The sequence below is a fragment of the Salvia hispanica genome, chromosome 1 (assembly GCF_029641045.1).
Source record: "Salvia hispanica isolate PSC_SH4W2 chromosome 1, Shi_PSC_v1, whole genome shotgun sequence".
Classification (NCBI taxonomy): domain Eukaryota; kingdom Viridiplantae; phylum Streptophyta; class Magnoliopsida; order Lamiales; family Lamiaceae; genus Salvia; species Salvia hispanica.
In genome coordinates, this window is record NC_142692.1 from 29628315 (window position 1) to 29698154 (window position 69840).

At 37.1% G+C, this 69840-nt stretch overlaps 8 protein-coding genes, 1 long non-coding RNA gene, 1 other non-coding gene and 1 pseudogene across 13 annotated transcripts in view; 7 read left to right on the forward strand and 4 right to left on the reverse strand.

Annotated features, from left to right (window-relative positions):
* Positions 1 to 867: 867 nt before the first annotated feature.
* On the reverse strand, positions 868 to 5628 carry LOC125222203 (homeobox-leucine zipper protein ANTHOCYANINLESS 2-like). Of its 2 annotated transcripts, none has more exons than XM_089062663.1 (9): positions 5492 to 5628; positions 4727 to 4947; positions 4525 to 4642; positions 3803 to 4435; positions 3633 to 3734; positions 3361 to 3567; positions 2259 to 2433; positions 1810 to 2177; positions 868 to 1547 (listed from the first exon to the last, which is right to left on the reverse strand). In XM_089062663.1, the coding sequence occupies exons 2-9, from the start codon at positions 4921 to 4923 to the stop codon at positions 1206 to 1208; spliced, it is 2142 nt and encodes a 713-aa protein (XP_088918789.1). In that variant the 5' UTR covers positions 4924 to 4947; positions 5492 to 5628; the 3' UTR covers positions 868 to 1205. The 2 variants fall into 2 exon arrangements, with proteins under 2 accessions (XP_088918789.1, XP_047980655.1); XM_048124698.2 differs by having other exon boundaries at positions 5041 to 5625.
* Positions 5629 to 6496: 868 nt separating this feature from the next.
* Positions 6497 to 11661, forward strand: LOC148933574 (uncharacterized). The gene is made up of 3 exons (XR_016134523.1): positions 6497 to 6836; positions 6956 to 7442; positions 9679 to 11661. It is a non-coding gene; the product is annotated as an uncharacterized LOC148933574 (long non-coding RNA).
* Positions 11662 to 18756: 7095 nt separating this feature from the next.
* On the forward strand, positions 18757 to 28095 carry LOC125185150 (CAAX prenyl protease 1 homolog). The gene is made up of 13 exons (XM_048081640.2): positions 18757 to 18896; positions 19002 to 19086; positions 19174 to 19269; positions 19433 to 19498; positions 19577 to 19675; positions 26008 to 26121; positions 26226 to 26336; positions 26414 to 26476; positions 26633 to 26728; positions 26866 to 26979; positions 27334 to 27405; positions 27489 to 27551; positions 27775 to 28095. The coding sequence occupies exons 1-13, from the start codon at positions 18757 to 18759 to the stop codon at positions 27877 to 27879; spliced, it is 1224 nt and encodes a 407-aa protein (XP_047937597.2). The 3' UTR covers positions 27880 to 28095.
* Positions 28096 to 29290: 1195 nt separating this feature from the next.
* On the forward strand, positions 29291 to 30925 carry LOC148933575 (serine/threonine-protein phosphatase 7 long form homolog). The gene is made up of 4 exons (XM_089060617.1): positions 29291 to 29952; positions 30035 to 30122; positions 30194 to 30616; positions 30689 to 30925. The coding sequence occupies exons 1-4, from the start codon at positions 29291 to 29293 to the stop codon at positions 30923 to 30925; spliced, it is 1410 nt and encodes a 469-aa protein (XP_088916743.1).
* Positions 30926 to 38355: 7430 nt separating this feature from the next.
* Positions 38356 to 43404, forward strand: ATSTE24 (Peptidase family M48 family protein). Its single transcript, XM_048125496.2, has 14 exons — positions 38356 to 38498; positions 39014 to 39161; positions 39271 to 39355; positions 39466 to 39561; positions 39764 to 39829; positions 39969 to 40067; positions 40265 to 40378; positions 40483 to 40593; positions 41740 to 41802; positions 41966 to 42058; positions 42252 to 42365; positions 42654 to 42725; positions 42809 to 42874; positions 43109 to 43404. Exons 1-14 carry the CDS (start codon positions 38468 to 38470, stop codon positions 43223 to 43225), a joined length of 1275 nt encoding a protein of 424 aa, XP_047981453.1. The 5' UTR covers positions 38356 to 38467; the 3' UTR covers positions 43226 to 43404.
* A 3150-nt stretch (positions 43405 to 46554) lies between these two features.
* On the forward strand, positions 46555 to 52013 carry LOC125224123 (glutamate receptor 2.9-like; annotated as a pseudogene). Its single transcript, XR_016128882.1, has 6 exons — positions 46555 to 47111; positions 47673 to 47792; positions 47876 to 49173; positions 49268 to 49568; positions 49651 to 50057; positions 50220 to 52013. The product of XR_016128882.1 is annotated as a glutamate receptor 2.9-like (transcript).
* Positions 52014 to 52158: 145 nt separating this feature from the next.
* On the reverse strand, positions 52159 to 52230 carry TRNAC-GCA (transfer RNA cysteine (anticodon GCA)). Its single transcript has one exon. It is a non-coding gene; the product is annotated as a tRNA-Cys (tRNA).
* Positions 52231 to 52947: 717 nt separating this feature from the next.
* Positions 52948 to 55445, reverse strand: LOC125222664 (peroxisomal membrane protein 11C-like). Its single transcript, XM_048125397.2, has 8 exons — positions 55277 to 55445; positions 54294 to 54502; positions 54101 to 54175; positions 53941 to 54015; positions 53779 to 53859; positions 53605 to 53679; positions 53351 to 53524; positions 52948 to 53146 (listed from the first exon to the last, which is right to left on the reverse strand). The coding sequence occupies exons 2-8, from the start codon at positions 54483 to 54485 to the stop codon at positions 53111 to 53113; spliced, it is 708 nt and encodes a 235-aa protein (XP_047981354.1). The 5' UTR covers positions 54486 to 54502; positions 55277 to 55445; the 3' UTR covers positions 52948 to 53110.
* A 7736-nt stretch (positions 55446 to 63181) lies between these two features.
* On the forward strand, positions 63182 to 65141 carry LOC125219330 (E3 ubiquitin-protein ligase ATL41-like). Its single transcript, XM_048121278.2, has 3 exons — positions 63182 to 63887; positions 64449 to 64546; positions 64639 to 65141. Exons 1-3 carry the CDS (start codon positions 63729 to 63731, stop codon positions 64931 to 64933), a joined length of 552 nt encoding a protein of 183 aa, XP_047977235.1. The 5' UTR covers positions 63182 to 63728; the 3' UTR covers positions 64934 to 65141.
* Positions 65142 to 66393: 1252 nt separating this feature from the next.
* On the forward strand, positions 66394 to 69385 carry LOC125218694 (ATPase GET3A-like). The gene is made up of 7 exons (XM_048120430.2): positions 66394 to 66770; positions 67052 to 67176; positions 67417 to 67567; positions 67897 to 68007; positions 68196 to 68334; positions 68419 to 68534; positions 68724 to 69385. The coding sequence occupies exons 1-7, from the start codon at positions 66510 to 66512 to the stop codon at positions 68898 to 68900; spliced, it is 1080 nt and encodes a 359-aa protein (XP_047976387.1). The 5' UTR covers positions 66394 to 66509; the 3' UTR covers positions 68901 to 69385.
* Positions 69386 to 69434: 49 nt separating this feature from the next.
* Positions 69435 to 69840, reverse strand: part of LOC125218695 (agamous-like MADS-box protein MADS3) — a 3861-nt gene continuing 3455 nt past the window's right edge. For both annotated transcript variants that reach the window (XM_089062665.1, XM_048120432.2), the window contains one exon: positions 69435 to 69770. In XM_089062665.1, the coding sequence (XP_088918791.1) occupies positions 69683 to 69770 (88 nt within the window). In that variant the 3' untranslated portion in view covers positions 69435 to 69682. The remainder of the gene's footprint in view (positions 69771 to 69840) is intronic.

A 69840-nucleotide genomic window follows, 5' to 3' on the forward strand; every position in this document is an offset into this window, starting at 1 on the left:
AAAAAAACTTTTGGGGTGTTTTGTTTTTTTTGGTTGGCTTTCTCCAAGGTACTTGGTTTTGCCGCCTTGTGAACTTGTGCTCACCACTTATGGTTTGAGCCTTTTATTTTTATCAAAAAAAAGAAAGAGAATAACGTTGAGAAGACATTAGGAGTCCTGGTCACTTTTGCGCACTCATTTTATAAAAATGATAATAAATAGTTAAAGTGGAGAAATGGTAAAGTAAGAGAGAGAAGTATAAAGAATAGTGAGTTGAAAAAGTTAGAGGAATATGAATCCACTCCTTTATATTGGTTTTAAATAAAATGTGAGTGAAGTGAGTTAGTGGAATGTTGGACCTACTTATTATTTGTGGTATAAGTGAATTGTGACTCTTAGTGTGGAACGGATCGAAATTTCAAATTGTGACTAAATGATAATTACGATGACATAAAATTGACTATTTACCATTTACTTAATAAATAGAAGTTTCCATTTTAATACTCTCCCAGTCCCTAAAAAATAGACAATATTTGAAAAGGACATAAATTTTTAATACATAATTTGTAAAGTAAGAAAAAAATAGAAATAAAAAATATTAGAGTATTGTTAATAGAGAATGAGACTTGCTTAGATAAATTCGGAATCCTAACATCCAAATAATTATAGTGATCATTATCTAATCATAGACCAACTGATTAGGAAAGCCACTAATAAGTCAGAAATGACTTGAACTTGAATTTAGAGTGAACTTATAAGGCTCTTTTGTGACCCACATATTATACACCTGTTACTCTTTCAAGTGCTTTTTCACCATTTTTTCAAAAAATGCCTGAAATGCATAAATCTATTTTGCTGACATTTGAAATAAAAACATAAATAATAAAATGAGCAACAAAAGTAATTATGTGATCATTCAATATTCCAAAAAAAATCAGAAGCTATTACAAGATGCAAATAGTGATATGTCACAGCCAACTCAAGGGTACACCTGAGTCAATACCCGAACCACCGCCATCCCACGGCAGCTCCACCACCATACAAGCGTTGTTCCGCCACGTACGCGGTTCGTTCTTGACTCACCACCCCGTATATGGCCACACACAATTATACCTCAAACATCTCATCACAAATTAACACTAACAAAAATCCCCAAATCAAATCCAAACCCTAATTGAAAACACCGTTTCATCTTCTATTCCAACACAATGCATGATGAAGATCGATCAGCTCTCACACTGAAGAGCGCCCTTGATTTTCTGAACGGTGCAGGAGATGAGATTATTGACGGTTTCCACCGACTCCACCGTGAGCTTCGCCGTAGGCAAGCTATTCACCAATATCTGGAACGCCACGGTCAAGAGCGACCCGCTCACCCGCTGGCCCGACCCGCCGTCGGGCACCACCGCGAAGCCCGACGGCAGGAGCGCCACGTAGGCGGAGTCGCCTCCGTTCATGACCACGTGCATCGCGGGAATATCGACTGGCGCGTAGACCACAAGCGACCCCGACGCGTCTGTGCATGTCTCCTGTAGTATGAGCATGCTGCTCTGGTTGGAGTTAATGGCCTGTCGGGACAATTACAGAATTAGCCCTCCACTTTTTCTGATATTCGGATCTCACTTCTGAGTCAACCCCACTTTTCATCTAAATTGCAAATAAGGGCCCCAGAAGCTGACCCCTCCTATTTTTTAACGTTTCCTCACACAAATCATGCTTTTGACTTTTATATATGTTACAAAAACATATTTTTACAGTCGTCTTTATTAATACCGCCAAATCCACATTTTTATCCAAATTATTCAAGGGCACATCCCTCATTAAACTTACACTCGCACGGAGAAGGGAAACGCAATTGCCGTGATCCTGGCCTTTGGCGATGTGGGCCATCTCCTGCATGGGCCCACCGTTGGAGAGGATGTCCCACTCGCTCCGCAAGTGCTCGTTGCGGAGGAAGTGGAACAGCCTCTGCGGGGACACGGGGAGCCACACGGAGGTGGCTGCGCTGAGCACCACACCGGGTGGCTCCCCAGGGTCGTCCACGCTCTTGCGCGTCATCACGCGCACGTCCTCGTCCACGTTCTCGGCCCGCAGCTTATTCCACTTGTGGAGGGTGGAAGCGCACACGCCGGCGCAGAAGTTGTTGGTCATGCGCTGCGCAAGCTTCAGCATGCTCCTCCGCCCCCCTGCCGTGATCGCTGCAGCTCCGATCAATTCAATTTGTTAGAAAAAATGAATAAATAATTTAATCCAAAGCTGATTGAATCGAAAATTGTTACCTGTGTGATCTCTTGAAGGAGAGGAAGACGACATTATGATAGCAAGGCACTCGCATTGACGTTGGAGCGTTGCTATCCATCGTTGCGATCCGAACCCCATGCCGGCGTTGATCATCGGCCGGTACATTTCGTGGACTTCACTTTCGTCGTACTCACAATGCTCCACCCATGTAACCTAAATGTTTCCAAATTTTATCACTACTAATCACGTTACATGCCCTAATTTTGAAAAATTATGATAATCAAAATCTGATGTTGATTTGATTTTTCCTTATTGAAAATGTAGGTGCAGCATTTGGTGGCAACGAGGTGGGTTGAAAACATTGAGAATTGTACTAGGTCTAGTCACGTGACAAGACAAATGCAGCTAGTTTATAGGGGTGTTGACTATTATTGCACAGAAATTGGTACAGGGTGATTACAAAATTATAACTTGGCCACGAAATAAGTACTAAATTAATTAATCTAAGTATGAAATTAATATCGAGACAGTGTCAGAAAGATCGGAACAGAAGCATGATAATATTAGTTTAGTTGTACTCGTAGCTTTTGTTTGATGATAGCGTAGAATATTGCATCAGGATCATATGATAATTAATGTGTCCCAAGGAGCAAAAACAGGAGTAATAGAGCCTTCTATTCATTTTAATAATAGGCAGTAAACCTTATTATAATCAACCGATCTTAAGCCCAAAATCCAAGTATTATGATAATATTTTCGTCGCACGAGAAGCATCTTGTCGATGATTGACTAATGAGCTAAAAATTAGGATAGGTCAAATATGCTCGCAACTCTAGATTTCCTATGGCGAGAATCATGACTGAGGGTCAATTAGTTTATAGTTTTATACGTATTATTAAAGTATATAGGGAGAATAATAAGGTAAGGTATAATAATACTATACTATAGTATGACTGAATTAAATGTGCCTCAAGAAATGCAGTTGCCTATTTAAAACAATAAGAGATGACCATTTAAGAAATAGAGAGAGAGAGAGAGACTCAATAAATGTGAAGAAAGCGAGTGTGGAGGTGTATGTAATAACTAACAAGGCAACAAAATAATGCATGAATAATTTAGTTTGAATTTAATGGCAATTACCTTAGAACAACCATTAGGCATATCTTGTACGACGCAGCCGGAGGGGAGCCTCCGGCAGCTTGGGTAGGGCGCGGAGGGCTCCCGGATGGCATCTATAGAGACGTCGACCACGGCCCACACACCCTCCGCGTGCTGCTTGCAGAAGCGGAGGAAATTCACCTCCCTCACCGGAACTAGCGGCGATAGGACTTGCAGCTCCGCATGCATCTGAATGATCAGACCAGGTTAATTTTGAAATAGATTGAAATTTTGAAAATGATCAAATTAATTACCAGTTGAAGAGCGCCGTTTCTTGTTCCGCCCATGCCGTTTGATATCACATCTGTAGTTGTGGCTCTTGCGACTATGGAAGGAAACATCTCCGCCCATTTACTCTATGAAAACATGATGCCATGAATCAAAACTCGATCGTGTTGAATTAGAGTAAAACTAGTTAACTCACCGAGTCCATCAACGTCTCCACCAGAGCTAAACTGTTGATGATCACTACACCGGTCTCGCGCGAAGCCTCGGCTGCGAATCCCTTCGGCTTCATTCCGATGCACGGAGTGAAGCTTCTAGAATATTCCTCACGATTCAGGACTTGTCTTCCGCCTTCCATGCCTCTAACCCAGAGCGGCTCGTTGGTCTGTGCGATTTTCACGAGCTCGTCCATGGCGGCCAAGGCGAGTTCCAGATACATGGATCTCTCCATCGGATTGGACTTGTTGATGGTGGATTTGGACGGGGACATGATCGGGAGAGGGGCGGCGTAATCGTTGGGGACGACGGCGGATAGGGCACCGAATCCGTTGATTCCGACTCCGAGCTCGAGGCCTGAATTAGGGCCCATGGCAGGGATAGGGCGGCCGAGGAACTTACCGGCGAGGGCGCAGACGCGATCTAGCTCGTCTTTAAGTCTGGCGTTCTCGATTCGGAGGTGCTGCTCTTCGAGGGAGACGTCGCCGATCAAGGCGGGGCCGCCGCAGTTTGTGCACATCGGATTTCGCATTGCGTCTCTGATCGACATGTTCTCGGCTCGGAGCTTGTCGTTTTCCTGCCGCAGAATTGAATTCTCGTGCCGCTCCAGCTGCGTCTGTGAGTGAATTGAATTAATTTTGGTGAAATTGAATTTTGAAGAGCGAGGTTTTTTTTTTTTTTTTTTTTTCTCTCTCTCTCTACTACCTTCATCTGAGTTCGTCGATTCTGGAACCAGAATTTGACCTGCCTCGTTTCCAAGCAAAGGCGTTTGCTGAGCTCTAACCGTTGCTTTTCGTCGGGGTGAGGGCACTCCTTGAACAAACTGTGAAAAAAAAAACAAAAAAAATGAGAATATTTTGGGGGGGAAATTGCGATGGGGAAGATGAATATTTGGATAAGAACGGACGATTCGAGCTCTTGGATTTGCTGAGGGGTGTGTCGGTGGTATCGCTTCTTCCTCGGGGGGCGGCCGGAGACCTCGAGATCGTCTCCAGATGCGGCATCCATGTTATCGCTGCCAGATCTGCTCTCGTGCTCTTCGTCTCTGCTTCGTCTTCCTCCAACCACATTGCTCGATTCGTACTTCTCCGTCATTCTCCCCATTTCCTGCCCTTCGATTCCGGTTTGCTGCACAGAAGCAAGGATAATTGATTATTGGCGTGTTGATTTTAGAGAGAGGGAGAGAGAGAGGAAAGTGAAGAGAGAGAAAGGTGGGGGTACGAGGGCGAGGGAGAGGCCGGGGGAGTTGAAGACAGGCTCGTGATGAGAGACGAGGCGCGGCGGAGCAATCTCGGCCGCGGCCATGGTGGCGGCGGTGTAAGGCAAATCTGCCGCAATTCTTGCACTCCCACCACCACAAGAATTGTTATCAAGAAAATCCCCAAAATTCATTAATTCTTCTTTACGTTCTTACTAGGTTATATATTAACTAGGAAAAGGAAGAAATGAAAAATGGAGAGGGAGAGGAGACAGAAGGCCTAAAATCCAAATGTCTCAAAACTGCCTCTCACTGTAGCAAGAGAAAGAAAGAGAAAGAAAGCAAGCCTTGCTCTTCCTTCTCTATCCCTCTCTCTTTCTGATATCCTCTTCTACACAACACCAACAATAATAGAGCTTTTTGCTTTCTCTCTCTACAAGGGAATAGGATAGAAAAATGGAAATGAAAGAAAACCTAGATGAGAGGGCTTTTCTTGCTTATCTGCATGCTTGACTTGCAAAAGGATAGTTTTTTTCATGCCCACAAAAGCTGAAAAGGAAAAGAGAGAGAGAAGAGAAGCACATGATAGAGAGAGAGGAAAAAAGGAGCAAGTGAAGATAATACACTCAACTGTCTGCATATATATACCACCAAATTACCATACAGCTAAAAGGGGGTGGGTTGACTCAATACACACACAGGAGTATTTTATAGATGTATAGATTATTTTGTGGGTGTGACGGCGGTGAAAAAAGGAGAGTCGCTTTTAACACCGAAATCGCTCTTCATTATCTTGTTTCCTACACAGACTGTCAACCCCCTGGAATTTTCTCCCATCCATGTCCTTATTCACACACACTATTTTTATTTTTGGGTTGGTCCACTTGCAAAACAAATTTCGAATCATCTCAAAATTACTACTACTAATTATAGAGGTGGCCAAACCAAACCGGACCGCCGGTTAACCGCTGGTTTCCAACCGGCGGTTCGGAACCGGAACCGGAACCGGACGACGGTTCCGGTTCGATATCTGGTTACACGATTTTTACGGTTCGGTTACGGTTCAAAAAATATGCAACCGGAACCGACGGTTAACCGCCGGTTCAGAACCGCCGGTTAATCGGTTAACCGCCGAAACCGGAAATATGTAGCCGTTCGCCGGTAGGTTTGTAGGGTTGCAGGTGTAGGTCTGAAAAAGGTAGGTTAACCGCTGGTTTGTGTCGGAAAACTGACGGTTTCTGACACAAAACTGCCGGTTCCCGACGGTTCAGAGCTAGGGTTCAGGCGTAGGGTTTAGGGTTGCAGCGTAGGGTCTGAAAAGGTGTCGGAAACCGCCGGTTTTCGGTCAGAAACCGGCGGTTTTCTGGCAAAAACCGGCGGTTTGGTCAGAAAACCGGCGGTTTTCGACCGTTTTCAAATTTTGAATTTCAAATTGTTTTTTTTAATATCAGATTTCCCCCCCATTTTTATCTATAAATACCCCCTTCTTCATCACTTCTACTCACCCAATTCTTGTGTTAACAAGGATTTCTCTCTCAATCTCTAATTCTCTATTCTCGACCTCATTCTCTCAATTTGCTCTCTACTTGTTTACCTAAGTTGTTCATCAATTTTCATAATTTGTTCTTTATATTAGTTGCAACTTGTTCAACTACATTACTATAAAAAAAATATGTCTTCTTCTCGTGGTGGTGGTGACCGTGATCGACGGGGCAAAGGAATTGCCGAAGATCAATCTACCCGTCCGAAAAAATCACGATGACCTACTCGTCGAGAAATTTTGGAAGAGGTTTCCCATGCTGAGGCTGTTCGCTTACAAGTAAGTTATAAAATATTTTGCATATTATTTTTTTTATACATAACTTAATAAGTTTGAGTTCATGATTTTTCTATGTTCATCTTCTAAATTCTAATTCGTACATATACTACTATTTGTAGATGGAAGAAGATCGTCGTGTAGCTGCAGCCATTGCACTAGCCCAATTGGGTGGTCATGGCGCGGTTGGCGCCGAATCCGATGCTGATAATTACATCTCGGTCGATGATTACGATATTGATGACGTTAATGTTAATCTGAACGATGATAATGAGGACAGTGACGGTGACCACGAAAATGAGGAAATGCCCCCCTCCCCTTCACAAGACGGTCGCGGAGAAAAATCTAAATATAAATCTGATATATTTGTGAAACATTTCAAAAAGGTCCCAATAGTTTCTTCCGCTAATGAAGTGCCGATATTTTTTATGGCATATTGTAACTACTGCACCAAAAAATACAAATTCAAGAAGTCCGGGGGATATGGCTCTCTCATCCGTCACATGCAGACGATTCATCCCGAACTATATGGGCATAGCGCTAGCCAAACCCAACTCAACTTCCAAAGTGCGAGTGCCCATGGCTCCGCCTCCGGTTCGTCTCAAACAGGTACGCCGTCCTCCGCTCTTTTAAGATATGATCATAAGCATACTACTGACGTTATGGCTAAATTTGTTGCCATGCATCATCTTCCTTTTGGTATTTATAATAATCAAGATTACGAAGATTCGATGAAAGAGTGTTATAATTTGAACTCAAAAAGACTACCTAGAACTAGTATTCAACGATCTACCAAAAATCAATATTATGAAATGAAAAAAGATTTATCACAATATTTGAGTAACTTGGGACACAAAGTGAATATTTGCTCTGATGTATGGACTGACGCTGTAACATCTCGGAATTTAGAACCCTAATTTTAGAGCCCTAGAATTTATTAGTGATGACGTGGAGTCGTGAATGCATTTATTGCATGTGATGCTATGGCCGAGTTGATTCTAGGGTCTGCGTTGAAAGTTTGAAAAGTCAAACTTATTGATTTTATGATGTGGCATGTGCTTTATTGAATTATGAGATTATGTGGTAAATTAATTGTCTAAGGGTGAGTGAGAATATTAGAGAAAATTTCCATAAATACTTGCCACCCAAATTCTTGTGTTTTCGACCCCCTTGAATTTTTGAAGAAGAAATTCTATTTTTTCGGATTTAATTTAATTCTTGGGATATTTATCCAAATTAAATCCAAGACCCAATTATACCTTACCTCTAGAGAAAATCGAAAACCCCCTTGTATTTATTAGTGATTTTCGAAAATCACTATATTTGGGAAGGAAAGAATTATTTTATTTATTTGACTCCTTACTTGATTTCCTTCCATATCTAGAATTTAATTATTCTACCAAATCTTTCCATACTTCAAGAGATCTTGCCTTACCTTATTCTAGGCAATATTAAAAATCCATGCCTTATTTAAATAGGCATAGGGACGCCTATTTCCATCCCAAGTTGGGAGAATCCTTATTTTTATTTTGCTCCGTGATATTTTATTCTACTCCGTAAAATATACCAAAACAAAGCCTTGGCTATTTTGGGAGCCTAATTTTCGAAAATCATGAGATTTTGCCCTAGGATCTATTTTTGTTAATTCTTCTTCCCTACTTCACAATATTATTTTATTTATTGTGTAGAATAAAATCTTACCAAATATTCTATTCTAATTACCTAAAGATCTTGTTGAGCACTATAAATAAGAGAAGACCCCAACCCTAGACCCCAAATTTTCGCCCCCCACCATTCCTCACTCTCTCAAATTTTCTTCTTCCACACACCAATATTTTGTCATCCTTTGAGAAGAATTTAGAGTTTGAACGCCGAGATTCTTGAAGAACCAAGTCTCTATTTTGTTTCTACCGATTGTTTTTCTCTAAAAAGGTATTTTGTTTATGAGTTCTTCTTATTCTTCTTCTACTTCTTCTTTCTAACCGATTAATCGGTCTTCTTGAACCCTCATGCATCTTGGTTGAGTGAAAGTGGGATAAAAGGGATGTGGGAATATGTTCATGTGTGTGTGTGTGGCGTGAGTGTGTGTGTAGTGTGCGTGTGTGCGTGCGACGTGTATGTGTGTGTGTGTGTCGTGTATGTGTGTGTTGAGTAGTGTGTAGTTGGTGGCTAAATAATCTTGTGAGATAAACATGATCTTGATTAATTAGTAATGGTAAGATAAATCAATGAAAAAGGGAAAAGAAGTATTGAGACATGCATGAGTAAGAGTAGTATTGAACCTAATTTGTGATATGTGCCTATATGATTAAAAGGTGAAACTTTGGTTGCGAAGCCGGATAACGGAAAAGCGAAACTACTTGAAAACTAAGCAGTCGAGGTGGGCTTTACTCTAAAAACTCTCTTTTATTTTATCAAAATGTTGTTTGGTGTTATAAGGGTGGTTTAACTGTTATGTCATGCCTATGTTTGTTTTTAATGTGATACTGGATATGCTTATACGAATTCGGGTCTGAGTATGGGCCGCAAGCCCTACCAGGCTGTGTACACGATGGGATCGGGAGCCGTCCTTGCTAGTCGGCCGGTCTCGTGGGCGAAAAGTGTGGCCACACTTTCGTCGCACCATGGAAATGTTTGTGATTGCTATTTTGATGAGAAAATGGGGGATTATTTTGACTGACCAGTCTATGAAAATATATTTCGTGATACTCGTGATATTTCTTTTATAACTGCTTAAAACTCGAGTTCACTTGGTAAGGGTGGCATAACTAATAAAACGTTTTGGCAATGAGCTCACTGAGTATTTCAAAATACTCAGCCCTGCATGTGTTTTCCTTATGTGCAGGTTGAACGATGGCGAGTGGTGGCGGGTGTTGAGCTTGTTAATTAATTAAGATGGTGATTATGAACTTCAAGCATAGTTGTGTCTTCATACATAGATATTCTTTCTCTTGGTCGTCTTCCGCTGAATTTTGATACACTTTGGAATTAGTTTTTGGAATATTGGCATCTTGCCTTCGGTTTGAGACCTTAGCCTTTTCTTGTGATTTTGTCTTGGATATTACGTCGTACTTTTCAGATGTTTTGATCGTTATTTATGATACCTTCCTTCTTCTTTTAAACTTCTAGGTTAAGTTATTGTTTTAAATACTCTGATAGTCCTTTCGAATCTTTTGGTCAACACTCTTTGAATGAAACCCTAGCCTATGTTTACTTCTTTGGAGTCTGTTTGGGTAGCAGCCGCCGCATTTATTGTACCCTAGGAAGGCGGGCTGTTACAGACGCTTTCCAAAAGCATGCATACATGGGAATTACGGTTCACTTTATGGACAATAGTTGGTCTTTGAACAAACGTTTAATTGCTTTTAGAGATTTTCCTACACCACACACTGCAAATGCGATTGCTTTTTTAATTATTCAAGTTTTGAATGAATATCAATTATGCAATAAGGTGTTTTCTATTGCTTTTGATTAATGCAACGTGTATGTCATATTTTGAACTTATGTGTACAAGATGCGTTTTCTTTATTGCAAAAGCATGTTGATCCTATTAGAAATGCAGTTAGAGCGATCCATTTCAAGCTTGGCAAGGCTTGGAAAAAATATTGCCGTAACTGGAACATCAGGTATACAACTTTTATAATGGATGTGTCTACTAGATGGAACTCTACATATGATTGCCTCAATTCTACTTTGGAGCATAAAGATGCTTTGTGCGATTTTTTTAGAACTAATCCCTATGGTGATATAGTTCTTACGCCTAATTGTTGGGACCAAAGCATGCGTTTATGTCAATTGTTCAAAGCTTTCAAATGTGCGACCGTTGAATTACCGGGTGTTTACTATTGCACATTTGTTCGTGTGTTAGAGCATTGCATGTATATAGCACTTGGTTTTAAAACATGCATGAAAAATGCTAGATCTCGTGAGTTAATGTGTGTTTTATTTTATATGATTGAAAAATGGTTGAAGTATTTTAGTGAAATTCCAACTGTGTTTTTAATTGCTAAGTGCTTGGATCCGAAATGGAAATTAGCTGGCACAACTAAGATCTTAGATTTCTATTATCAAAATTTGCGTTCTATTGATCTTAGTCCACTTCAAAATTTGCCTTATGATGATGATGAAACCTCGAGAGTTTTTGAACTAACCATTCCTGATAGATCACTTGTTCAAGCTCAATTTGAAAGTAGTTTGCGTACTCTCTTTGCCGAATATGAAGAAAAGTATAACCGTACCCACCAATACGACGGTTTTGGTTTTGCTTATGATAACCCCGATGCTCAATCACAATTAGCCGACTTATACGGCTACGGCACAGGCTCAAGTTCAAGGTCCACCTCAATGGGATCGGTAAGCGAGTTAGATTTTTATTTGGAAGCACGCCACCATACTTTTAGTGATGCAGGTCCTACACCCGCCCAAATCGACGTCCTAGAGTGGTGGGGAACACACAAGAAAGATTATCCCATACTTGCGTCAATGGCTAAGGAGATCTTTGTAGTCCCGGCTTCCACCGTAGCCGTCGCGTCCGCTTTCAGTGTTGGAGCATGTGTCTTGGACGTGAGAAGAAGCAAACTCTCCTCGAGAAATATGGAAGCTGTGATGTTACTTGATGATTGGGGAAAAGCTGCAAAGAGAGCGCAAGAACCAGATTGGGATGCTCGTGTAGAGAGTGAGGAAACCTTCACCAACACCGAGGATGAAGGCGGAGAATGAAGGCCAACCGTCGTCAACCGCCAACCAACAAGGTAAGCAAGGTAAGAGAACTACGTGGACTTTGATTCCTCAATGCAATTGAGCATTAAGGATACGTAGGCACCTCAACTTAAATTTTAAATTTAAGTTAAGCTCAAGTCCTTTTCCTTTTATTTCTTTTTTTTTTTTCTAATTGTTTCAACTTTACTTTTAATATGTTTTTTGTAAATTGTAATTTTGTATTTAAATTTTAAATTCAAGTGTATAGTTGTATTGTTGTATTTTGTAACTTGTAATTATAATATTGTATTGTAGAAATTTACATTCAAAGTTTCAAATCAATAAAATTGCAATTCTTTATCGTTATCAATTCTCTTTGGATTTTACTATAGAATTGCAATAAAAGTTATTACTCTAAGATTTAAATAACTATAAGATTTAAAAAAAATAAAAATAAAAAAATGAACCGGAACCGAACCGGAACCGGTGAAAAACCGGTGGTTAGTAACCGGAACCGGCGGTTTTCGAACCGTGGCCACCTCTATATTAAGTGGAGTAACAATTTATAATACACGCAATTCGAACTATTTCTTCCATTAATAAAAATCTCATTTTACCATTGTTAAAACATTTGACAATTTTCCGCACGATATAAAAATCTAGTAAAAACATGCATAAAATTAATGAGTTTGAGTCAAATTTTATTGTGTTTATATCCTTATCGGATTATCCTATTAAAACCCAATTTTGAGTTGGATTGGGTTAGATTCGGATATCCCATTTAAATATATTTCTATTATTATTATTATTATTATTATTATTACTTAAAAATATATATACTTTACTTTTTTCTTTAAGTTCTTGCGTATTATGTTAATCGTGCAAATCAGGTTTAAATTGTGAAAGTATCAGATTTTAATTGTATAATATCATGTTCGGATCATTAACATGTCTTGTCGACTAATTTTATATTATGTTCATAACGGGTCCGTGTAGGGCATAGGTCGTGTTTTTGTTTAAAGGAACCAGGTCTGGTTCGTGTTTGTGTTTAAGTTTTCTTAACATGTCGGATTTGGGTTATGCCTTATTGGATTTAGTCATTATTAAATTGACCCAATAACAACTCAACTCACACGATTTACCACCCCTAATTATGATCCGTTCACCAAAAAATCTCTTCTTATTTTAATTATATAAAACAAACCCATATTCCAATTACTCATTACATCCATGTTTAATTATAAAACTAGCGGGAGTTGTTTTGATTTGCTAGATTATATATCTCTAGATTAAATATGTAGTGTGTTTGGTTCATAAGATTAAATCTCACAACTCAATCTTAGATAGATAACCATATGATAAATAGTAATAGCCACCTCCTTCAACTAAAATAATCTCACAACTCAATCTTAGATGGATTATCATATAATAATTAGTCATGACAAATTGACAACAGAACGATACCGTAATATGTAATAATGATATTCATATTCATACTCATACTCCTATTTGATAAGTATTTGATTAACTTTTTCGACACAGCTTCTTCAAACTCTCCTTATATTAGAACTAAGTGTCCATATTATTCTTATTCATTCGTTATCACTAATATTCTTGACGTTAGCTTATTGATTAAACCTACCATCCTTTATGTACCATAATGGCTGATTTAAAACTTAATTTTTGAGATAAAGAAATTGTGATTTTTAAAACATAAACAATTAAGTACTAACATGTATAGGAGAGAGAAACTTTTTTATTTTAACGAGGGGTTGAAATTGTATTTCACAATTTAAGTTTATAAAGAAATCCAAAGTATGGAGTCATTTGGCATATTCTTGACACTTATTCATTAGTACTAAGATAAGATTTATGAAATGTAGATCAACATAAAAAGCAATTCTTGATCCACTGCCCACTGGTGTATGCCTACGGTTTATTTACCTAGGCTAATCAACTTTCTGTTAAATTGCATTGTAGATTATGAAGTATAATAATTTCATAAATTAACTTATGAATTTTCAAAAGTCATCCAATGAGATCATTGGGAATGAGGATGTTCGATATATCATTATATCTCCCTCCACCAAGAAGAATCAATATAAACTGGTTATATATACTTTAAAAATAGTAGTAGTAATTTTTATTCAATCAAAAAGCTTCTTATTTTATTTGATGTTTTGGTTAAATAAGTAGTTTTCTTACGAGCTAATCACAATTGGATATTAAAAAATTAATTTAAGTGTGATTTGTATTTTGTTTTACAGATAAACAAAAATTTAAAGGTTATGTTACAATGAACTCGATCATGAGACTTTGGCGTCATGCTTTAACCATTTTACTAGAATAACCCATGCACATAATTTTATTGACTCTCATTAGACATGCATAAGCATACAAATATTATTAAATGAAAGGTTTACGCATATTGGCCTATTTACAACTCAACCTCACAGAAAATTGAATTAATAAGTACGTGTTTTTACAATATATATGTGTGATTAATTTGGATATTGGTAACGATTTCATAAATAAGACAAACCAAGTTTGAAAGAGATAATCCAGTAATTCCGCCACATTAAATTCCATACTCAATTGGTCAAAGTGGCTGTCCGAAGATTACATTTTAGTTCCATTCACGCCAATTCACCTTAAATTGAAAGCTTAAAAATTAGAGTGAACTAAAACATTTATACAAGTTTACCTTATATACAAAAAAAATCCGATTTCAAATATTTTTTTATTGAAGTCTAAAAAGGAGAGAATTTAAACTGTATTATGATGTATGCATGTTATTAATTCACTCACACACATGTATGCATATGTGTTCAATAAATTCAATTTTCTAAAATTTAGCAGGGTTGGTATCAATCGCAAAGCTTATGTCGAAAATAAGAAAGTATGTAGAGAATCAATTAATGACCTAGCTAGTATTTCTAATAATCAGGTGCAAATGGCAAAGTTCCAACCAATTAAATGTATAAATTGTCAGCACGCACATACATCAATTTTTGGCCCACTACACCAAAAGTTTGAGTGGTGATATATATCAAAATATGAAAGCATTTATCCGTAAATAAAATTTTATTAAGTTGATCATAGTATAATATTGTCAAATATTTTGCTCAAACGTGCTATCATTTTCCCCTTTTTGTGGAGTCACAAATTATTCCTTGATATAATTTATTTTATCCATCACAAATTTAGTATGTATCATTCAATCATATACTAGGTTGAAATATAAATATTATTCTGAAAATATAGTCTTAATCAGGATACTTTTCTTTTATAAGCACCATACTTATGATTTTATGCATTTTCTGATTTGAAACTAATATGCCAATGGAACAACCTTCTTTGCAAGTTGTTAGGCACTTTTAAAATAAGCTGAATTGGACCACATTCTTCATGCATAATCAAGCTGGTCCATTCTTCATGCATAATCAGGCTATGATGGCCTGAAAGTAGTTAGTTATAATAAATAGTGGGGATATGGCCTACTCTCAATTTCTCTACAATTAATGTAGTAATTAATTATATACATTGAGGAAAGGATGACTATACTTTATAAGTCGATTAGGCCATCCGCAGCTCAGCCGTGTGCGCGGCGCGGCCTCTACAGAGGTGTTGAAATCGCAGTTGCGATGCGAGGCTGTGAATTATTTCTCCAAAATTTGATTTTTATTTATAAAATTCAACGTTTTTATAAAATTCATTTAAAAAAAAAAGATTTGTAGGGATCAGATCACTCGGGATTCACTAATTACCGGAACCTCTTTTATTGATTATTGATCTCTGAGATGGCTAATCTCAGAAGTTACAAGCCAATTACAAAGCAATCTATTGCAAGATTACAAGAAGACTGACTAAGTTTCTATTATAGTGTATGAACCCTAATCAAAACCCTAGCTAACTTCAGATCCTTAACCGGATCTGGAATCCAAGCCTCTACTGATTGGGGAACCCTGCACACTAGAATACACAAGTCAGTAATACAAGAAAGTGATCATTTCGGATCTAATCTGAAATAGCAACAAAAGATTCAGAAGATTTAGGATATGGCTCAGGTCGCACATACACGACTTCACAGGGCCAAGGATCTCCTCAATCTTCACCAACAAGTCTCAAGGGAGCACCGTGAAGTAACCAAACCCTAACCCTAGGGATACTCCAACTGCTACAACACAGGGACTACCGATGTCACAAGAATCTCACCACAACCTCTCAGAACACTGCTTCGCAACACACGAACTCTCAAGGAAGCCTCCAATCACACAAGAATCCAACAGAGAAGTTGGACAAAACCTAGATCTGCGAAGGAATGCACAAGCACTCAAACACTCAGAATCTAAGCCGATGACACTCTCTAAAACCGAGAATCAACGGCGGAAACAGGAGACCGGAGAAGATAACCGGCGAACGGTGCTGGAATCTAGATAGAGAGAAGAGAGAAGCATAAGCATATCGAACGAGAGAGAGAATAGTCTGGAATAGAATGAGGCGAATGCAATGAGTCTCAAGACTCATAACTAGCACACCCTAAATCCAATGGCCCCAGACCATGATCCTTGTGAGGCAGCCACGTGGCAGCCATCGGAGCATCCCTGATTAGTTATTGGGCCAAACCAATATGGGTCATCAATAATAAGATGGGCCACATGAATTATTTCAGCCCAACTGAATAAAATCAAAGCCCAACACAATTAGAGTCCATAATACTTTCACAAGATTAATACTACAAAATTTTCACAACGTTTTCATATGCTTAAAGTTGGTCCATTGCAAAATATGACTAGAATTCTTATTTTATAACTATATATGATAATACTTTGCCTTCATTTTGATGTGGGATGCCCTATCAAGTACACTTCCCAATTAACGATTTAATTTTAAATGATTTCTCACCTTTATGCATTCTATACATCTTCATGTTTGAGATTGAGATTCCATAATTTCAATCGGCAAATTTATCTTTTTAAATGCCACTGACATAACACCTTGGACATTTAATTATTATGAACATAAAAAGAAGAAAAAATTAAACATAAATTATACTACAAACAAACACAAAAAAATGTTCCTCAAAAGTCAAAATAGAATACAAATTTTGGATGCTTATAATTAACTTTGAACCAAATTTCAAGTTGGACTACAAAAGTTACAACATTTACTCCTTTCCTTTTCATTTTCAAAAGTTTGAGTATTGACTTATTGTATTACATGTTCTTGACGCATGTGTATAATTAACCAAATCTCATAAATGAAATATCCAATACTCCTCCCGCCCGTGAACAGGAGTCTCGTTTTTCTATTTTAGTCCATCCGCGAATCAGAGTCTCGGTTCACTTTTATAATAAATGGTAATCGGTCCCACATTTCACTAACTCTTTTTACTCACATTTCATTTAAACATAAATATATAAGTGAGACCTATATTCCACTAACTTTTTTTCCACCCATTTTTTTAATAGGGACGGAGGGAGTATTTAATAATATTATCTACACATTGACGGATTGACCTATATAAAGTCGTAGGAGTTTAATTATGAATATTTTTTTTTCTAATTAATTGAATTGATACAATGTATTCATGAGAGTTGGTAATATACGTCATAAAATTGCTAGATGCACAAGCTACGTCTCAATAAAAGGACTTCGATGACGACTAGAGCTTTCTATTTCACATCCTCCCTCCGTCCCCGATTAAGACTCACACTTTTTTATTTCGGTCCGTCCCCAATTAAGAGTCACACTTCATTTTTACCATAAATAGTAATTATGTCTCACATTCTACTAACTCAATTCACTCACATTTTATTATAAAACCAATATAAAAAAATGGTCTCACATTCTACTAACCGTTTCAACTAACTTTTCTTTACATTTCTTAAAACTCATGTCCGGTTAAAGTGTGACTCTTAATCGGGGACGAAGGGAGTATAAGCTTAAATAAATCGAGTATTAATTCAGCCAAATGCAGAAGATATGAACAGACCATATGCACGTTAGCAGATCGAACACATCGGTTTTAGTAGGAGAATACCTCTACCTCAGAGTGCTAACTACAATTATTTAATGGCCTTTTAAATTTAGAATAATAACTTTATTCAGTTAATTAACTACATTTAGGTAATTAAGGGCAACTCATGAAAAGATCTTGCAGGATCGAGTAGAGATAAACAATACTAGTAATCTTTTTGTTCTTTTGATATTTAAATTTTTATACAATGTTATGAGTTGGAAAATTTATGTCGAAGCTTGGCATTACATCATTTAACAGACTAACATGTTGGTATGTGTAATTAGAAAGAGTTAAATTTATTTTTTAGAGTTTGTTAGGATTTCAAATTGAGAGTTATTGTATTGTATATTTAAAAGGACAGAATCATAAAATAAAATAAAAAAGACTACATAGAATCACCCATCTACGACTCTAATTGGTCCATCTTAACATGAGAATGGGCCAGGATGATAAAAACCATATCTATATTATTCTTTTGTATGGTTATTTCTTTTAAACCTCGGTTCATGATAAATTGATCGAAATTTGTTGACTTTTCTTCCAAAGCTTAAACAGTTTTGTGCTTAAAAATTTATCACTTATTTTCTTTTTTTTCCATACCTAAAATTTGTCACTTCAGATTTACTCATTTTTTATTACATTTACTTAAATCTTGTCGATCAAATGATGCCAAATGATTAGAGATGGAGGATTATACTCCATTTAGAAAAAGTTGATCTCATTTTCGGGTCCTTTTTTATGGCAGCACATAAAAGAGTTGATCTCATTTGCATTAGATAAAAAAACCACTTTCTCTATCCTCCGCCATGGCGTTTCCCTACATTGAGGCGATCATCGGTAGGTTTCACTCCCACTTCTATCTATTTCTGTGTGATATGTATGTATATCTTTGATCGTTCTCATTTGATTTGCCTTGATCTCCGTTTGGCGGTTACTCTCCTCACAATCAAAACAGAGAGCACACCAAAATTCAACACACCAATTATGGAAGATCAAATGCGATAATGGAATTGATAATCAATGAACTAAAGAGAGAGATATCTTAACACTCGCTCACCTGCTCTTGGGAATGCCAATGAAATGAGTTGGTGTAATTTTGTGGTTATTTATATTTTGATTGACACTTAGCTGCCTCTAGCTACGGGTTATGCCACTATATCTTTTTCCTTGAATTTGTCTTGGCTTCTATTCGATCCAGGTTATATGATAATGGTGTACATTTTAGAGACGTATCTTGATTTGAGGCAGCGTGCTGCTCTTAAGTTGCCACTGCCAAAGCCATTCGTAAGAGTAATCTGCCAAACAAGGTTTGAAATGTCGCGTGCTACTCTTCTTCTCAAAAGGTGTTGAACATTGAACACTCATTAATAACTTATACTGTCAATGTGTATCTGTTCTTTAACTAACCAGTTGTGTCTTGGGTTGGTTATAAATGTTTATCTCTCCAGCAATTTCAATTTTGTGCACAAATTTGTATTTATAGTCATCGACGTCGCAATTTTGTACTTGGGCGTATTGCCCTGGTTTTGGAAGGTGAGTCATTTTATAGCGCGCCTTCTTATCTGGTCTCTTACTTTGTTTCTTTGTCTTACCGGTATTTTGTTTTCTTGTTAACTGCAGAGGTGCGGAGAGGTTCTGGTGTATGCTGGCTTTAATGCTGAAAATGAGATATTGCACACTCTTGCATTTTTAGCTGGTTTTATGCTTTCGTTTAAGGTGTGTTTATGAGTTTCCATGTATTTTCTTTACAAAGACTAACAAACGGTTACTTGATGGATTTGTTGACTGTTTAAAAATCACCATAATCTACGGCTTGTTACTGCTATAGCTATACACAAATTGATGGCCTTTTTTTAACTATTGGTTTCTATTTTTGCAGATAACTTATTTACCATTTTCTCTGTACTTAACTTTTGTCATTAAGGCCCGCCATGGTTCCAACAATGTATGTAGTTTAAGTTTACTTTGATAACTCGGTTTTAACAACTTGAAAGTTGTGATTAATTTATTTTTTATTTGACAGCAAACACTGTTGTTATTCTTTAAGGACATGATCAAAGAAATTATATTAGCTATAGTGATCTGTCCTCCTATTGTAGCTGCTATCATCACTATAGTGCAGGTATTTCTATCTTATATTATATTTAAGACTAATAGATTGTATAAGTTCTAAGCCCTAAACAATAGTCAGTTATGGCTGCTTTACATGTTGTTGTCCTTTTTGCATTTCAATATTTCTCTCTGTCTCTTGCAATTTTTTATGGTAAATGTTAGTATGCCTTGAATTTGTATAGGATTAGATTTTCTAATTGGGATATGATTATGTTTCCTAGACCCAGTCTGTCTAATGTGTGTCTATGTATATGGGAGTAGAGCACATAAATCTGTATCTGAAAACCACAGTCATAATACAATTTGTTCATCCGTTTTTGTCCGTGGACGTAGCCAACACAACGTTGGTGAACCACGTAAATTCTGTGTCTATTTACGTTCTTTTGTTTCTCGATTCACAATTGCCCTATTTGTCATAACAAACTGGTATCTAGAGCCTTGGTTTTCGAACTAGGGTTTTGAATTCCGCTGCGAAGGTTTTGTCCGGTAAATCGAGATGTCTGCTCTGAACGTGAAGGCTGACAAATTCACTGGGAGAAATAGTTTTGGTTTATGGGAGATCAAGATGCGATCTCTGCTGAAGCAGCAGGGTTTGTGGGAGCCGCTCAAAACAAAGAAGGCTACGGAGGATGATAAGGAGTGGACAATCTTAGACGAAAAGGCCCACTCGACCATCATATTGAGTCTGTCTGACGATGTTATCATCGAAGTTGCGGATTAGGAGACGGCAGCTGCTCTTTGGGCGAAGTTGGAGAGTCTATACATGACGAAGTCTCTAACCAACAAGTTGTTCTTGAAGCAACGTTTTTTTCGGTTACGCATGCAGGAAGGTACGCCCCTTCGGGATCATCTGGAAAATTTGAATAAAATTTTGCTAGATTTGCATAATGTTGAAGTTAAAGTAGAAGATGAGGATGCTGCTTTAATTTTGCTTGTGTCTCTGCCTGAATCTTACGAAAATTTTGTTGAGTCTTTTATGACTGGCAAGGAAACTCTTTCGTTGGAGGATGTTCGATCTGCTCTCCACATCAGAGAGGATCGTCAACAGACAACGAGTTCAGCCACAGAAGATCTGCCATCGGGATTATCTGTTATGGGTAAAGGACAGAAGATATTCGGACAGAAGAAACAGAACTCAAAAGGTTCAAAAGGTCCTAAAGGCCCTAAGCCAGATGACATCTGCAGATATTGTAAAGAACCAGGGCATTGGAAGGCTGATTGTCCAAGGATAAAGAAGAAATTGTGCAAGAAGGAAGATGCTAACGGTTCTGCGACTGTGGCAGAAGCTGATGACACAAATTCAGAAGAAGAATTGGCCTTGGTTGCGGATGAACAGCCACACTGTAATGATGTGTGGATTTTGGATTCTGGAGCGTCATATCATCTCTGTCCTCACAGGGAGTATTTCAACACTTATGAGCAGATAAATGGAGGCAATGTTACCATGGCCAACAGTGCTGTCTGCAAGGTGGTTGGCATCGGCTCAATCAAGATTAGGACTCATGATGGGGTCTTCTGCACCTTGAACGATGTTAGGCATGTTCCACAGATGACGAATAATCTGATATCCCTGAGTACATTTGATAGTAAGGGGTTCAGTTTCAAAGGTGAAGGTGGAGTAATGTGTATTTTGAAAGGTTCGAAGGTGGTTCTGACAGCTTTGAAACGGGGTACCTTGTATGTTCTAAGAGGTTCCATCGTAGCAAATTCTTCTAATATTGCATTATCCGAGGTTGCAACCAAGGATATGACCAAGCTGTGGCATATGAGGCTCGGTCATATGAGAGAACGTGGCATGAGAATCATGTCGAATCGTGATTTTCTTTTGGGCCATAAGGTGCAGAAACTTGATTTCTGCGAACACTGTGTGTTAGGGAAGCTTCATCGCAGCAAGTTTCCAAAGAAAGGTGTTCGTCGAACGAAGGGGACACTTGACTACATTCATATGGATTGTTGGGGTCCCTCACGTATTGAGTCTATTGGAGGACACAAGTATTTTGTGTCGATGATTGATGACTACTCGAGAATGACTTAGGTGTTTATGATGAAACATAAAGGTGAGGCATTCAAGAAGTTCAAAGAGTGGAAGACTCTAATTGAAAACCAGACTGGGAAGAAGATCAAGCGATTGAGAACAAATAACGGTCTGGAATTTTGTTCGTCTGAGTTCGATGAGTTTTGTAGGAGTGAAGGGATCGTTCGCCATCACACCGTTAGACATACACCGCAGCAGAATGGTGTGGCAGAACGCATGAATCAGACGTTGTTGGAGAGAGCAAGATGCATGCTCTTCCAAGCCGGTTTGACTAGGAAGTTTTGGGCAGAGGCAGTAAACACGACTTGTTATCTGATCAACCGTGGACCTCACACTGGCATTGACTGCAAGACACTGTACGAGGTATGGTCTGATTCACCTGCAGATTACTCTATGTTGAGAGTTTTTGGGAGTACTGTTTACTATCATGTGAGTGAAGGTAAATTGGAGCCAAGAGCTAAGAATGGAGTATTTGTTGGTTATGGAGATGGAGTTAAGGGGTACAGAATTTGGTCATCTTCAGAGGGTAGAATTATTCTCAGTCGGAATGTGGTATTTGATGAAAATTCTATGCTTAACTCTACTGTGAAGTCTATTGCTACAGAGGATTTGGATGGTGTTGATGAGCAGGTGGAGCTGCAAGTCACTCACGATGTGAGTGAATCACAACTCCAAGGTGGAGAAGATCAACACACTACTGCTGAAGCCGCCAATACTTCTAGCTCGGATGTTCATCCACAAGCTCGTCAGAGAAGCATTGCTATTGACAGAGCTAGGAGGACAAATGTGAAGCCTCCGTTGAGGTATGGTTTTGAGGATATGATGGCATATGCATTGCAGGTTGCCAATGAGGTCGAAGATGAGCCTTCGGCAGATGAACCACCTACCTACAAGGAAGCTATTTCAGGCAGTGAGCGTGCCAAGTGGCTCGCTGCAGTGCAAGAAGAGATAGAATCACTTTTGAAGAACCTGATTTGGGAATTGGTTCCACGGCCTAAGGGGAGAAAGATTGTCACTTGCAAATGGATTTTTGATAAGTCGTATTCTAAGCCTTGGTTACTGATCAGTATGTCGTGAAATGCATGTATTATCTGCAAAACAGTTGCTAAAGTGTGCGGGATTAAAGGATCCAAGTCAGTAGGAGACGATTCATGTGACGCAAGTGAAAAGAGCGCTAGAAGGGTGCAATACTGACCAGGATGCATGCTAGAGAAAAGGCTCGAGATGGAGAAGAAGGATAGCTGGGATGGTCATTAACAAGGGTAGAAAGGTCAAATTCGTGAAGGAAATCTACCCTAGAAGCAAGGGCAAGCCTCCCCATAAAAGAAGCCACTTGGAGAGAGACAAAAAAAAACGTTCGAAGTTCGGCTCTCATACACACTTAGTAGAATTCTCTCTAGAAGATCAGTCCTTCAGCATCATCCACTTTCTCGTTCCTCGCCAGAGCTATGGTCACTTGACGTCCAAAAGTCTACCGGAGTAGTCATCATCCCACCATTCCAGCCAGTTCGTCGTAGTAGTATAGCAGTTTCACCGCCCAGAGTGGCAAAAACAATCGTTACTCGCTTTCTAGTTTAATCTTTACTTGCTTTCTTCGTTGGATCTGTGCAAACATTTATCTTTGTTGCCTTTTGAAGTACTTGGTGAAGATCCAAACATTTTAGTTATAAAATTTCTATTCCGAATGTCTCTTTTGTTTGAGTTTGCTTCATTTTGCCTAGGAAAGTTAGATTTAGTTATCGCCTTTAACTTTTAAGTGCATGCATGTATTTTTCTTTCGAGTAAGCTAGATTTGTGATTGTCGATCGAATTTTATAGTTATGTTTCAGTCTGAGTTTTCGTGCATGAGTCTTTCGATCCGCACTGTAATCACCACCTTGCATGTCAGTCAGTAGAGGTAAGACTGCAGTCCGCCGTCCATCTTAAGTTTGAGTACTTTAAATCAATAGATCTTGAGTTTGAAGTCATGAATCTGAGTTTAGTTATGGTGTTTGTGTTCATTTGATTTCTGTTAATGCTTGGTGAAGAAGAAAACGTCAAAATCAACTTTAGTTTGGACCACTTTACTTTTAAGTTACTTTTGCTTTTGTTCCCTACTTTTCAGTTGTACCTTCCAGACCTGTCAGAGAGCCAACCAATCACCAGATATACCTTGTTATCTAAATTTCCTCTTTTAGTAACTGTCTACTTTTCATATACCTCAGAGACACCTTGTCCCCTATTTTCACGAACACAACCACATGCCTGTTATTTTCACGCCTACTAGTCAGTAGAGTACCATCTTTATTTCTTGCCTAGGTAAAATCTCAACCCAAGCGTGGTAGCTAACCAAAAACACCCAGGAATGTCACCGCAGTATCCGAACGTGTCCATCCTTGTGGGATTCGACCCTTACCTCCATTATACTAATCAGTAGAAGTGGGTTGAGGAATATTTGTTTGATACCAGGTTCCGGTTATCGTGCCAAGGACTCAGCTAGGTCGGGAATCTCATCCTGATCAGTTGGATACACTTTCAAAATATACGTTGACCGAGAGAAAACCTGCACTTTCAATTTTCAAGAAGAAGGAAGACACTACACCAGATGAGGGCATTAGTAGGCTCGTCTGGTTGCAAGAGGGTTCACGCAAAAGGAGGAGGTTGACTATAATGAGATATTCTCACCTCTGGTCAGACACACTTCCATCAGAGTGTTACTTGCGATAGTTGCACATTATGATTTGGAGCTTGAGCAACTAGATGTGAAGACGGCTTTCCTACACGGACTGCTTGAGGAGGATATCTACATGACTCAGCCAGAGGGATTTGTGGTTCTGGGCAAGGAGGATTATGTGTGCAAGTTGAAGAAGTCCTTGTATGGACTAAAGCAGTCTCCGAGGCAGTGGTATAAGAGGTTTGACAGTTACATGATCAAGCTGGGATTCAGCAGGAGTCCGTATGATTGTTGTGTCTATCACAACAAAGCTGACGATGGTTCTATGGTCTATCTTGTTCTATATGTGGATGATATGCTCATAGCTGCGAAGTCGAAGTCTGAAGTACAGAAGTTGAAAGCTCAGCTTATTGCTGAGTTTGATATGAAGGATTTGGGTGTTGCGAAGAAAATTCTGGGCATGAAGATTTCTAGAGATAGAGAAAAGAAAAAGCTTTCTCTGTCACAGAAGAGCTACATTGAGAAGATTTTGTCAAGATTTGGCATGTCTACATCTAAGGCTATTGATACTCCAAGTGCCACAAACATTCATTTGTCATCTGATCTTGCACCGAAATCCGAAGTTGAGGAGGAGTACATGTCTCGAGTCCCGTACTCTAATGTAGTAGGGAGTTTGATGTACGCCATGGTCTGTACTAGGCCAGATATAGCGCATGCTGTCAGCGTTGTTAGCAGGTTCATGGGAAATCCTGGAAAGGAGCACTTGCAGGCTGTGAAGAGGATTTTTCGTTACTTGAGAGGTACGTCTGATGTTGGTCTCATTTATGGAGGTGATACTCACTTATGTTTTCACTCTTAGTGGTTCTGTTGTTAGTTGGAAAGCAACTTTGCAGGCTGTAGTTACTTTGTCTACTACTGAAGCAGAGTATATGGCGTTGACAGAAGCTGCTAAAGAGGGAATATGGTTGCAAGGGCTAGTTGGTGATCTTGGTTTACATCAAGATCAAGCTGTTGTGTTCTGTGACAGTCAGAGCGCTATTTGTTTAGCCAAGGATCAAGTGCATCATGAAAGGACTAAGCATATTGATGTGAGGTATCATTTTCTAAGAGATGAGAAGAGAATTGAGGTGAAGAAAGTAGGTACTGCTGATTATCCTGCTGATATGTTCACCAAGTCGGTCCCGCAGAGCAAGTTCCAACATTGTTTGGAGTTGCTTAATGTCATGAGCTGTTAGTTGCCTGTGGAGGGCAAATCTGATGCAAGAATGGAGAAGTTTGTTCGTCTGGTGTTATGATGATGCGTCTGTAAGGGAGAATTCAAGTCAAGGTGGAGATTTGTTAGTATGCCTTGAATTAGTATAGGATTAGATTTCCTAATTGGGATAGGATTATGTTTCCTAGGCCCAGTCTGTCTAATGTGTGTCTATATATATGGGAGTAGAGCACATAAATCTGTATCTGAAAACCGCAGTCATAATACAATTTGTTCTCCGTTTTTGCCCGTGGACGTAGCCAACACAACGTTGGTGAACCACGTAAATTCTGTGTCTATTTACGTTCTTTTGTTTCTCGATTCACAATTTCCCTATTTGTCATAACAGTAAGAATTTTTTATGTGGTGAACTGTATAACATTCTCAAGTGATTGATTGCAGAAAGGAGGTCCTTACTTGGCCATATATCTCTGGGGCTTCATGCTAATTGTGTCCCTTATAATGATGACTGTTTATCCAGTTCTGATTGCCCCTCTTTTCAACAAGTTCACTCCTGTATGTAATGCAAAAGCTGTTTAATGTAATAGCAATTTCTCATTTTCTTTTGATAACGCAAAATAACATAAGTTTCTAATCAATGTTGTCTAAAACATGAGCAGCTTCCAGAGGGCGAACTCAAGACCAAGATTGAGAATCTTGCTTCATCTCTTAAATTCCCCTTAGAAAAGTTATTTGTTGTTGATGGGTCAACACGGTCAAGTCACAGCAATGTGAGTAATGCTTTTCTTCTCACACTTTTGGCCTCATTTCTGCTCAAGAAGACTCATTTGTAAACATTTTTCTGCAGGCTTACATGTATGGATTTTTTAAGAACAAAAGAATTGTCCTGTATGACACGTTAATACAACTGGTAAGGAGTATACAACTACTGTTTTCATTTGTGATAATTAAATGCTTGCCAAAATCCTGGTTCATGGCTATAGCTGCAAACTAAACAGAGAGAACCTGAGACTCAGAGTTATAATATGGAATGTTACTGATTACCCACTTCTCATATTCTATGTAGTCCAATAATGAGGAAGAAGTTGTTGCTGCAGTTGCTCATGAACTTGGTCACTGGAAGCTAAATCATACAGTGTACACATTCTTTATTGGAGTTCAGGTATGTTGATTGTTCTAGATGGAGTTTAGGTGAAAGTATTTTTTGAGCTATTAATTTTATGATTTAAGTCACTATTACTGATCTGAAACTTGAGTGCATATATGATATCTCATGCTTAATGGTAATTGGCAATGCAGATCCTGACATTGTTGCAGTTTGGGGGATACATTCTTGTTCGCAACTCAAAAGACCTCTTCCAAAGTTTTGGGTTTGATACACAGCCTGTTCTTATTGGATTTATCATATTTATGGTATGAGCTGAATCCTTGAGGGTTGCACGTGCACTGGTTGCTTTTGTTGTTCATTTGATGTCATCCAATGCTGTACTTATGGCGAGATCTCGTATAATTAGGCTAGCACATGGGCTTCATGTTGTTGATAGAGCTATGTGCTTTATCTGCATTAGAATGAAATTTTAAACCTCATTTGACATGCCGATGCACTTGTAGTACATAATAAACCTAAACAACATTTATTTTCCTGTTACATTGTATTTTATGTTGTTTGTTGATACTGAATTGTATACTTGGCAGCTCACTCTTTTACAATCTGAATTTAATTATTGTGTCTTGTTGTGGGTATTAATTCTATATTGGGTGTTGCAGCATATGGTGATACCTCTCTTGCATGTTGTGATCCTTTCACTCAATCTATTGCTCCGTGCTTTTGAGTTCCAGGTAATCTTCTTGTGTTTTGTCCTAAATTGATTGTCATTATAAATTTATAGCAACTGAGACTATTGTGTTGTATCACTCCGAAGGCTGATGCTTTTGCCAAGAAGCTTGGTTATGCTGTTCCTCTACAAGCTGGTCTTATAAAACCGGTAATTTATTTTTTGGTTTCCGTTGCATTGTACTTACAACTAAGTCCTCACAAAATATTCTATAGAGGTGTGTTTACTGTTTCATGAAGTTGGAAGTATTTATGATGTTACTACCATTGCCCTAGTTAGTTTGAAAGTAGAACAAATTGTAGTAGTCTCTTTGATTTGTTTGCTGCCTTCTGGGATTTGTTATGAAGCTTACAATTTTGTTGATGTCTAACAGGAGGACATCAACATTGACCCTTGGTATTCTGCTTACCACTCTTCGCATCCACCCTTGGTCGAACGATTAGTTGCACTCGATGAACCTGATAAGAAGACTGATTAAACCCAAGTAAATGGGTGTTGCATATAAATTAATCTTGTTAAGTTGTTGCTCCAATAATGAAAATGTCTGTAATCTTATTTTTGTGAATTCCGACAGACATCCGCTTACATGTAACGAGGTTGAAACTAGTACCACGAAATAGCATTACGAAAAAATACGAAACTGAGATTTTAGTTAAGAGTGAGCATATTGACATTGGGTCTCTTTTATGGCTCTGTGGAGCATTTTGAATCAAGTTTTGTTGTATCATACCACCAACATGAAAATTCAGTTCATTACATTCATTTTTTCAGGCATAGCTATCTTAGGCCCGATAAATAAATGATGTTAATAAAACTTGATTTGCTTCATATGAATTTTTAAGGTACTATCTCTGTTCTAAAAAAAATTATTTTGGTAACAGGCAACATGGATTTTAATGCAAAATTAATAGGGCTAAATTCTATAAATAGGGCATTCTGGAAAAATGCTTCCATCAATAGGCGGGTTTTTTTTTTTTTTTTCTGTAAATGGGTGTTACGCATTCTAAGAATACGTGTTTAAATACGCATTCTTAGAATGCGCAACTAAGGTGATTTCGCCAGTCAAACAGCAAGTCAAAATTCAAACTTAAAACGCATTCTAAGAATGCGTATTTCACCTGAATAAAATTGGGCAATTCAGAACAGAACGCGCCGCTGCTTCTCTTCCTCGCTTCTGAACGCGTCGATCTGCCGCCGCCCGTCGACCTGCCGCCGCCAACGTTCCGCCTCCCCTCACGGTATTTATATCTCTCTCTATCCATGTTTCCCCTTTGCCTAGGGTTTGTATATAATTGGTTTTTTTTTTGCAAGAATTGAAACAAGAAAGTGTGCATTCTTAGAATATGATAGCAAATTTGGTGGCATGTACCGATGTGGTTGAAATTCTTATTGGGGCATTGAACTTGTAGTATGACTTTGTATATATGAATTGATTCTTTAATTGAGATTTGAATAGCAAATAGAACAATGGTGGAATTGCAAAGAGTAAAAAAAATAAGCTTTGGGTTTCATTGTTTGAATTGAGGAGAAAAAATTCAATGGATTAAATGAGTTTACCTTTGACCTTATGAGTTCCGTCAACAAATTTATAGTTTAGATTTGCATAAATTTACTTATTTCAATTTAGATTTGCCTAGTAGTATGTCTCTGTGCATGTTCAATGCTAACAAAATTTAATTAATGTATATATAGCAATGGCATCATCATCAACTGGGGAGTATTCTTTGTATTGTGGTCCCGAAAACCCGAGCATACTTTACTTGCAACCGCATCACATAACGGAAAGCATAATCTCTGGGAATGATACGGACACCTTCCAACCACGCAAGTTGGATAATAAAATTTTTCAATCTCCAATGCATGACCGAGTGTTGGAGCATATATAGCGGATGGGTTTTGGTGGCGTGTACCGTTATGGAAAGCCAAAAATGTTGGACGCTTCACTTATTGGGGCATTGATTGAGAGGTGGCGTCCCGAGACACACACGTTTCACCTTCCAGTTGGTGAAGCTACAGTGACCCTTCAAGATATCGAGATGCTTTGGGGTTTAAGGGTCGATGGTGAACCAGTTATCCTTCCACAAGTGAACCACACGAGTGAGTATTGGGTTGATACGTGTTTGTCACTTTTGGGTATAGAACCTAGTCAGGCTGAATTGAAGTTGGGGGGATTTAATGCCACTAAACTGAAAGATGTTGTGAGACACCGTCTTGACGACGATCTACCTGAGCATTATTACATGCAACATGCACGTATATTTGTGGTACTCCTACTAGGTTGTTTGATCATCCCAGACACTTCGGGGAGAAAAATTCCCTTCCACCACATTCTATTACTAAATGACGAGAATCAGTGTTCACAACTTAGTTGGGGTGCAGCAGCGCTTGCCACTTTATATCACTACCTTTGTGAAGCTTCGTGTCAAAAGAGGAAAGATATCGGTGGCCCATTGAGCCTTCTACATATGTGGGCTTGGGAGAGGATACCCAATATTCGACCTGAGATTGTTGATAGGGTTGAGTATGATGGTACGGCACCGTGTGGAATAATGTAAGTTACATCTTTATTCTTTGTCATTAAGTTATCTATATCGCATGTTTATAATATTTTTGTATTGTTTTGGAATTATTAGTTGGAGGGGGCGATTGAATTTGGGTAGAGCCCTGCTACATGTTCAAAGTTATTACAGGGAACAATTGGCTCATTTGCATGACAATCAGGTGCCACTTTTAAAATATTTCTTAATCTTCTATGTTGAATATTTTTTGTTTTATTAACCTTTTTTTTTCAGTTTATTTGGGAGCCGTATTTGGATCGTCGTCCTCTACCAGAGGAGTGCACGCGTGGGATGAATGTTTGGGGGTGCACCAACTACCTCATTTGCTATCATATTGTGGAGACTCATTTGGGTCATCGAGTTACACGACAGTTTGGAAACCCCCAACATAATTTTTCTAGTGAGACTCGATTCCACAATTATGAGAGATGGGAAAGTACAAGGCGAGGCAAGTCAGCCACAAACTGGGAAACTCATCATGCTAACTACGTTCAGTATTGGAGGATCCGGGGAGAAATAGAACAACAGGTGTATCCAAATGCCTCGAATACTGACTACATGGATTGGTTTCGAAAAATCACTGTCACTTACATTACTAGACCCGGCATCCATGGCCAGCCAGGCATCCATGAGACTGCCTCTACACATATGATGATGGTAATAAATTTTTTTTGTCGTTTTTATAGTTATAGTGCATTATCAGTAGAATAATGTCTTTGTTTTGTGCAGATGGAGACGTTGGTCAATGTCTATCATTGCCTTAGCGGATCTGAGACGGCGTATCATCAGGACATCCAACGTGCTTTGAACATGGTGTCGACTTGTATGACGATATGTGGGGAGGCTGAACGTCTTGATTTTGTCCCTACCCAACGATCAGCGATTGACACTACAAGACCAATCATTCACAAAGCTAGGCGCGAAGGACGGCCAGGTGTCCATATTGGCGGTCCAGGGTACAGATGAGATGCAGGTTTGTCGCAGATGGGCGGAGGATGTAGTGACCCTCCGCGTGCTTCTTGGCATGTTGGATCAAGTACACAGATGATGGGTGACGAAAATTATTCTGATGTTAACCTTGATGAATATTTTGGAGTAAGATTACAAACACAGGAGGAGTATGAGGATGAAATGGATGTTGCTGCTGAGGAGGAGGAGGCTGAAGGGGATGATGATGCTGAAAATGATGAGGCACATGAGACAGCTTGGCGCGAGTCACGCACAAAGGCTCGTCATGATTCTGGGGTGGCTTCTGGGGCAGCTTCTAGTTCTTCACTATCCACTAGAGGATTGGCGCGGAATGTAACAAAATTCTTTACTAGGAGAACATCCTCGCGTACATCCAAAGGGGTAGCTGCAAACAAGTTTACACCTAGTACTTTGTGGTTGTTTGTTAGACGTAGACATTTGTGATATTCAACTTAACTACATTTTGTTTAATTTTTAGTCCATTTTTCTACATTTGATTTCATCTCTACATTTTTCTCCATTTAATATTGTTATACACTCCATACATTTACATAGCATACATGCTTAGAAAAATGAAAGAGTTATTAATCTTAAAAATCATAAAATTTAAGCAAATATTAGTACTACTATTTTCTGTTCACACTTAAAAAACTCATTTGTGTTTTTAAATGAAACAGTCAATTAGTAATATTACTACAATTGAGTCAACAAATAATGTCCAAATATAAATAATGTCTAGCTACAAACCAACAACATCAAATAGTATTAAATAATGTTCAACTACAAACCAAATCAAAATAGTAGTAAATAATGTTCAGCTACAAACCAACAAAATCCAATAGTAATAGATGCTACAAACCAAATCAAACTAGTAGTAAATAATGTTCAGCTACAAACCAACAACATCCAATAGTAGTAAATAATGTTCAACTACTAACCAAATCAAAATAGTAGTAAATAATGTTCAGCTACAAACCAACAACATCAAATAGTAGTAAATAATGTTCAACTACAAACCACAAACAATCACACAGTGCGCCCCGTTGTGCAGTTACGCCTGTCATGCCCTACTTGTCTACAGATCTTGCAACTCCTCTGTCGCCTGGGTTGATCAGGTTCATTTTCGTCCATCTGGTTCTGTATTCTTGCTTTTCTGTATCGACCGCGAGAACGAGGAACAAATTGCCCTACTGAACACTCCAATGTCTATGGTGGTATCTCCCAATAGTCCTAGTGCCTAAGTGAACGAAAACCAAAAGAATATTGTTTCACCCAATTTGACTTCAAATAGTTCTTACTCACAAGGCGTAGAATGTTATCTCCTCGATCTCTGGCAACTGCCGCAGCGTGAGAACAAGACAACCTCCACATCTGTCATTTCCCACAACTACACCTTTTTCTCAAATACTTGACCTCATAAGAGTTTCCAGCCTTCCCTTTGGATCGTGCCTCGGATAAGACATCATATCTGCCCTCATGGATGTTGACTCGTCTTACCACATGTTTTCGGCCTCTTGCATCATTATCATTCAATTTGTCATGCGCCCATAGGCTCAAATCAGTTTGGCATTGTGCCGCTTCTGTTGATCTTGTCTGGAACCATTTAATTGTTCTCCAGAATGTCAAATTGATACAAGCCCTAATAGGTAGATCTCTGGCTCCTTTCAAGACGTTGTTATATGCCTCCACCATGTTCGTCGTTGCTTCACCCCATCTACGACCTTTATCGTATGCCATTGTCCATTGCTCCGCATCAATACGCCGAAGGTACTCAACTGCCTCTGGACTAACATATCCTAGGTGACGTCTTCTCCTAAAATATTTTCTCTCCTTCGTGGCTATCCCCATTTTCCACACTAGACTCTTCACCTTCACACCCTTGTGATGCTGCAACACATTTTTTCGTACATGTACTAAACAAAATCGGTGAATGCCTCGTGGCGGTTGTTCCCATATACCAGACTCCATTGCATTCAGCATTCATGGGTGTCTATCAGATATAATGCAAACATCTCTATCGCCTTTCATAACATGAAGTTTGATTAACTTTATAAACCAATTCCAACTGTCACTTGTTTCATTATCAACAATTGCGTAAGCAACAGGTAAACACTTCTTGTTTGCATCAAACCCAACAGCGCAAAGAAGTTTACCTTTGAGCCTTCCACGCAAATGAATTCCGTCAACTGCTAGCACTGGCTTGCAAAGCTGAAAAGCCTCCACACACGGCCTGAATGCCCAAAATACATACTTGAACAACTTTCGTGTCTCGGTACTATGTCTTTCATCATGATGCCACTTAACAATTGTTCCACGGGTGCGCTTCTGCAACTCAATCATATAACTAGGCAAATCTTCGAATGATGACTCACATCCACCAAAAGCAAGCTCTATAGCCTTCCTCCGAGCATACCATGCTTTCTTGTAGGATATTTCAACATGATACTTTTGCTTCACATCCTCAATAATGGAGTTAGGCGTATACTCGGGGTCCTTTAGAATATGATGCTTAACACACAAAGCCACCATATCTGATGAAACGTTGGCGTGGTCCCTGGAGTTGGGATTACCTACACAAGTATGTCTATTAGTCCATTGTCTGATTTTCCATTTACGGTCGCGCTTCCTCAATGTTGCTCGAAGTTTCCAAATACAACCGGTTTGATTATGTCGTCTCCTATTTGTGGTCGTGCTCCCCGCCTCTTTGGGTGGCTTCAGAGTTTTGCATTCCACATTCCACTTTGTTGGTTTACTTTCCACCACGTAGTATTCTTTTGTGGATGACTCCAAATGCCACAAAGTAACAGCAGTCTTTAATTGTAGCTTGGTATCAAATTTGGTTCCTAACCCAATCCGTGTAGGATTCTTCTCATCCCAAAATCAACTGCTAGATTCAGAATCATCATGGTTACTTTCATAGTAATTACCTTATGTCGTCGGTAGAGTACGAAAATAAGGTAACCCTGGATGCTCATACTCCTGCTCACTTTGCGGGACTACTGGGACATACCTACGAGGCGCATTCAATGTCTCATCATCAGATGCATCTTCGGTTGCTTCTGATTCTTCACTCAATTCAGGTGAGGTTGTTGATTTTTCTAACACAGCGTCTTCAGATTCAGAATCGTCACTAACTTCATTATGGGGAGATAGTGCACCATCCCCAAAATCAGGCCCATCATCCCCAAAATTAGCCGGCTCGTGACTAACTTCATTATGTCCAGATGGCCCATCATCAAATTGTACTCTATCTTGAACTTGTCGTTGTCCCCTTCTAGATATCATAGACAACGACCGTATGTGGAGTACGTTGTTGTGCTAACTTAGCTTGATAGTCAACAAATAACTCAATTTGACCTGATTGAATAGCTGTTGCAAACATATCCCTCATATATGCATCGCAAAGTCGAACGCCAACAAAGTTATATCCACGACCCACTTGAATTGCACGCTTCCATGTCAAACTAATCATATACTCATTAACATTAATTCCAATGTAATCACATGTTCTGTTAACCAACTCATTGTATGCAACAAACTTATCTAACACAAGGTATGCATTTGCCACGGGTGGCTCATAAGACAAACCAATTCCTCCAATTTGTACTATTCTTCCATCCCAATATAAAAGGACACAAATAGATTCTGTGTCCATAATCCTGCAATATATACACAACTTTATCTCAAAATTTAAATAATTCAAAATAAACTATATACCAAATCTTTAGAAATTAACAATTTAAAAGACACTACATACCAAATCCTAGTAGCTAATAACACACATTGAACATACAATTTATACCAATAGCATAAAATTTTAATTTTTAACTTCAAAACCTAAAATTACAATTTTCACCGTAAACTATGAATACATGCTAAATGAAGAAGAAAAGCATGTAACTTACCTTGAGGGAGAAACAATTAGACGAATTTGGGCGATTTATGCAAGAAACGGACGACAAGGTAGCATCTTCGAAGGGTTTCGCGAGGGCAGGCAGGGAAGAGAAGCAGCGGCGCGTTCTGTTCTGAAATGCCAATTTTATTCAGGTGAAATACGCATTCTTAGAATGCGTATTTCAAATACGCATTTTTGAATACGTTTTATGTTTGAACTTTGACTTGTTGTTTGACTGGCGAAATCACCTTAGTTGCGCATTCTAAGAATGCGTGTTTAAATACGCATTCAATGCGTATTTAAACACGCATTCTTAGAATGCGCAACACCCATTTACAGAAATTAAAAAAAAAAACCCACCTATTAATGGAAGCATTTTTTCAGAATGCCCTATTTATAGAATTTAGCCAAATTAATAGTATAACCTCCGTCCTCCGCCTCATCATTTTTTTCGAAGTCTTGTTCAGTGAGTTAGTTCTGTTTTATCTTATATATTTTTATTTTGTAAACTACTGTCAAGATTGCTATGCAAAATTGATGTTATCAACAATTCGTGAATTTCGTGATAATGTCAAATTTTATTATCAAATTATATTTACTTTTTTCCTTACGTGATACTTCTCCCGTCCCCCATTAAGAGTCACACTATTCCATTTCGGTTTGTTCCTAATTAAGAGTCACACTTCATTTTTATCATAAATAGTAAGTAGGTCTCACATTCCACTAACTCAATTCACTCACATTTTATTATAAAATCAATATAAAAAAATGGATCTCATATTCCACTAACTTTTTCAACAAACTTTTTTTTACATTTCTTAAAACTCGTGCTCGGTTAAAGAGTGACTCTTAATAGGGGACGGAGGGAGTAATTAAAAATGATGCATTGAATGTGGTTACGCAAAAACACAAACACATCTACAGATAATAAAATATTTCAAAACTTAGAATTCACAAAATTCTCTCAATCTAAATTGAGTTTATATAAAAATATAATCAAATTTAAAACAATTTTAACAATCCTCTCCTATTAAATATGTAAATATATTTGTATCAATACACAAAATATGTTTTTTCACAAATTCAATTCATGTTGTTTCACTAAATTTGAGTATTTTATTATATATTTCTTGAAATTATATTTTTCTTAATTTCTTACCGTATTGTTTAATCGACGTCGCAGAAGTTATCCCAAAGCATTATAGTAGAAAAAATCATGAAACTTCTATTGTGGAGATTGTTAAATATAGTATATTTGCTCATAATTACTAAATTTAGAGAAAGTCTTTAATGGTAAAGACAAAGACAGACATGCGTCGTCTTCACTAGATTTTCAGACGATAAATATGCTAGTATTCCGTTCCTTAGGCAATATAAATATACTAATAGTGATAAAATGCAAACTCCACATATCGTATAAACTCCAAACTTTTCAATATGGTGTCAACATAATATTAACACAGTGTAAAATTTCAAGATTTTAATATCAAGACAACGTCAACATGGTGTCAACCGTGGACACTATGTTGATATTTTCTATTATTGTTATTTTGTTATATGTTGACATTTTTTACTATCCAAATCATAGTTTAGAATTTGTATAATATCTAAAGTTTGCATTTGATTACAATCAAATAGTCCCTCCGTTCCACAGTAATAGAGGCGTTTCGTTTTGAGCTCTCATTTTGAAAAAATGATAAATAGTTAAAATAAAGAGAGAGTAAAGTAAGAGAGAAAATAATGTAGTGAAGAGTCTTATCTACAATATTCTTTCTCTTACTTTACTCTTTCTCCACTTTAACTATTTATTATTATTTTTTCAAAATGAGTGCTTAAAACGAAACGCCTCTGTTACTGTGGAACGGAGGGAGTAGTATATTTCCTCATTTGTTCAATAATAGAGCAAGGAAATTACATAAGAAAATAACCACAAATATGGTTCCTCTTTGTTTTAGCTTGTATTATAGTAGAACTTATGAAGCTTGGAATTTACGCATCTGAGTATAGGAATGTATTTATTACTACAATCCAATTAATGTTAACCTTAAAATATTTATTTTTTTAATCAACCATAAAAGAGATTTGAACATGTGCAGAAGCTTTAGACACATTTTGCTTATCTATGTATTAGAATATTAAAAATAATTCATAAATATATAAATAAATCACATTGTAATAAAATATTCATTCTTAAAATATGGGAAAAAAAAAATAGATAATGAGTTTTTTTCAATATACAAACTCTATCTCTATAAGCAGAACAGTTTTTTTAGCACAAATTTTAATAAATTGTTATTTAAAATGTTTTTATTAAAGAGCTAAGTATATAGAAAATAAAATATTAGAGAGAAAAAGTAGAGGGGTGAAGTGAGTACAAAATATGTGAAAGAATAAATTAGGAGAGATGCAATGTACTATCTTTTGCTAAATAAAACAATTCACTTATATGGAACATTTAAAAAGACAAAGTGACTTAGCTTATGTTGGGATGGAGGGAGTGTATTTCTCATACTTATTATTTTTATCACTTAAGTAATTTATAATCTCTCCTATTAACTTTATCCATTAAGTACTTATTTTTTAATCTTCTTATCCATTATGCACTTAATTTTTAATCTTCTTATGTAATTTGTCACTAAGTACTTAGTGTTAAATTTTCAAAATGGCTCAGATTCTTAAAGTTGGCCATTGGTAAAATATTAGATTTCTTATATAACTGTAACAATTTATACTAAAACTTTGCCTTCATTTTGACGTGGGATGCCCTACCAAGTACACTTCATTATTAACGATTTAATTTTAAATAATTTCTCACCTTTATGCATTCGAGTATATATCTTCATCTTTGAGATTGAGATTCCATAATTTCAATCGGCAAATTAATCTTTTTTAAATGCCACTGACATAGCATCTTGGACATTAATTATTATGAACATAAAAAGAAAATAAAACTTACAAATAAATTATACTCTCTCCCCGTCTCAATAAATATGCAACATTTGCTTTTCGGCACAGGATTTTATGCAGTGATGTTTTGTGAGTTAATGAAAAGAGAGTAACGTAAAAGAGAAGAAAAAGTAGAGAGAGTATTGTTTTCATTTTATGAAACGTTTCATTTTAATTAGAACAACCTAAAAAGGAAAACGTTTTATTTCTAATGAGACAGAGGGGATAATACATACAAACACAGAAAATGTTCCTCAAAAGTCAAAATAGAAAGCAAATCAAATGTACCTTATTTTAAAATCTACTAGAAAATATTTTTAATGGAACTGATATAAATATTATCTCTTACTCCACTTAGATTACATCAAACGCCACGTTATTATTAGATTACATGCGGCACTTATCAATTATTATACGGATATTTTTAAAAATGATTATAGTGAAAGATTTACACAAATTGATCTAGCATAAATTTATTTGGATGACTTGGTTGTAATTTGATAACTTTTCTTCCAACTTGAAAAACTTAAATATACTCCATTTAGTGAAAAAGTGAAAAAAGAGAGTAAATGACAAAGCCAATTGAATTACGAAACATTTTCTTATTTGTAGGTCCGTATAAATATTTTATTTAACAGACTTGGCCTCTGAAAATCTCATTTGCATTAGGAAAATCCCCCCTTTCTCTATCCTCCGCCATGGCGTTTCCCTACATGGAGGCGGTCGTCGGTAGGTTTCACTCTCACTATTGCGTCATATTTATACGATTATCGACTTACACATGTATATCACTGATCGTTCTCATTTGATTTGACTTGATTCCCCTTTTGGCGGTTACTGCCCCTTTTGTCTGTATTGTGAGGTTTGTTAGGGTTTAAAGATTAATTCCTTATCGGAACAGTTATTTCCCCCCATTTTCTGTTTGATGTGTGCGTTTTTTATTGATGTGGAGTAAGTCTTAGGGTTTTTACTTATTATAGTGCTATTGATTATTGCTACTTTCAGATTTTGAGCTTCATGTCATGGTTCTTGAACTAAGGTGGATTTTTTAAAACTCTCTCTCTTGCTCCCTCTCTGTTTAGAATGCTAATGAAATGCGTTCGTGTGATTTTGTGGTTATTTATGTTTTGAATTAGTTTTGCTTGAAGAGGATGACATTACCATCCCCTTTTTGGGGACACTAGCTACGGGTTTTGCCACTCTATATTTTTCGTCAGTCCTTATTTGGCTTCTATTTGATCCAGGTTTTATGATACTGGTGTACATTTTCGAGACTTATCTTGATTTGAGGCAGCATGCTGCTCTTAAGTTGCCAAATTTGCCAAAGCCATTGGTAGGAGTAATCAGCCAAGAAAAGTTTGAAAAGTCGCGTGCTTATAGTCTTGACAAAAGGTATTGACCATTGGACAGTCATTTAAAAACTCATATTAACAACATGCATATGTTCTTTTAACTAACCAGTTGTATCTTGGGTGTCTTGGTTATAAATGGTTATTTTCAGCAATTTCCATTTTGTGCACGAATTTGTAACTATACTCATGGACTCCGCAATTTTGTACTTCGGCGTATTGCCCTGGTTTTGGAAGGTGAGTCATTTTATAGTGTGCCATCTTTATTTGTTTGGTGGTTGTTGACTTTCTGTTCTCTTACTTTGTTTTTTTGTCTTACTGTTTTTTTGTTTTCTTGTTAACCACAGAGGTGTGGAGAGGTTCTGGTGTATGCTGGCTTTAATGCTGAAAATGAGATAATACACACTCTTGCATTTTTAGCTGGTGTTATGTTTTGGTCACAGGTGTGTTTATGAGTTCCATTTATTTTTTTCGCACAGACTAACAAATGGTTACATGGTGGATTTGTGGACTGTTTTAAGATCGCCATAATCTACCAAAATATTACATGTCTTGGCTCTTTATTGCTGTAAATAGTTACAAAATGATGGTTTATTTTTGTAACAATTTGGTACCTAACTAACTAACTAAGTATCTCTTCTGCAGATAACCGATTTACCATTTTCTTTGTACTCAACTTTTGTCATTGAGGCCCGCCATGGTTTCAACAAGGTGTGTAGTTTACTTTGATAGTTCGGTCATAATCCATACTCCAATTAAATATCAACTTGATTTCTACAGTTTCCTTTAATTTAGTTGTGCTTAGTTACCAATACATTTGTTGTGATTAATTTATTTTTTTATTTTACAGCAAACACTTCTGTTATTCTTTAGGGACATGATCAAAGGGATTATATTAGCTATAGTGATCGGTCCTCCAATTGTAGCTGCTATCATCACTATAGTGCAGGTACTTCCGTCTTCTGTACATGATTATATTTAAGAGATTGTATAGATTCTAAGCCACAAGCAATAGTCAGTTATGGCAGCACAGTAATGCTTTACATGTTGATATCCTTTCTACGTCTCTCTCTCTCTCTCTGCATTTTTCATGTTAAGAATTTGTATGTGGTGAATTGTATAACATTCTCAAGTGATTGATTGCAGAAAGGAGGTCCTTACTTGGCCATATACCTCTGGGGCTTCATGCTAATTGTGTCCCTTATAATGATGACTGTTTATCCTGTTCTGATTGCCCCTCTTTTCAACAAGTTCACTCCTGTAAGTAATGCAAATGCTGTTTAATGTAATAGCAATATCTCATTTTCTTTTGATTACGCAAAATAACATAAGTGGCTAATCAATGTTGTCTAAAACATGAGCAGCTTCCGGAGGGAGAACTCAGAACCAAGATTGAGAATCTTGCTTCATCTCTCAAATTCCCCTTAAAAAAGTTGTTCGTTGTTGATGGGTCAACAAGGTCAAGTCACAGCAATGTGAGTAATGCTTTGGTTTTTTATTTTTGTAACCTTCTGCTCCCTTCGTCCATTAAAATAGTTTTGCTTTTCCATTTTGGTCCATCCACCAAAATTAGTCCACTTCTATTTATGGTAAGTTTCTCCCTCTAATGAGCTGAGTCCCATTTTCCACTGATAATACTTCAAAGTCTTCAACCACTTTTCTTTTTATCTTTCTTACTTTACCAATTTTGCACTGAAACCCATGCCTTCCACTACCAAGACTATATTTTGTGGACGGAGGGAGTATTATTTTGATTATTTGTTTCTTATAGGGCTATAGGAATAGGAACTGTTTATGTTTTGAAGTACTATATTTCATCAAACTTTGAATATAATTACTTGCTTAAGCATATGAATGATATCTTGAATAGTTTTCGTATACAGTGTCGTGATGTTGTATGATTTGATTATATTTTCTATGGAAAAACTCAATGATGTTTAGGCTTATGTGTCTCTAAAGGGAGAGAATGAAAGGAAAGGTCATGGATAATTGGATATCAAACTGTATTATATTATACATATTAAATTGTTAACTGAATATTTGTGATACCCAGGTTTCATTATTTGATAGCTATTTAGAGGATATTATATTATAATAAGATATAAGTTTGATAAATCATAAATGCATGGGTTTGGGTAAGAAATGAGTTAATGAAAAAGAAAAGCAAACAAAAAAGATTTCACAAGTGCCAGCCCAAGATAAAACCGGATCTGCGTTTCTGGCTGCCTAAGTATTGAATAACAATCCATTCACTTTGAACGACTATATTGATAAACAAAAAATCAATTACCTAGAACTCTCGAACAACCCTCACATATTGGCCCATCTATGTAACCCTATATAACTTTATCAATTATGAAAATACGATATAAACTGCGGAATAGAAGATGTAGAGATGACCATGTCCTGTAGGGACCCAATCTGTAAAAACTGAAGAATTTCTAATTTGCAAGGGGACCTGGGCATTGCAATAACTTAATTTCAAGTTTGCAATGTTTTTTTACGAACTTCATCTGTCCCATGTTTGTCATAGTGATTTGGGGTTGCATTTGTTCTCACACTCTTGGCTCTACCACTCCTTTTTTGCTCATGAAGACTCACTTGTAAACATTTTTCTGCAGGCTTACATGTATGGGTTTTTTAAGAACAAAAGAATTGTCCTGTATGACACTTTAATACAACAGGTAAGGAGTATGCAACTATTGTTTTTATTTGTGTTAGTTCAATGCATGCCAAATTCCCGTTTCGTGGCTGTAGTATATAGCTGCCAACTAAACACAGAGAACCTGGGACTCAGAGTTAACATATGGAATGTTTCTGAACACCCACTTTTCATATTCTATGTAGTGTAAGAATGAGGAAGAAGTTGTTGCTGTAATTGCTCATGAACTTGGTCACTGGAAGCTAAATCATACGATGTACTCCTTCATTGCAGTTCAGGTATGTCGGGTGTTCTAGATGGAATTGCGGTTAAAGTATTTTGTGTGGCCATTTATTTGGAAAATTGCCATAGATGATGAGATTTTTTTGTTAACCTTTTTGAGTTGTTAATATTTTGATTTAAGTCATTTTTACTGATCTGATAATTTAGTGCATATATGTTTCTCATGCTTAATGGTGAATGGCAATGCAGATCCTGACATTGTTGCAGTTTGGGGGTTACACTCTTGTTCGGAACTCAAAAGACCTCTTCCAAAGTTTTGGGTTTGATACACAGCCTGTTCTTATTGGCCTTATCATATTTCAGGTATGAGCTGAATCCTTTAGGGTTGCACGTGCACTGGTTGCTTTTGTGTAATTTGGCTAGCACATGAACTTCATGTTGTTAATTGAGCTATGTGCTTTATCCGCATTACAGTGTCATTTTTAAGCATATTTACATGGCAATGCACATGTAAATAATGAACCAAAACTAGCATGTGTTTTCCCTTTACATTGTATTTTGTGTTGTTTATTGATGCTGAATTGTATACGTGGCAGCACACTCTCTTACAATTTAAATTTGATTATTGTGTCTGGTTTTGGGTCACTGCAGCATACTGTGATACCTCTCCAACATGTTGTGAGCCTTTTACTCAATCTTGTGAGCCGTGCTTTTGAGTTCCAGGTAATCTTCTTGTGTTTTGTCCTAAATTGATTGTCCGTATAAATATATAGCAACTGAGACTAATGTGTTGTATTACTCCGAAGGCTGATGCTTTTGCCAAGAAGCTTGGTTATGCTGTTCCTCTACGAGCTGGTCTTATCAAACTGCAGGTAATTTGTTTTTTGGTTTCCGTTGCATCGCACTTACAACTAAGTCTTGACAAAAAAATTATAGAGAGGTGTGTATACTGAAGTCGGAAGTATTTATGATGGTACTACCATTGCCCTTGTTTGTTTTGAAGCAGAATCCGTTGTGGTCTCTTTGATCTGTGTGCTGTCTTCTGGGATGTGTTATTCTTTTTGTCTCTCGACCATGAAGCTTACTTCTTTGTTGATGTTTTACAGGAGGAGAATCTATCATCCATGAACACTGACCCTTGGTATTCTGCTTACCACTATTCGCATCCACCCTTGGTCGAAAGATTAGCTGCAATCGATGAACCTGATAAGAAGACTGATTAAACCCAGTAAATGAGGTGTTGCATATAAATTAAACCTTGTTAAGTTGTTGCTCCAGTTATGAAAATGTCTGTAATCTTGTTTTTGTGAATTCTGACAGACATTCGCTTACGTGTAACGAGGTTGAAACTAGTACGAGGAAATAGCATTACGAAAAATTACGAAACTGAGATTTTAGTCAAGATTTCCTTGTGGCTGCGTGGAGCATTATGAATTAAGTTTTTTGCCATATCATGCCACACAACATGAAAAATTCGGCTCTTTACATTCATTTTTTTAGGTAGCTATGTCGAGCCAGATGAAAAAAAAAGGATGTTACTACTTACTACTAAACCTTGATTTGCCTCATCTAATTTCATAGTTCTACAGTAATACTTCCGTCCGCCCTTGCTAGTGAAATTGTCTTATTTTGTAAGAAAATGCTTCTCCAACATGAAATTCATCCGCATCATCTTTTTTTGAAAGTCTTGTTCAGTGAGTTCTATTTTATCTTATGGTCTATTTTTATTGTGTAAATAACTATCAAGATTATTATGCAAAATTGATTTTATCGAACAATTCTTGAAACTTTCCATATCTAGAATTAGTCTAATTTTGACGGACAGTCTAAAATGGTAAAATTAGTGTATTTTTATGGAGGGAGGTAGTATTTGTTTAATTGGTGTGGGGGAAGTTATCCCATAGCATTTTCGATAGTAGAAAAAAAATCATGAAACTTCTATTTTGGGTATTTGTTCACAATCGGATTTTAGTAAATTCAGAGATTTAATGGTAAAGACAAAGTCATAATAGACATGCGTTATCTTCACTAGATTTTCAGACGCTAAATATGCTATACCATTCCTTAGCAATATAAATATAGTCATAAACATATAGTTCCTCTTTTGTTATAATAAGAGCAAGCAAATTAACTAATTAAACAAATAACCACAATATATATAGTTCCTCTGTTGTTTTAACGAAAAACTTCGAATGCTTGGAATGCTCTTATATGCATATAAACTTAATACTTTTTGTTTAATTAATTAACTTTATGTGCGAGATTTGAACTCAAGACCTCTCGTTGTTGCGTATTTGACATGGAGCATGTAGCATGCGCATGGCACCGTGTGGAAGCCACAAGATGGTTAGAGGTAATAATACTAAGCCACGAACCATGATAATATAATCTTGCCTACTGTATCTTGATTTTGACCAATATGTATATGCATAGACATAAATACATAAAAAAAAAAAAAAAAAAAAAAGAAGAGGTAGTACATTACACTTAAAATGAATTTAGAATGCAATTAACAGAAGAAAGCCAAATCCATTTAATTAGAAAACAGCGTCAAACAAGACTGATTAAAATAATCCAAATATCGTCATTGGTATGCTAAGAAATTAAGGCTTAGTTTACAATTTACAAATAAGTTTAGTATAATTATGTTTGCTCAGCTGGCCGGCATTTTCCTTGTATATCTCACTGTGCAAGTATGGAAGTCAAATATTTGAATTTACTCCAATAATTTTTAGTTACTCCTCTATCAAATAAACAATTACTTATACTCCCTTTGTGACGTTTTCTATTTTCTATTATTAGCTTGCGTACAGTTTTATCTAATGTGTAAAGATTTATAATTAATCTACTCGCTGTGATTGATTTGCAAGATTTTTTAAAAATTTAAAATCGACATGTTGCATGGTATAACACATGTGGACCATGAACACAGGTAAAAACCTTGATATTTTAGGGGCAATGAGCAGTTGAGCACGCGCGACTTAAATAGGAGTAAATTTTACACCTTTATTTAGTTACATAAGCTGAATTGCAATTTTGATCATGAAATTAGTTCTTATGATGAATTTATCTCTTTAATGAATTAAGTCTCATTTTTAATAATAATACTTTAGTTATTTTTTCTTTCTAGAATAAGTACTTTTTATACTACTATTTTTACATCAAAATTTATATTGTTGGCTACCAAGACTATTTCTCTTGAACGGATGGAGTATTAGTTCATGGATCTCAAACCAATAGACATGTTTGAGTTGAGTTTTTTTTTTTAATAATAATAGTAATTATTATTATTATTTTTAATTACAAACTAAATTGTTTGGTAGGGATATCAATGAGGTTGACTCATCTGGTTTTAGATCAACCCAATTTGAGCTGCGGGCCAATGGGGTTAAAAAAATTTCTACCCTATATTAACCTTTTATTTTCTATTCTTAATTATCTGTTAATTACTCTATAATATAGTTCTATAATAAACAAATACTGTATTAAAAGTATAAATCACGTGACATCATGAAAAGTCTCTCCAATGAATAATGAGAAAAATAAACCATATATGTATGTTATTTATTTAATCAAGAATATACTTATACTCAAGCATAATCAAACAATAGTAGTATAAAATTTTAGTTATGGTACTGGATCAAAATGATTTAACATATACGAATGTGTTATAGTATATAGTATATTGAAATGGAAATGTAAACACATTTTGATAAATTTTAAATTATGTTCATTGTACTATAAAAATATTAAGCACATATGTATATTCAATATTTTGGAGGTGTAATTTAAATATTTTTTGGAGTTATTCATTTTGTCAATATCCATTAAAGTGTTTAATTAATTATCAAACAATATGAAAGAATAATTTTAAATTGTACTTAGAGCCAGCCAACTCATCAAAATTTAGAACATCTCTACTCATTTGCAAGTTAACCGTTTGTTAAGAGCATCCACAATAGTGGACTAACACCCGCTCTAGCCACTGGCTCGGGCGTGATGTTAGCCCACTATTGCGTTAGGTTAATGCAACGGACGAGTGGGCGGGCGCGGACTAACACGGCTAGCCGATCTTTTTCAATTTTTGTAGTTTTTTTTATAAAGTATCCAATTCTCATTTTATTTTTTTCTATGTGTTTTTCTTCAGTTCATTTCGTTGTTGTTGTTTTTGGTGTTTTTTTTTCTCGGGAGGACTAGGGCATTGGCTATGCTATTGTTTGGTTTACCTATTGCTAGGCTGTGGGAAGGACATGGGAAGGACATGATGATGTGGCAGGAGGAATTTTTGGGTAGATTATTACTAGCTTATGACTATTGTGGATGCTCTAAGTAATTAAGTCCAAATTATTTTAAAAGTATATATTTACAATCCTAACCTTATAGCAATGGGTTTTATACACTCTTCTAACTCATCCAGTCATCCTCATTTATGTAGTACTTATTAATTAAAAAAAAATAGAATCCATAAATATTTTCATGAAGTAAAATCATTGTTGTACATGCAATAACAATGGAAAGTGGAAACAATTACCAAACAAAAGTGTTCATTTCGAATGTTAATTGCAAATATTGCTATAAACGGACTCTAGTAAATATGAATAGAGCTAATACAATAGGGTAAATCGTGTATATAGATTTTTCCACAAGCAACAACATTCCGTTTGAATTATGAAGTTTATGTTTAATTTAGCGCCCAATTCAATTCAATCTGCAATTGTTATTAGGGTTAGGGTCGTGTGGTTTGAATTCATGTGGATGTTGGTGTCAAGCCAGTCTACCCTGAAGTTTCCTCAGATGTTAACATTTTGCTTACAAACTGACTTGTTCAAAGATGCAGCTCATCTGTTTGAATTTATTACTCACAGAAACGAATTCTTGAGGAGTTAATTATAAAGTTCTTTAAATGATCAGGAGATAAGATGGGCGACTATTATTCAATTGTGATTGGATATAGACTGCATGATCTTGAGAGGTTGCTTCTAGTCCATCATCAAGCTCTCCTATATGTGCTACTATGCATTCTATTAGTTGATTTTTTTAGTTTGACATTCCAACTTTGCAGTTGCCAACTTAGCAACTGTTGGCCATGGTACGAACCTTAACATCGAGGTAAATTTTTTTTATCGGTTTTGCTATTTTGGTTAAAAAAGTCGCTTTTGTGAAGTCTAGGTTGCATTTTTCACTCTTCAGTTCAGTAAATGTAACAGAAAGAAATATTAGTAAAATACTAGTAGATCTTAGTTTATGATGTCAACTCTTGATTGTGCCTGCCTATATAGTAATATATGCCTTGAAGATTTGGTCACTTAAAATCTAAGCTTTGGTTCTTGGACAATGATGTAGTAAATTAATTGGAAGACAATTTGGAGTATTATTATATAAGGAGAAAATGCAAGGAATTTTCTAATGATAATGAAGCTGACGAGTACAACCTATTTATTTTCTACGTCATTAACAAAATCTTGTAGGTGCTATATTGTTTATAAGTATGTGGCAGTTATTCAAGGATCATTGTCAAGTCTTCCAAAACAATGTGTTCCTTTTACATGTTTGTGGCACTTGTCTTGCTTCCCCTTTTTAGTTCACAGTCTTTTGCTGCACGTTCTATTGATTTTCATGTTGGCGTGATTCTTGATTTGAATTCAATGGCTTCACCTGTGGGGCGTATAGGAATGAGAAGCTTAAAAATGGCGCTGGATGATTTCCATTCATTTCATAGAGACTACAAAACTAGACTGGTTCTCCATCCAGTAGATTCAAAAGGAAGCTTTGTTGATGCTGCTGGTGGTGGTATGTGACAACTTTTCGCTTGCCATAATATTCTGATCATTGCATCTCTTGCAATTTGATGTATTCTTACTTGTGCATTGCAGCTCTTCATCTGCTGCGAGATGTGAAAGTTGATGCCATAATTGGTCCTCAAAAGTCTGCACAGGTCAACTTTTTGATGGATTTGGGAGATAAGGCTCATGTACCTATTATATCTTTCTCTGCAACAAGTCCCTCCCTTGCTCGTCAAACTCCTTATTTTGTTCAGACGGCTCAGAGTGATGCCAATCAAGTTCAGGCTATTGCTTCCATAATTAAAGCGTTCTCATGGACACAGGTTGTGCTCATCTATGAGGAAACGGAATATGGAAATGGCATTGTCCCTTATCTGTCTAATGCGCTCCAAGATGTCAATGCTCGTGTTCCATATAGAAGCGTGCTTCCCATATCAGCCACCGACGAACTTATAAGCAATGAACTTTACAAAATGATGACCATGCAGACACGAGTTTTTGTAGTGCACATGACTCAATTTCTCGGAACCAGAGTTTTTCTAAAAGCAAGCGAATTAGGGATGATGACTGAAGGATACGTATGGATCATGACCAGTGGGATGACGGATCATTTCAGCTCGTTCAGTTCAGATGTTGCTGAGGCTATGCAAGGGGTTCTTGGTGTAAGGCCTCTAATCCCCAAATCTAATGAACTCAATTCCTTTGTTGCGAGAATGAGGATGATTCGTCAAGATAATCCTGATATAAATCAGGGTGAGATGAGGATATTTGGTCTTTGGGCGTATGATACTCTGTGGGCTCTCGGTCTGGCAGCTGAAAGAGTTGGCAGTAGTAGGTCAAGTTCAAGTACAGCTGAGAATGAAACCAGTTCCAACTTCACTAGCCCTTTTACTTACAGAGTTTCAGAAACAGGTCCCGAGCTTCTCAAAGCATTTTTGGATACGAGGTTCAATGGACTTTCTGGAGAATTTAACCTTGTTGAAGGACAGTTGAAGAAGACATCATTCGAGATAGTTAATGTTGTCGGAAGCATAGAGAGGCCTGTAGGAACCTGGACCCCGTTGTCTACCTCAATGGCAACATTTAGGAGTATCATTTGGCCCGGAGACTCAATAAAACTGCCAAGAGGTTGGGAATTTCCGATAAAAGGTAAAGAACTAAGAATCGCCGTGCCAGAGAAACTTGGTTTCAACGATTTCTTGCAAGTGAAGACAGATAATCGAACAAATGAAACAACTGTCAGTGGATACTACAAAGAGGTGTTTGATTCTGTCATGCACGCGTTGCCCTATGCTCTACTGTACAAATTTGTCCCATATTCATTTATTAAGCCCGACGGTTCAAGATTTGGGAACTACAATGATCTTGTGTTTCAAGTTTCGTTACAGGTGAGTTCTTCATCTTCAGTGAATATGTCACTTTTGTACTTAGCAATACTTTGGCCACGGTTTTGTTTATTTAAAAAATTCTTGGTGATGACAGAAAGATTATGATGGTGCTCTTGGAGATATCACCATTACTTCTAACAGATCTGATCACGCGGATTTCACTATGCCATTTGCAGAAGGAGGTGTTTCCTGTATAGTTCCCATCAAGTACGAGGATGTGAATGATGTGTTAATATTTTTACATCCCCTTACTATACAACTGTGGATAACCACTGCTATTCTTTACATCTCGACCGCTATGGTAACATGGATTCTCGCAAAGAGGGTCGTGCAAAGCTCTAGGGAGTCGCTCAGCCAACATGTTGGCATGAGTTGCCTCTTGCCATTCTTTCCTGGTGAGTAATGATATATCACTACATTTCCTGCTTCTTACATGGCTTCATCTGATTAGTCCTTGTCATAATCATTTGCTTGCAGGAGAACGGATCGAAGTCATCTTGATTTGTCTGATTCTAGTGACGTGGGCTTTTGTAGCAAATCTGCTTAGCTCAACCTACACTGCCAGTTTATCTTCCAGGCTCACGATTGCAAATCTCCGAGGGAGTGTGACAAATGTGTAGCAACTTATCGCCAACGGAGACTATGTTGGGTATCAAGATGGTTCGTTTCTTGAGAGTTACTTGATCAAGTTGGGATTTGATCAAGCAAAACTAAAAAATTATACATCTGCTGATGGTTGTAAACAAGGTTTATCCCTGGGAAGCAAAAAAAATGGTATATCGGCCTACTGCGATGTGTTGCCCCACATCAAGCTTATACTATCTCAAGCGTGTGGCAAGTACGTTATGATCAAACCTGTGTATCGCACAGATGGATTCGCCTTTGTAAGTGCAGCTACCTTTCAACTCCATGGTAGTTGTCATTTTTCTTAATGATAATTGTTCACACTTTCATCCGTCTAGATGCACAGTGCAGACGTCTTGACAGGAGTCTTTTCCTAGTAGTATGAAACATAGCATCATTTGGTATCTGTTTGTGAATGGCAGGCCTTCCCCAAGGCTTTTCCTGCAGTGGCTGCTATCTCCCGGGCCATTATTCAACTGACGGAAAATGGCACTATTCCTAACCTTGAGCGGCACTACTTGCCCAAGCCGGAGTGTGAGATTTCCGACAGTAGTAGCCCCCCGCTTGCCAGAGTGTCGTTGCAAAGCTTCTCTGTGCTCTTCGCCATCACGGGTTTTGTTACTCTGACATGCTTAATTGTTTCACTGGCACTCCATCTACACAAGAAGACACCTCTTGATCAAAGGATTGCAGACTTGGGAACCAATGCCTGCTCAAGAATCCGCCACTATGTGAAGCGAGACCACCGTCCCTCTTCTCCTCCAGCGATAGAGATAGGACAAGTCGAAGAAATTAGGTCGTCTTCAAGTGGTGATGTCGTGGAGATAGAGGTTATACCCTCTGACCACTGATATTCAAATATCTTTGTTGCTTTATGTGTTAGTGTTACAGATATGGTTAGAAGAACAATAGAGAATGTAGTGATTTCTCCTGAATATTATATCGAGTAAATGCCAAAATTGATCCTGAACATATGATCATTTTACGTTTTTGGTCCTAAATTTGATCATTTTGGTCCTCCGTCAATATTTTCGTTAAAAACTAACGGTCAACGGGTTTAATCCCGATTTTGACCAAATTAAACTTTTAATTCTGATTTTTTTACTCCCTAATTAATTCCTAATTATTTTTACACTTCAATTTCATCTTTCTTCCTTCCTCTCATCTTTCATCTTCTTCTTCCTCTCAAATTGCCCCACGGTTCCACCTCCACTTTTCCAATTTTGAGATTTTCTGTGAAAATCAAAAGGCTATTCCAAATATTATGCCTGCCCATCCAATTTGCAAAAAATCTCACCGTCTCTGCCTCCAAAATTCCGCCGATTCCACCTTCGTCTTCCGCGCTCCCTTGACCGCCTCCTCTCCGGCGCATCACGCTGACGCGGCGCCGCCTGTTTTGATCTCCCTCCCTGAGAAGGCTCGGATCTAGGCCGGCGTCGACGGCGAACAAGTGCGAGGAAGAGGTTGGAGTGGTGCTGGCAGCGAGCGGCAGCTCCGTGACGATGGCAAGGCCCGACCTTCCCGGGCACCGGCGCTGAGTAGGCTCGAAGCCGCGACTTTTGTAGCAGATCGGATGTGCGAGGTAGAGATGGCAGACCGCGCTGAGAGAGAGAGAGGAAGAAGATAGGCGGAGGTGGAGCTGAGCTTGTCGAGCTCACCGCCGATGAATTTGACGGTGTAGGCAGTGGACGGTGATGAATGAGGAACGAGGCTGAGTTGAGAGAGGGACTAGATGAGAAATTTCAATCCCATTCTGGAATCTCTGGTAACGATTAAGAATATCAAAATTGGAAAAGTGGAGAAGAAATTGAAGCGTAAAAATAATTAGGGAATTAATTAGGGAGTAAAAAATTAGAACTTAAAATTTAATTTGGTCAAAATCGGAATTAAATCTGTTGATCGTTAATTTTTAACGGAAATATTGACGGAGGACCAAAATGATCAAATTTTCATATGTGCAGGACCAAAAAATTCAAAAGATAATGTTTAGGACCAAAAACATAAAATGACCATATGTTCACGGCCAGTTTTGACATTTACTCTATTATATATACATAGATGCGTTTATAAGTTATATACTTATATTGTTGTGATTCCTAACTTAGAAGAAGCTTCATCTTGTCTATAGCAGCAATGAATACGGAACCCACGTAGCTGAAGAAGACACTGTTAGTTCCATATCATCCAACTTTATTAAACCTATCTCATTTTTCTACTTTTTTGTCCTTAACCCCCTTATCAAAGTCTTTATTTAAGACCCCGTTCAAGAGCTAAATAAAAAAAAATGTTGTAGTTTTATTGAAACAAAAGTGGCTTTAGAATTCAAACATATTAGTAAATTTTGAGAAAAAATAAATTCATAGGGCCCAACCGGGTTAGAACCGGTGACCTATTGATCTGCAGTCAATTGCTCTACCACTGAGCTATGGACCCATTTGTGAATATGACATTTTAATTCTATGGATAAACATTTTTAGATCAAAGTAATTTTTCGATTAGTAAACAAATTAAATTCTTTTATGCAGGAGTTCATTGAGATTTATTCAATTTAAACTCAAATTACCGTTGAAGTGCAGTAGTAGTATAATTTTTTCTACAATAGATTTAATATAACAATGCCCAAAATATTGACTGAAATTACTGCGTCGACTGAGATGCAATTAGAATTCATGACGCTTTAGGATGAATCTTAAGACTTGATTGCAAATGAAAAGTTCTTATTTTCATGTATATCACAACAAAAAGTAAAAACAAAATAAAGAAATCAAGGTCAAGACGTTTTAAATAGACCCTCACAATAATATAGTGAACACGAACATAGTCAAGATATGATATTCAAAAAATTTAAATTGAAAATGTGGAGAATACTCTAAGAATGGAACAACACACGAGGCCCTGTATGGAAAGCAGTTGAGATTGAGCAAGAAAGAAGCACCGGATAGAAATATGCCTACAACTAATATCACAATTTTCCCTTAACACAGGCATATTATCAATCTCCAACCCTCTTCAAGAATGTTTCTGGAATCCACAAATTCAATCCTACTGTGTTGGGATGAACTATGATTCTCAAATGCTATTTGAGCCCAATACAATCATCATCGTAATCACCATCATCAAGAGATTAAGATGCTGAGAATTACACTGGTCTAAACCAGAATAGGTCAATGCATACATTATTCATAAACCGGTTTGCAACAAAGCGAACGACACTGGGAGCAGTACGTACACTAAAGATTACAATCATGCAATGTATAATTCAAAGACACATCAAGTTTTTATCACAAACTTAAACTTAAACCTAAACCAGCCTTCAAGTAGTCTTTGTCTTCTGTGGTGATGGGAGCAACTGTCCAACAAAAGAATGGATTTCATACCGTAAGCACAATTGTAAGAGAAAACAACATATCAAGCGGTTTTCCGTTTGTGACAAGACATGAAATTTTTAAGATTTGTTATATCACAAAAACTACGTTGAGAGAAAACGCTCAGAAACAAACATCACAATGTAACAACAAGGGAAATTGAAATCAATTTAAAGGCAGATACATACCTGGTAGCAGGAGATGAGAGAGCTGGCGAATCCAAAAGCACCAGTTACACGAGGGGTAACTTTCTTGGGTGACAGTTGAAGCAAACCAACAGCAACAACTATGTCCATGCCAGCCTTGATAAGAGCAAGTGATCTCTCATTTGATTTTTGAAGCTTAGCTTGGTATTGTTCATTCTGCACACAAAGAATATCAACTACTAGAATCCAAGCTTGAAACTGCCATATTAAATTTATTAGGTGTCTCAAAAGCAGACCTTATATTTATTAGTGTTCTTCAATTCTTTTTCTAACTTTTTCATCGATCCGGATAGCCTTCCAATTTCCCCAATCTGAAGAGAAAACATAATAAGCACATCAGGTATTGATGAACCTTAAAACTTAACAAAAGTAATATCAAGTTGAAGCGAGAAGACAATGAAAGAGCACACCTCGACAAGGGTGGTGCAAACAGAAGAACTGAGCCAGCAATACAGAGATATCCTTCCAATCAATTCAGTGCGTTCTTTGTTCTGCATAGTAAAATTTGCTACTTACATAAAATGATCTTTCGTTTCACCAAATCTGTCAACTAGGAAAGTTTTAAAGCATACCTTATAGATGCCAGTCCTACCAAGCCACACAATTTGATCCAAAAACAAGAAAGAGGACAAGAGTGCATTTTTCGACTGAAATAAACACCAAAAAAAGAGATCAGTTGTACTAATACAAGATAATATTAGGTTCAGATTTCTATACAAGAAGAACGATTACCTTTCCCAACAAAATCAGAGGAAGTGGAGTTCCTGGAGCATTTGGACTAACAAGAGCATGAAGATCATTGATGAACTGCAAAATGGATATATATTGGAAACTTTTAAGGTTATACGTAAATAGCAGTATATCTCAAAGGGAAAAAGAGTAGGAGTAGTAGTATACTCTAAATAATGAAATCCTCACAACTGACCTTGAACAGTCGAAAAACTTTTCGAGCCAAGCTAGTTGATTTGTCAACATTCTGCGCTGTTCCAGGCTCTCCATTACTCAAGAACTTTGAACCATACTGTATTGCCCTGCATATCTTGTCCCTTGCTTCAGCTTTGTTCAGATATAAAACAGCAAGGGCAAGCTCTGCTCTGGCAACATCCAGTGAACTCATGTTTTATTTCGTTGAAGCTGAAATTTTGAGATGCCACATCAATCAATGAAAATATTGGGTTTAAATTTAATTATAAGTTGCACGCTGTTTAGTGTCATATTCTACTTTTTCAATGGCATAATGAGTAACATATTAGCATGTAAAAGTTTTTTCAACAGAGAATACCAAGATGCGGAGCATGTAACACAGGACTAACTGTTCCAACCCAAATTCATGCTCACAAAATGAATGAAGCACAAGCACCATAGCAAGGAAACAATAAAGCCATAGAGCTGAAATCTAGTAATTCGGTTGACAGAAACGGGAGTATGTGATATTATATGATGCAGTTTAGTGTGATCAGAAACAAGAAAATCACATGATCAAATTCCACAGCCAACACCTCTCATGCTTGATGAGCTATTTAGTAATGAATAGTGCTCACATAAAGAAAACCCCCAATTCCCAACACATAATTCATCAACCTCATAACTAAGTATACTATTGCCCCAAATTTCAACAGACAATTAGATAGAATTAAGCTGATAGCTTAACCAGCAGAAATTCAAACACTGACTACTCTATTTTTGCTGTTTTTAGTTGGCAAACACTGACCACTCTTAGAAAGAGGAAATTACACACACGCAGCACTTGGCTTCAAATAACACGAATCTAAATTTCATTTCCTTAGAAAAACATACAAATCAATCCCTGGACAATCGAATAATAGCATAAAAGTCCAATAATCTACGCAAAATCACAGTATCAGATTTTTACGCTACACAATTTGCCAGATGGAATTGTGCTCAAACCTGTTCTCTTGAAATCCACAACAGAAATTTCTAGCTCCGTCTCTCTCTAAACTCTCACTCTCTCTCTGCACCCTTTAAAATGAGGATTATTTGCTAAGATGATTCAGATAATAGGCCGGCGGCGGAGATGAAGGCGTGTTTGGTCCTCTTCTTTTCTATTTTCATTTTATTTAAGTAATGTGAAGAAAACAAGAAAATTTACAAAGTGCAAATTTTTTATGGCTTTCATTTTGTGGATAGACATCCAACGTCATTAGGATATCTATCGATTAATCCAACGGTCCACATAGCTTGCAATTTGCGTGTGAGATTATATTGTTTTTGTCTGCTACCAATTTTATTTTTATTTCTTTGGGAAAAATCAACCAAGATATTTCCATTATCCCATTTCGAAATATTAATAAATTTAACGTCATAACTGAAAAGTGAGGATATCCAATCTTACCCCATACAAGAACGTTGTGGGGACATGGAGTAAGTAGTAATTTTCGACACAATATTAATTCACTTTTGAGATTATAGGAATTAGTATTTTAGTCGAGGAACTAATTTATTCATATAACTAATTAAATATAAAATCCAATATTTAATGAACCTAAGTACCTAACACATACATATCATATGCTTAATAAATACTCCATTTATATGTTCTCACAATAATGCTTTGGACAAACAAATTTGACCAAGTACTCATCCTCCAAATTGAAAAAAGGAAACTTTTACAATTTGGGCTTGGAGGCCCTAACTACATGATTGGGCTTACCACCTGGATCTATATAGTTTATGATCCATTTCCCAAGGATTACCTATTTATGATATTTAATCTAACTATTTTTGTGATGCTATTTTTAATTTATCAACACAAGACAAAAGATAATAGATGATCCAACCAACAAAAATTGAATCTAAACAAGAAAGAATGGAAGATTAGGAATGGAAAGCATGTGTATAATGATGAGATAAAAGAGCTACAACCATAGGACCTTAACCAAAAAGATGGAGACAACTCTAGGCAACTTTCAATAGCTCTATCACCCCTTGGCTCCACTACTCAATGGATACACCCCATTGATGCATACCTCTACTTGAATCAATCTATGGAATTGAAACAAACAACCTTCAAGGAAGGAATTGGATACATTCCTCAAAGAGGAAAAACTCACTAGGGAGATAACTTCAATCACAATCTTATCTCAATCTAGAATGAAAAATGACACCAAAAGGTATTTATACTAAGGGCCCAAAATGTGGAAAAAGGCCCTTAAAAACTAAGTCTCAGGTGATTCACCCGGTCGGGTGAATTGCAGGGTGCAAAACACCCGCTCGAGTATTCTCTCTGGACTCCCTCGCCAGTTCTGCGCGACTTCTGTAAAACCATCATAACTCCCTCATTCGGACTCCGATTGAGATGTGCAAGATACTCACGCGAAGCTGTTTCCAAGACGAAGACGATGGTGGTAGTTTCATAGCTTTTGGATATCATCTCGATAGGACGGTTTCTGGTTGAATCCAACTGTAGTTGAAATCCTTGACGCACGGCTTCCATGATCGTATCATCCTCCCCTTCTTGGAAAGGATTTGTCCTCAAATCCAAGCCTTCTCTATTCCTCGCATCCTCGGGAGACCCTCTAGCTTTATTGAATCCTTGGCACGTCTTCACTCTCTTCCTTAGACCCCAATCAATCCATGGCTCACGTCAAGGTGAAAACACTTGATGTCTAGCAATCGTGGTCATATCATTCTCCCCTTCTTGGCAAGGATTTGCCCTCAAATCTGGATTCCGCACACCTATGAAATGGAAAAAGAGTAAATCAAATATCAAAGTATGATGAAAAGGATTAAGACCACTAACGGCTCTAAGAGACAATACTACACCAAAGACGTTGTATGGACCTCTAAATTCATGTTCCCTCAAGCTCAAGGCCAAATCACAATAAATATGAGAACACAAATTAATGAATCATTTCATGTCCAAATCTCACCCATAAGGAATCAAGACAAACTCATCAAGATACCCTTCATACCAAAACTCAAACAATCTCACAATATAGGTACAAGATGTGGGTGCAAATAAACATAGGCATTCCTTCACAATGTAGTCCCAAACAAAGCCATTAGATATAAAGTTCTTCACAAATAGACCATAAAATATCCCAACTCCATTGAATGGTTTGATGGACATGCAATAAAAGCAATCAACATGCCAAAACACACATGCCCCAAGCACCTTGTTTCTATTTGGTTTGACCATCCTCGTACAAATGATTTCCAAATTCTTGAACATCTTGACAAAAGATTTGGCATTCCCAACAAGACTAGGCATATACAAGAAAGGGTCCTCATATGGTACAAAATGGAAAGTTATAAAGAGAGGTCTAAGCATAAAAATTTTATTCTCACGCTCATGCAATGAACAATCATTTTCAATCATTAACACACCACTCTTGCTCAAATAAGTTCTCTTCCACAAATTGACAAACTCTTGGTCAAAATATAGAGGTGGTTCATCACAACATACATCAAGTTTGCAAGAAGGATTACCATTCAACAAACAAAGTTCATCACAATGGATTTCACTCACTTGCTTCAACAATTTCAAAAAGTGGTCAAAAGCATATGCACAATGTATCCATAAATTATGCTCCACATGGATCATAATAAGCACAACATCATGCATATGTAACTTGTGTAAAGTCATAGTACGCATCATAAGATTTTTATCAAAATATGCCTTACACAATTCCTCCAACAATATAAAAACAAGACCACAATTATGGGAACAATGCAATTTTATGCTCATATTCACAACATCATCCTCAAGAGACATATAGGTGGAAAAATCCTTCAAAAAACGGCCATAGAACACTCCAATCTCATTGAAGGGTTTAACCACCTTGAAATGAAAACATAGCAAACACCAAGTTCTAAAGTCACTATCCATGTCACTCCTCTTGGTCCTACTATTCTCAGCCGCACACTCATGAAGCTCAAAATTACCAACAAATGAAAGCTTAGGCATCTTAGCATAAAAGAAAGTCACTCCAACATTCAAGGTAGAATCCATAAGAGAAATGCCATGTCTCTCAATGCTTGGGCTTATCAAGAAAGGATCAATATATGGTGCAAAGGTAGATTTAACATTCAAAGATTCAAGCTCATGAGACCACTCTTTACACAAGTCATCAATAACAAATCTATCAACACAAAGAGACTTCTCTAGTGTAATCATATGCAAGGGAGCATCACAAGGAGACAAGGATAGTGCACTTGAACCTTGGGCAAGGAGTTCATCCACTTGCCCTTGTTCCTCTTGGTCCTTCTCCGGGGGCATAGTTTCCAAGCCATGTGCAATTTGATACTTCACTTCCATGTCTTTAATTAAATTTCCTACACATTCATCAACACAAAAAGACATAGAAGAAGTGTTTGTGGGTAAGAGCTTATTTTCTTCACCAAGGGCAAGAGGCAAAAGATCATTTGGTGCCCACCCAAGGTTGGCCTTAGAATCTAACAAGCACCCTTTACTCACTTGTGTTTGTGGTTTTTCTCTCATTTGATATTTTTCTTTTCTCTCACCCCCACCACTCTCTCTTGAATTTTGCACCACACACTCTTGTCTTTTATCACGCTCTCTTGGCTTTTTAGACTCACTTTCACTGTCAAGCCTTTTCTCTCTCTCTCGTTGTTTTTGTCTACTAATTTGGTTTAAGCTCATCGAAGAGGAGACATTTCCATATACATCATGAGGCTTATGTGAGAAATGGAAAGAAGAGGATGTAGTCAAATGACTTGATGAGTTACCTCTTTGGTTCGTGTCAACACCACCATGTAGGTAGGTAGGCCTCAATCGAGCTCTATATGAGACTTCTTCTTCAATTGGCCTCTCAAATCCCTTATGGCTAACATGATCTCTCACCCTCCTAGAATGCCACTCTCTATGAGACTTTGGAACTCGTTCCCCACGACTTCCTCTATCAAGTCCATCTTCATGGTACCTTGATTCATAGTCACCTCTATCATCACCATAGAGCCCAACTCTCCCTTGTTGATTGCCCATCCCAAATCTACCACAGCCTCCATTCTCATCCCGATTTGCCATATTCCCTCCTTCAATTTCCCCACAAGACTCCACCCCTCCATGTTGGTTTCCTACCCCAAAACGACCATACTCCTCATTTCCTCCTCCAAACCACCTATTGGCTCCATTACCCCTCGACACTACATGCTCTATGCCGGAACCTTTGAGATGTAGATGGTCACTTTTAGGAGTGACGGATCTTGATGCACGAACCTCCTTTAAGACTCCAACCAATGTGTTTTGATTGGATTTCCATCGGGTCTCGAACTCCTTCTTCCGGGCATCCATCCGGGCATCCCATTCTCTCATCTCTTGTTTGAGATCACAACTAAAATCTTCCATCATTTGGGACATCATGCTCACTAGATCCCCTTCGGGTTTGGAATTACTTGAGCCCGCCCCCTTCTCGACTTCCTCCTCGTGGATGTCCACCATTTTGTTGGATCGAGTCATAGGAGGCATCAAAGTTTCCTACAAACACAAAAACAAAGACTAGGGACTAGTCTTAGAGATTAGTAAAATTAAGAAAGAGAGATTTAAGAAGCTAACTCACTCCAATGTAGTATCCCAACACCCCCCCAAGTCACTCACCAATGTCACTCGGTAGGTTTAGAATATAGTGGGGCTAGTATCACACACTCTCGATCCAATTCCCACTCGTTGGCGCCCGAACAACTCAATCAAGGTATACACCTCAAGAACATATGGACACCAAGTAGTAAATACCAAAGTAATAATGATTAAACATATGAAAGCAAGGAAAACTAGGCCTAGAGCAAACACACACACTAACGAACACAAGACATGGGATGAAGCTTTTTGCTGAAATCTGGCTGATCTTTATGAATTTTTTTGGTATTGATCCCCGCGCCCAATTTGGATGAATTTTAGTGGATAGATTCTCAAACAACTCTAGATCAAGGGAAAAATAGCCATATATAGTCAGATTTGATAATTTGATAGGTTTTGTATGGTTTTTCCCAACTATGCCAAAACAGGGCAATGATGTTAATCTCCACAGTTAACTAGGCAAACGAAGAAAATTTTTGATGAAATTTTGCAGGTAGCTAGGAAAGATAACATAGATCATACAAACAAAATTTCAGCTTAATCTAAGCACAATTGATCAATCCGATCATCCCAACAAAAACAGAGTCAAAACAAAGAACCAAAGGAAAAATAACCCAACCCAAAGCAACAATAGATCTAACACCTAGTGGGTACTAGGCTCTAGATACCAAATGATAAGGATCCATGTAGTTTATGATCCATTTTCCAAGGATTACCCATTTATGATGCTTGATCTAACTATTTTTGTGATGCTATTTTCAATTTATCAACACAAGACAAAAGATAATAGATGATCCAACCAACAAAAATTGAATCTAAACAAGAAAGGATGGAAGATTAGGAATGGAAAGCATGTGTATAATGATGAGATAAAAGAGCTACAACCATAGGACCTTAACCAAAAAGATGGAGACAACCCTAGGCAACTTTCAATAGCTCTATTACCCCTTGGCTCCACTACTCAATGGATACACCCCATTGATGCATACCTCTACTTGAATCAATCTATGGAATTGAAACAAACAACCTTCAAGAAAGGAATTGGATACATTCCTCAAAGAGGAAAAACTCACTAGGGAGATAACTTCAATCACAATCTTATCTCAATCTAGAATGAAAAATGACACTAAAAGGTATTTATACTAAGGGCCCAAAATGTGGAAAAAGGCCCTCAAAAACTAAGTCTCGGGTGATTCACCCGGTCGGGTGAATTGCAGGGTGCAAAACACCCGCCCGAGTGTTCTCTCTGGACTCCCTCGCTAGTTCTGCGCGACTTCTGTAAAACCACCATAACTCCCTCATTCGGACTCCGATTGAGATGTGCAAGATACCCACGCGAAGATGTTTCCACGACGAAGACGATGGTGGTAGTTTCATAGCTTTCGGATATCATCTCAATAGGACAGTTTCTGGTTGAATCCAGCTATAGTTGAAATCCTTGACGCACGGCTTCCATGATCATATCACCACCATTAGTTTTGGAGGATTACATGCAATTAAATATGTGGACAGATCAATGAAATACTATAAAAAGAACTGAAATCTTTTGTTATAATGGATCCCTCGTTCTATAATTAATTGGTTTTAAAATAGAATCCTAAAAATTTCTATTAATATAGATAAATGAGGGGGGAGGAGTGGGGATGCTCCGGCGAGAAATAGTGGCTGAGGCGAAGTCGACATCAATCTTGGGTTGCTTCTATAGAAACCATTTCTAGTAGAACAAACGTTATATTTCTGCCCGTAGGGGCGTAGCGCAGTTGGCAGGATAAATCTTACTGCAACAAACGTTATATTTCATGTTTGTAGCTCAACGTACTGGGATATAATTAGCCCTCCACGCAACACACTTTTTTTTGCAAGTGTAAACAAATAAACAATGTCATTCATCCACTGATATAATTAAAAATATTGTAGACAACAAAATCAACATAACCGTATAATTACTATGAAAAATCCAGTTTCAAAATATATAGGTCAAGCACCACATGTTAGTTATGATGCCCACCACACAATTAGGTTCAATTAATAATGCTTAATGATCATTCCAAATATCACGCAACAAAATTTAACTTTATTAGCCACCAACCAAATTTTGAGATGAAATGATCTTCTTATATGCGAATGCCAACGACTGACTTAGACTTGAACCAATTGCCATAAATCATAGATTTGGAATCTAGGTTTTAGTCAAATATATGAATTTTATGTATTTTGGTGCGTTTACTTTTTATGATTGATAATGCGTGCAAGTGATTTTTTTTCCTTTATTATTATAGTTTCTTCTATGCGCCGGTATTTAGAGATGAGATAGAAAGTATTTGGACGACACATAAATAGTTAATGGAAGAGACTATTTTAGTGACATAATTGCATATGCCCTTATTTATACCTATTATCATATTATCAATATGTGTTTTGAAATAGCGATTAAAGAAGTGCAATTGTGCCATATGAGCTAGTATTAATTATTGGGGTTTGGATCCCCTGCTGTGGCTCCAAGCACAGCAAGGGCTGCTGTCACATACAGCCAAATTTTTAATATTAAAATATAACATTAAAATAATATATAAAATATTAATTTTTTTTATTTTAAAATATTTGCTATGTGTAACAGCAGCCCCTGCTGTGCTTGGAGCCACAGCAGGGGATCCAAATCCTAATTATTGGTAGCGTTTTTTTTTCCTTTTTTCGGTTGAGGTACTACTTCTTTTCTCGTGGCTGAGTGGGCTACACTGCACATGCCTTGATGCACTCTTGCATGCCGCTTGCGCGCTCCACAGTGTACAACATGGGAGCGTATGGTCCAGGTCGAGTGCCACAGTTAAAAATTAATTTTAAAGAATTATTATTTAAAATAATATATTCATATAACTAATTTAATTTTATTTTTAAAAAATTATTATAATAATAATAGAAATAAATTATACTCCACATATTTATATAAATATATAGATTTGTTGAAAAGTAGAATTATACAATTAAGGTTAATTAAATAGTTAAAGTTGAGATTACTCTAATAATTGAAGTTAAAATTTTGAAAAAATGTGGATTAATTTTTTATTTTGAGAAACGAGATAGTTGAGGTACGAGGCTTTAAATTAGATAATTCAAATAAGGAGCCCATTGTAGGCCATATCCAATAATGAAAATTAGATAAAATCATAAAATTATATGCCACCCACTGTTTTTTTACTGAGGATTTGAATTGCAGAAGAATGACCTTTTCCACACAGTCCCTTTAGCCGCCATTTTCCCAAGAAAGATTCTTGATCACCAACTGTTCGATGGAAAGACAGTGGGTCCCAGAGAGTTGGCCCTACTGGAAAATTACAAGTGCACAAATGTGGATAGGGGATGGAAGGAAGGAAGACTTGTTTTGCACCTCTTCATTCTCATCCCAAGCGATTAAATAACTGAAGATCCCCATTTTCTAATTCTTGATTAGTGCCGACTTCCTGGTGAACTTGTCTTTATTTTATTGGACGGTTCTATTTTATAATTTATTCTGGTGCATAATTATTGGTTTCTGTTTGTCTATTCACTCATTTGGCCTTTCTTCTTGCTGTTTCTAAAGATGTGTAATGTCTCCTCATTGGCTCCCACAGAAATACACCCTTTTTTCCTCTCCCATTTCTTGAAAAATCTTCATGTGTGCTTTACCTGCCCATTTTGCAGTTGATTTTCTTTTTTTGAGGGGGGTGATTTCTCACCTAACAGTTGACTTTCAGATGAAAAGAGCAATCTTGATCTAGGATTCTTGTTAATTGCACCCTGTTTTGTTTGAAGAAAATAGGCGGTGTGATGTTAGGGTCTGGGATGAATCTGATCACCACAATTATTGGGTTTGGAATGAGTGCAACTTTCATTGTTTTTGTCTGCACTAGACTCGTTTGTGGGCGCCTCCGCCGCTTGGAGGCGCAGCAAATGCTGGAGATGCATTCAAGAATCGATCTTGAGCTGGTATTTCTGTGTTTTCCTTGTTTTTTAGATAACTGTTGGTGTGTGATTACCTATGATCATTGCAATCTTGATCATTTCCTTGTGCTCTTGCTGTGGATTTAGGGTAATTGAATGTTTCTCATAATGCTGCTTAGTTAAAACTATGTGATTTTTTTCCTTGTGTGATTGTTTCATCTCTTTTTATCCTAACTTGAATGTGTATCTTCTGTGGAATCTCTTTGTTGAGATTACATTGTCAGTGTGTGCTTTTTTGGACTGAAAAATCTGAATAGTTGGAAGTTCATGTACTTGGACACCTTTTAGTTCATGTGCAAAACAAGAATCGAGCGAAAGTTCGTTAATTAGGCACAATTATCCCTCATTTATAATGGTTAAGCTTGTCTTTGCCCCTTTTGAAAGTTGCATAAAAGGGTAAGTGAGGAGATGGGATGTAAACAAACTATAATAAGTAGATTGCTTTATTCATATGGAGATGAGGCATGAGGTTTCCATCACCATTGCATTCTTGAAGCTTACTATCACCAAATATAATAGCTTCTTTGGATGTGTGGTTTTTGGCAGCCAGAGCATCGGATTAATGGCCTTGAACCAGTGGTCGTTGCAGCAATCCCTACAATGAAGTTCAATCGTGAAGCATTCAGCTCGATGGAGAATACACAGTGAGTTGATATGTAGTAATAAGTTGGTGTTTATTGTTAATTATAGTTGATTGAGAAGATTGTGTTTGAACTGAATATTTATGAAATTGCAGATGCAGCATTTGTTTGTCAGAGTATCAAGAGAAAGAAGTGTTGAGAATTATGCCAAAATGTGGGCATAGCTTCCATCTATGCTGCATAGATACATGGCTTAGGAAGCAGTCCACCTGCCCAGTTTGTCGTCTCTCGATACAGGAATCCATCGAGGCGCCTCCTCCGACAACGCCACAATCGTCTGAGATCTCAGCCGAGCATTCGCAGCAGTGGCTGCTCCCACGCCGAGAGGCTAGCCCGATGCATCCCTATCCCAATGCAGCATCTGTAGAAGCAATCTCTAGATCAACATAGCATCTACTGCTTCACTAGCTTTTTTTTCTCCCTTTTATGATTCTGATAAATTGGAATTTGCAGAATATAGAAGGGATTGTAGGCTGTGTATTTATGTTATGTAAGTTTCTTGCTGTATAATATCAGCAGATTCGTTTCATTTTAGAAGGGAATTTGGTGTGTAAATGAAGTTGAGATTCATTCATTCATGGAAATATATTACATAGTACATCACTTGTAGAAGCGAAAATTTTAAGATGATTGAACTAATTTTGTGGGACGGGCAAAAATAGACTATTTTTTGGGAAGAATGGAGTATTTATTTACGAGATATTGTTTCTTGTGATTAATTTAAAAAAATTACAGTACCAATTTGGTTCACGAAAAAATAGTTATGTTTTTTCTTATACGTCCACCAAAATCATTGTGTCTATTTATGATAAGTTTCTCCTTTTGATAGTTTGATGAGATAAATCTCATTTTTACTAACTATATTTTAATTTTTTTTTTTCCATCTTTCTTACTTTATCAATGTCCTACAACTACGTATCTTGTATTACCAAAATTATTTTTTGGACGCAGATGCTATTCTACACACATGCAGAACCACTAAACATTTGTTATATCATAAATCGTTAGAACCATTACATTAGCACACGAGATTATAAATATACCATATTACACTTGATACATTATTATATGAGCATACAAGGTGTGTGAAAATATATACTGGTGTCATTCGTTTGCTATGAGTCTATGACACATTTATATGTGATTATCCATTTAAGATTAAGTTGTGAGATTATTTTAATAGGAAGGAGATGATTATAACTTATTACTATTATAGTATGATTATTCATCTACGCTTAAGTTGTGAGATTCAATCTTATTAATCAAACATAATGCATATTCAATTATAAGATATAATCTTTCAAACACATAATGTATATTCAATCATAAGATATAATCTTTCAAACTGAACATCCTAGTATTATACTCCTTCGGTCCCACTTTAGGAGTCCCGATTTACTACTTTTGGGTGTCCAATTTTAGGAGTCTCGGTTGGAATATTCCATAATTGGTAATAGGCCCCACATTCCACTAACCTTTTCCACTCTCATTTTATTATAAAACTAATATATAAAAGTAGGACCCACATTCCATATCTTTTTTCACCAACTTTCCTTTATATTTCTTAAATCCCGTGCCGAATTCAACCGGGATTCCTAAAGTGGGACGGATGGAGTAGTAGATCTTAAAAGCAAAATTGAACTCATGACCTTTCCTTTTTAAAGTCCTGTAATGTGGTTAGTAAAAGTAGATAGTATAGCATTAGTAAATAATTGTAGAGAATGAGATTATCAATATAAACAAAATTAGAAATAATAAGCACGGGATCATTGTTTAGCATCAAATTAACGTTTCAAAAGTTAATAATTTTTGAAAGAAAGATAATAGTAATAGGTAAGCATCAAATTAAATGAAGAATTTAGCGTGAAAACATTGTTTGATCGATGTGATCGCAATCGCAACAATAGAAAGGCATTGATCGAGAAAGAAAAGGTATTTGGATCGCAGAATCAATCAAGATTGATTGATGGGTTCGAGCGACGACATGCCGGCGGGCACGGTGAAGAACATTCTGGAGCAAGAATCGCTCAAGTGGGTATTCGTCGGCGGCAAAGGCGGAGTCGGGAAGACTACGTGCAGCTCCATCATGTCAATTCTGCTCGCCAAAGTTCGGCCCTCTGTGCTCATAATCTCCACCGACCCCGCCCACAACCTCAGCGATGCGTTCCAGCAGAGGTTCACCAAGAACCCCACCCTCGTTAGCGGCTTCACAAACTTGTACGCAATGGTCAGGAAATTCACGCCTCAATTTCTGTGTTTAGGGATTTTGAATTTTCACCGACCTGCCGTTGCATGCATATAAAAAAGTGCAATTTTATCATCTCTTTCTTCAAGTAGGGCCCATTTTGATTGATGAATCTAATTGATTATGTTATTCAAATTTCGTGTTGACCTGATGTCAAACTGGGTTGATATGTTTATTGTGTGGAGTATAAGAAGAGTTTAATGTAAACCTTGTTGATATGGCTAAGATGTTGTATGTTTAGTGATATAGCCCCTTTCTTCTAGGAAGTTGATCCTAATGTGGATAATGAGGAAAACCTTAGTTCAGATGGGGCCGATGGGTTTATGTCAGACTTGACAAATTCCATCCCAGGAATCGATGAGGCTATGAGTTTTGGAGAAATGCTCAAGTAAGTCTGCTACCATTACTGTGATCAAACTTTATGCAACTCAAAAGTTTGTTTTGCTTTTGGTGTAAACAGATTTTTATGAAAACCTGACATGTTTCACAAATAAAAGACACATTTACCTTTTCCATTTTATGGCTGCTATTATCATTACTTCTAAAATGTAAATTTATGCTTGATTTCTTTTATTCATGATTTATATACATTTGTTCAATCATTCTTAAATCTGAATATGTATTGCAGGCTAGTGCAGACTATGGATTATTCTGTTATAGTGTTTGATACAGCTCCAACTGGTCACACTCTTCGGTTGTTACAATTTCCCTCGACATTAGAGAAGGGTCTTTCAAAGCTAATGAGTTTGAGGAATAAATTTGGTGGATTGTTCACCCAGGTACAGGGATGCTGACTTTTGAAGTAATTTTTTCCCAAAATGTAATACTGTAGTATATTTTTGAAGGTCCTACTGTGAATCTGAGACGTAAGGTAAACATTTAGTGAATGCCTCTCAATAAAAGGCATCTAGGATTTATAATTACTGTATTCTCATTAGGCCTTGTTTACATGTCAGTTTGATCATGTGCTAGGATGTTGATTATCTCCAGACATTTGTTTGGCTTTCTGTCATTTTTTAGTTCTAACGATCAGTGTTTCCTTTTCTCAATGGCTCCAATATTTTTCCTAAGAATATTCTTCATGTTAATGTCCAGCTTTTTCATGCAGATGACTCGCATGTTTGGTGTTGGTGATGATTTTGGTGAGGATGACATCTTAGGGAAGCTTGAAAGTATGAAAGATGTGATCGAACAAGTAAACAGGCAATTTAAGGATCCCGTAAGACCTTTAAATACTTCTCTTGTGCTGTTTATACCTGAGGTTTATTTATCCGTGTTATAAATGAGTCGTTTGGTTTTGTTTTTTCAAAAGCATTTCCTTGTATTGTTCATTTTGATTAACACGATTTTTGGTGCTCTTGGGTGATGATTATAATAGAATCTCTGTTTCCTGATTACGTCTGGCAGGATTTGACTACTTTCATCTGTGTTTGCATTCCGGAGTTCCTGTCTCTGTATGAAACTGAGCGACTAGTTCAAGAGCTTACAAAATTTGAGATAGATACTCATAATATCGTTATTAACCAAGTAATATTTGACGAAGAAGGTGAACATTTCATTTTCAGTGCTGTGGTGTTTTTCTTATATATCAAATTGATTTATTTTGATCTTTGTTGCATCTTAACTTCAGTTGTTGAGTCAAAATTGCTCAAAGCTAGAATGCAGATGCAACGGAAGTATCTGGATCAGTTCTACGTATTGTATGATGACTTCAACATAACTAAGTTACCATTGCTGCCCCAGGAGGTATATAGTCATTGCATTGATGCTTTTATTGTGGTTCGTTTGAAAACCCGTATCACACATTTGCATTTGCAAGAGTGTTTCCATCTAGAGTTTCATAACATCAACTCTATCATTGCTTGATTTCCGAGCTTTATGATATAGTCTAACTACCTGATATATTTATGTATGCACTTGATGGATATTGAACAGGTTTGCGGAGTTCAAGCCTTGCAAGCATTTTCACAACATTTTTTGACACAATATGAAGCATCTATTCAACGCGGGACGGTAGAGGAGGTGGAGCAGAGAGTATTGATCTTAAAAGAACAGCTCAAAGGAGCTGAATTGGAACTTGAAAGTGTTAAAAAAGGGAAACAGAAGGCTTGAACAGTCAGCATTGCAGCCCCTGACTTTGTCTCATTTCAACTCCAACATGGGTATCATTAGCATGTGTAGTTAATTTAAATCTTGCAGAAACTCTTTTTCCTCAAGGCCAATAAGGGAAGATTTATTTTTTAATTTTTTAAAAATATTAGTTTTATTATTCAATGAAGTTAATTTTTGTATCTGACCAGAAATTCGGAGTCCATTTTATTCAAATGTCAACATTTACAGGCTCTCTATAAAAGAGTTCTACTTGTCGGGCATTAGGACTCCTCACTGTTATGCATGTGAGTGAGCCCGATAGAACGAGAACCTTGTCAGGTATAGGCTTCGCCTTCACCACGCCTTTGAAGCTCTGTCCCTGCAGCGCCTTAGAGAAGGTGTGTGAGCGTGGCTGGCTTCACCATGATCTCTATTCTCTACCCCTGACCGAACGGTGGCAACTGTTGATTTCAGATTATTGCTGCAAATGAGAGAAACAAGTAATCTGACAAGAATTGTACGTTGTGACATTTGCATTTTCCAGATTTCACACAATTTCAACAATATTGATTTTCCAGATTTCACAACAAAAAAACAAGTATACCTGACATTTGCATCAGATTACATGTTATGTCACATACAAGTTTTTAACTATCTGAACTTAATTTACAAGTTTGTTGATCACAAAAATCAAAGTGCACCTTCATATAAAAGTTTTGAGGCATATTCCAAAATAAGACAAGCCATATTGAACTAAGACAAAACATATATAAGTATTTATAAAAGATGGATGGACAACAATATCAAAGTGTCCATCCTTGGAGCATGTTATTGTCAACAGCCATACTTCTAGGAACAGATGGTCCTTCTCCAAGATTATAGTGATGATACCTGTCACAAAAATATTTATTTCATTTTTCAATTTTATAGCAAAAAAAATTTATATATAGATGTTGATATA

Coding starts and splice junctions, on each gene's coding strand:
- LOC125219330 (XM_048121278.2), top strand. CDS start 63,729: ATGTTAGGGTCTGGGATGAATCTGATCACCACAATTATTGGGTTTGGA. Junction 63,888..64,448: donor CAAGAATCGATCTTGAGCTG/GTATTTCTGTGT, acceptor GGTTTTTGGCAG/CCAGAGCATCGGATTAATGG. Junction 64,547..64,638: donor AGCTCGATGGAGAATACACA/GTGAGTTGATAT, acceptor ATGAAATTGCAG/ATGCAGCATTTGTTTGTCAG.
- LOC125222664 (XM_048125397.2), bottom strand. CDS start 54,485: ATGAGTTCACTGGATGTTGCCAGAGCAGAGCTTGCCCTTGCTGTTTTA. Junction 54,176..54,293: donor AAGTTTTTCGACTGTTCAAG/GTCAGTTGTGAG, acceptor TCCATTTTGCAG/TTCATCAATGATCTTCATGC. Junction 53,525..53,604: donor AGAACACTAATAAATATAAG/GTCTGCTTTTGA, acceptor CTTTGTGTGCAG/AATGAACAATACCAAGCTAA.
- LOC125222203 (XM_048124698.2), bottom strand. CDS start 5,211: ATGAATTTTGGGGATTTTCTTGATAACAATTCTTGTGGTGGTGGGAGT. Junction 4,436..4,524: donor ATCGACGAACTCAGATGAAG/GTAGTAGAGAGA, acceptor ATTCACTCACAG/ACGCAGCTGGAGCGGCACGA. Junction 2,178..2,258: donor TCCTTCAAGAGATCACACAG/GTAACAATTTTC, acceptor TCGGAGCTGCAG/CGATCACGGCAGGGGGGCGG.
- LOC125218694 (XM_048120430.2), top strand. CDS start 66,510: ATGGGTTCGAGCGACGACATGCCGGCGGGCACGGTGAAGAACATTCTG. Junction 67,177..67,416: donor AGTTTTGGAGAAATGCTCAA/GTAAGTCTGCTA, acceptor TATGTATTGCAG/GCTAGTGCAGACTATGGATT. Junction 68,535..68,723: donor TACCATTGCTGCCCCAGGAG/GTATATAGTCAT, acceptor GATATTGAACAG/GTTTGCGGAGTTCAAGCCTT.
- LOC148933575 (XM_089060617.1), top strand. CDS start 29,291: ATGGGTTTTGGTGGCGTGTACCGTTATGGAAAGCCAAAAATGTTGGAC. Junction 29,953..30,034: donor ACGGCACCGTGTGGAATAAT/GTAAGTTACATC, acceptor TGGAATTATTAG/TTGGAGGGGGCGATTGAATT. Junction 30,617..30,688: donor CCTCTACACATATGATGATG/GTAATAAATTTT, acceptor TGTTTTGTGCAG/ATGGAGACGTTGGTCAATGT.
- LOC125185150 (XM_048081640.2), top strand. CDS start 18,757: ATGATAATGGTGTACATTTTAGAGACGTATCTTGATTTGAGGCAGCGT. Junction 18,897..19,001: donor GCTACTCTTCTTCTCAAAAG/GTGTTGAACATT, acceptor TTATCTCTCCAG/CAATTTCAATTTTGTGCACA. Junction 19,499..19,576: donor CCCGCCATGGTTCCAACAAT/GTATGTAGTTTA, acceptor TTTATTTGACAG/CAAACACTGTTGTTATTCTT.
- ATSTE24 (XM_048125496.2), top strand. CDS start 38,468: ATGGCGTTTCCCTACATGGAGGCGGTCGTCG. Junction 39,356..39,465: donor TATTGCCCTGGTTTTGGAAG/GTGAGTCATTTT, acceptor TGTTAACCACAG/AGGTGTGGAGAGGTTCTGGT. Junction 42,726..42,808: donor GCCGTGCTTTTGAGTTCCAG/GTAATCTTCTTG, acceptor ATTACTCCGAAG/GCTGATGCTTTTGCCAAGAA.